At 44.7% G+C, this 72,089-nt stretch overlaps 2 protein-coding genes across 2 annotated transcripts in view; one reads left to right on the plus strand and one right to left on the minus strand.

Annotated features, from left to right (window-relative positions):
• ANGPTL4 (angiopoietin like 4) overlaps positions 1-1,087 on the plus strand; it is a 56,996-nt gene extending 55,909 nt beyond the window's left edge. The window contains exon 7 of the mRNA XM_040322541.1: positions 1-1,087. This exon is cut by the window's left edge and continues 1,642 nt beyond it. The gene's annotated coding sequence lies outside the window, so the exon portion shown is untranslated.
• A 12,692-nt stretch (positions 1,088-13,779) lies between these two features.
• MYDGF (myeloid derived growth factor) lies at positions 13,780-56,218 on the minus strand. The gene is made up of 6 exons (XM_040322543.1): positions 56,064-56,218; positions 27,615-27,665; positions 25,346-25,407; positions 25,164-25,245; positions 24,998-25,052; positions 13,780-14,378 (listed from the first exon to the last, which is right to left on the minus strand). The coding sequence occupies exons 1-6, from the start codon at positions 56,196-56,198 to the stop codon at positions 14,299-14,301; spliced, it is 465 nt and encodes a 154-aa protein (XP_040178477.1). The 5' UTR covers positions 56,199-56,218; the 3' UTR covers positions 13,780-14,298.
• Between the last annotated feature and the right edge of the window lie 15,871 nt (positions 56,219-72,089).

A 72,089-nucleotide genomic window follows, 5' to 3' on the forward strand; every position in this document is an offset into this window, starting at 1 on the left:
CCTACTTCATTTCTGATGGATTACAAAGAAAACAGACGTCCCCTTAATTCCTCTCCATTAAATCATCTCCATGAGCCTTCTTTGTGCACAGGCAGATAGCACAGGAAATTATCAACTCGCAAGCAAATTCAAAAGGTATTTTTTGCATTTATCAAACAGATATAACAAAAAACTTTCAATGGTATACTTAGCCTACCAAAAAGGAGCAAATAAGAGACATTCATTGTTAGGCTTTACATACCACCCTGCACCACCATGTCACTGGATGACCCATCCACTTTACTGACTTTTGAACATTAGCACTCAGACTGGGTAAAGGGGGTCAGTACAAGAAACCAATCAAGTGCATTACTTGCAAATGCATTTTTTCAGCTGGGTGGAGAGAGGATGAGTTGGTTGCTTCTTTGGGAAAAAAAGTAAGGCGTGGGGGCAGGGAGCATAGAAATGGAGATGGAAAGCTTTCAGAGTATAAAATAATTATTAGACAAAAAACATTTTTTTTTTCCTTTTTAGATGCTCCTTTGTACTTTGTAACTACAGTATAATTATACAGTAAGATTCTCATCTAATGAAGTAAGTTCCCTAAACTTCCTTCCCCTATAGTACTGTGAGTCCTTCACGCTTTGGGCACAGTCCTAATTGTACAATCTCCTTTAGATCTAACATCAACTTTGTAGTACATGCCCCTGCCCGATGTGATACTATTTAAAGAGTGTTTAGGTTTGTCCTTATATTATAAAGTTTGTGTAAATCTAAAGGAGATTGTATAGCCGTATGGTCATATTCTAGCACTAGATTCCCCTGCTTTCAACAAATATACATTTAAAAAAATTCTGTGACAGCAACACCCATACAGGTGATGTGGCAATCTCACGACTAAATTGAAAGAAAAGTAACACTTTTGTCAGGTAAACGGACCTTAGATGCGTTTTATCAGTGTATATAGTTGTATAGATTTTGCCTGTTGTTCAGCTTTAATAGTGTGTGCAATGAATTATGAATAATAATGTACAGAAGCTGTATAGTAGTTGGTGCTGTCTAACATTATGTATTTTTGTTTTTGTAATAAACTTGATATGTCAGCAAATGTATACATCTCTTTTCATACATGAAATGTAAACTGTATTTAACGGAGGGATGGAGAAGGAAAAGTATTATTTAGATTGGCTTCTACTAATGGATTTGTTTATTTCGATCACACTAGCTTTCTTTTTGTGTGATGTTCATCCTTCTTCTCTTTGCATGTTTTTTTTTTCTTAGTTTTTATAAACCATTTTGTTACATAGTTACATAGTTAGTCAGGTTGAAAAAAGACACAAGTCCATCCAGTTCAACCACAAAAAAAATAAACAAACAAAATAAAAAACATAGTACAATCCCATACACCCAACTCCATACCCACAGTTGATCCAGAGGAAGGCAAAAAAAACCCCAGCAGAACATGATCCAAATTGCTACAGCAGGGGAAAAAATTCCTTCCTGATCCCCCGAAAGGCAATTGGATTTTCCCCGGATCAACTTTACCTACAAATTTTAGTACTCAGTTATATTATGTACATTTAGGAAAGTATACAGGCCTTTCTTAACCACTTAAGCCCCGGACCAATATGCTGGCTAAAGACCCAAGGGGTTTTTACAGTTCGGGACTGCGTGGCTTTAACAGACAATTGCGCGGTCGTGCGACGTGGCTCCCAAACAAAATTGGCGTCCTCTTTCCCCCACAAATAGAAATAATCATTTATCGGTTGGTTTGCGCAAAATTTATAGCGTTTACAAAAATAGGGGATAGTTTTTTTGCATTTTTATTTTTATTTTTACTAGTAATGGCGGCGATCAGCGATTTTTTTCGTGACTGCGACATTATGGCGGACACTTCGGACAATTTTGACACATTTTTGGGACCATTGTAATTTTCACAGCAAAAAATGCATTTAAATTGCATTGTTTATTGTGAAAATGACAGTTGCAGTTTGGGAGTTAAACACAGGGGGCGCTGTAACATTTAGGGATCACTGTGTATGTGTTTACTAGTGTAGGGGGGGTGTGGCTGTAGGAATGACGTCATCGATCGAGTCTCCCCTATAAAGGGGATCACCCGATCGATGCGCCGCCACAGTGAAGCACGGGGAAGCCGTGTTTACACACGGCTCTCCCCGTTCTTCAGCTCCGGGGAGCGATCGTGACGGAGCGGCTATAAACAAATAGCCGCGCCGTCGTCCCGGATCGCTCCCCGAGCGGACCCGACCTCCGCATGTACCGGGGGGGGGGGTCCCGATCGGACCCCCCACCCACGTCTAGCAGAGGACGTACAGGTACATGATTGTGCCTGTCCGTGCCATTCTGCCGACGTAAATGTACATGAGGAGGTCGGGAAGTGGTTAAAGCAATCTACTGAGCTGGACAAGAACCACCTCTGGAGGAAGTCTGTTCCACATGTTCACAGCTCTTACTGTGAAGAAACCTTTCCGTATTTGGAGATGAAATCTCTTTTCCTCTAGACGTAAAGAATGCCCCCTTGTCCTCAGTGTTGACCGTAAAGTGAATAACTCAACACCAAGTTCACTATATGGACCCCTTATATATTTGTACATGTGGATCATATCCCTCCTTATTCTCCTTCTCCAGAGTGAATAAATTCAGTTCCTCTAATCTTTTCTCATAGCTGAGCTCCTCCATGCCTCTTATCAGTTTGGTTGATCTTCTCTGCACTTTCTCCAGTTCCCCGATATACTTTTTGAGAACTGGAGCACAAAACTGATCTGCATATTCCGGATGAGTTGGAAAAAAAAATGTAGCGCTAGTGATAACATGGAAACAATAGTTTCTCTTTAAATAAATAGGTGAATGTGTGAGTGAATAGTCACTGTACTGAAACAGTTATAATGGTGACACAAAATAAACAAACACAACCCAACATAACAGTGTAAAGTCCATCAATAAAACTTGTGGATGAATGGTAAAATGACCACGTAGATCCTCATGAGCAAACAATCATTTCTTGAACTCAATGAAGATATGAATGGGCTTACCAGAAGACGTGGATCTGCCTGTCAGCGACAGCAGATCTTTTAGGCATAGAAACTCTCAGGGCAAAATCAGCTTGGCTTCCTCAGACCGGATCAACGAATGCCAAGGATCTTCAGTAGAGGCAATGGTGTATCCTGGCCCAGGCCTAGGGCAGCACTTTGCAGGAGGGGGCAGCACAGAAAGAGTCTCCGCCGTTTTGCGCTACACTGTTAGTTTAGCGCCTGTCTTATGGGGCAGACTGGGCTGAAAGGAAAATGAGTCTAGCGTCCCCATAAGGCGGACGCACTGCTTCCTGTATGCGGGCGGGCGGCATTCCGCAACTGTGGGGGGGGGGGGGGGGCGCTGCTTCTAATTTTGACTGTCCTATCATCCTGGACCACAAACCTTCCTCACTGTGCTATATATTTTCTGCTGCACCATTGGCAAGGTTATATCTTCTTAGGCCTCACCATAAAATTATCAGAACTTTGTGCTTAAAGTAGAACTATAGGCAATACTTTTTTTTTATACCATCCCTGTCCCATTGCAGAGATTTCCCTTCACTTCCTGCCCCATAGCCAATCAGGAAGTGAGAAAAAATTATGCAAATTAAGGGAATCCATTGCCCCCCACTCGAAAATGTTAGGGCGGGTCTTAAACAAAGGGTGTGGCCTCAACAGGAAGGGGTGGGTCATATTTAAATTAGGGGGTGCACGAGTTTAGTCAGGCCTAGGGCAGCACAAAACCTAAATACACCACTAAGTAGAGGGCCGTGGATGCACGATGTCCTGGAATGGTGTACCGAGTCTCCCAAGATGTCTGCCCCCCAGTGAAGGAAGGGGGATGGTGATAAACCCCTTGGGGGGATAAGACAAATGGAACTGGAAGACTCCAAATGGCATAAGGGGAAGAAAAGAAAACAAAGCCCCAATGGTGCAGGTCAAAAATATAAAGGTTTTATTGTAATAAAAGCACAGAATAACATTTAAAAGTGATCACAAATAATAAAAAGGGGCAATATGAGAAATGGTGAAACCAAGCCCTAAGCGTTTCGTCCTAGGACTTCAACCTGTTCCCCCATATTGTATATATATATATATATATATATATATATATATATATATATATATATATATATATATATATATATATACACATACACACATACATACACACACACACACACACACACACACACACACACTTTATATATATATATATATATATAGATATATATATATATAGATATATATATATATATATATAAAAAATTATATATATATATATTTCGTATTTATTGGTGTATACCGTGCACTTTTTTGCCCTTAAAATCAGGGCAAAATCGTGGGTGCGCGATAAATACGCCGATACCCGCGCCGTGTTTGAACCACTGCACCGACATATACCGAGCGCAGTACACTCGGGTAGGCTCGGCTCCTCTCGCGGTCACGTCCTGTACGTCCTTTACGCGAGAGGAGCCAAGCCTGCCTGAGTATACCCAAGTGTACTGCGCTCGGAGTGGTTCAAACACAGCGCGGGAAGCGGGGATCGGCTGAAGAACACAGCGGGGAGGACACCACGATGGCCGCAGAAGAACGCCGGACCGGACAAGGCCGCCGATGGACGCCGGGCAAGACACCGATGAGGGGCATCCAAACTAAGTATTTCTCTTTTTTCCCCAGGAATTTTTCTTCTAGGTTGGGGGTGCGCGCTATACGCCGGGGCGCGGTATAGGAAGATAAATATATATATATATATATATATATATATATAAATAAATAAATAAAATAAAAACACTCCTATCTTGACCAGGAAAGAACTAATCAGGCTAATTTCCTATTCAAGGTACAGGATTGGAGGAGAGTCAGCACATGACCTGCTAGACTCGCAGCCTCCAAGAATCAACCAATACAATTTGGCACATTTGGAGACCACTCCCATAATACCCGGAAGTGATACAAATTGAACCAATGTATAACTCATAAAAACCCGCCTAAACATGGTAGGAGGAGAGAACACACGGTGATAAGCACCCACATCTCCGCCCCACCTCCAGCTTCTGGCAGGTGTGACCTGTACAGTGTCAAATGGTTGGACACTAATCTAGTCCCGCCCTTAAGGCGGATGTTAAGCACAAAAAGGGAAAAGCCTAAAGAATGGCATCCCGCATGGATCACGTGGGTCACCCACAACAGGTGCCCGACCCATGTCACCTTAATGCGTCCACTCCACTCCAATGTCCACTCAAGAAGGGGCTAGAATGTAAAGAAACATTTGTCCGCTGGAAACCTGTCCGATCCGCCGGAAAATTGTCCGGTCGGACGTACAGACGACCGAACATGTCCGCTGAAACTGGTCTGCGGACCAGTTTCAGCAGACATGTTCGGTCGTGTGTACGAGGCCTCACACTCACATGTTGTGGTGCCTGGCCTGGCACTAAGTGTAAACAGCGTGTGCGAGTCAGCTGATCCCTGGGGGTGGCATGCGTTCCACGTTTCGCTTCAAAGGGCCAAGCCTGATGTGGGGTATCAAATATGGACCCAGAAATGATGGATCCTCTGCTCCAAAATATGTTGTTTCGCTGTGATTGGCTCTTCAGGAAGTGATGCCACGCCACTTCCTGCTTGCTTTTATGTGGGTAGAAAGGCTGCTATTGGTGAGGCTCCTCCAAAATTTAGGAAATGACAAAAATGTATTACAGAATCTGCCTCTGGAAGTGCTGATGCACACACGTTGCCCACACTGCACATAAATAGCAAACCTTACAAAGGGATCAATGAATTAGCTAATACATAAAAGTCCGCAATCACCTAAGCGGTGATAAACTATTTTGGTGCATGGATGCAATTTAAAACTGAGTAAGATCAGATGGCTATATTACGGCTTGAAGGAAATAATTATGGCAGCACCATCTAGTGGTGAATATCCATATGGCTGGAATTACCAATACAAACATGCCTATTATTTCCTACAAAAAGGAAACAGCTAGGACAGCACCATCTAGTAGTGAATATCCATATGGCAGAAAATACCAATACACCCATGCCTATACCAACAGATCAAAAGACATTTTTAAAATAATCCACAAAAAATATATGCAATAGTAAAAAACTTCTAAAAAGTATATTATACTAAAAAAATAGGTAATTACAATAGAAACCCTGAGGAATCAGGGCTCTAATCTAAAAGCCAATCTTGCTAAAAACAGATATATTAATACAATCAATAATCGGTTAAAAAACAATTTAAATCTAGATCAATGTTTAATCCCAATGGCTGGAGAGATTGAAGTCTGTAAATCCATTGCGTCTCCATCTGCGACACTTTTTTTGTCATGTCAGGGATAACCACAGCCTGGAGAGGATTTTTTTAAATGTATTCTTTATTGAAAAATTATTAATATACAAAACACACACTGATGTGAAAAGATAATAAAAAAAACAGAACATTCATACCTGTATTTCCAGTTTAATCCCCATACCCTCCTCTCCCCCCCTTGATCTGCCACCCTCCCTTCTTATTCTACTTTATCATCTGTCTCTTTCAGTCATTCCCTGCGCATATTTATATGACAATTTAAAGGCTCTCCATTTATGCCATTTTACTCTATATCTTTCCTCCTATCCCTGCTCTCTGCGGCTTAGGTACTCAGCACCAGGGCCGGACTGGGAGTAAAAACCAGCCCTGGAAAACATTTCATACCAGCCCCATAGCATTATTATACCAGCCCAACATCATAACGTAATTTTTTTGTTCATAAAAGAGAAAACCATACATTTTAAAGAAACATTTAAAGAGCGTATTATATAAAGATAAGACAGATATGAAAGCACATAGGGCTAGGGAGATATATATATATTACACAGTGGAATCTCGGATTACGAGCACAATCCGTTCCAGGGCACTGGGTGACAGAGGGCTGGGTGACAGAAGACTGGGTGACAGGGGACTGGGTGACAGAGGGCTGGGTCAGGGTGACAGGGGACTGGGTGACAGAGGGCTGGGTGACAGGGGACTGGGTCAGGGTGACAGGGGACTGGGTGACAGAGGTCTGGGTGACAGGGGACTGGGTGACAGGGGACTGGGTCAGGGTGACAGGGGACTGGGTGACAGAGGACTGGGTGACAGGGGGCTGGGTGACAGGGGACTGGGTCAGGGTGACAGAGGTCTGGGTGACAGGGGACTGGGTGACAGAGGACTGGGTGACAGGGGACTGGGTCAGGGTGACAGGGGACTGGGTGACAGAGGACTGGGTGACAGAGGGCTGGGTGACAGGGGACATGTCCGCTGTGGGGATTTTGGTCTGATGGTTGTACACACCATCAAACCAAAATCCCCGCGTACAGGATACGCGGTGACGTGGCCGCGCCGATGACGCGGCGACGTGCGCGACCCTGGAAGGTCAATGCTTCCACGCATGCGTCGAATCACTTCGACGCATGCGAGGGCTTTCGGCCGAGCTGACATGTACGGTAAGTCGTACAGACGACCGAACATGTCCGACGGACAGGCTTCCAGCGGACATGTTTCTTAGCATGCTAAGAAACATTTGTCCGCTGGAAACCTGTCCGATCCGCTGGAAAATTGTCCGGTGGGACGTACAGACGACCGAACATGTCCGCTGAAACTGGTCTGCGGACCAGTTTCAGCAGACATGTTCGGTCGTGTGTACGAGGCCTCACACTAACATGTTGTGGTGCCTGGCCTGGCACTAAGTGTAAACAGCGTGTGCGAGTCAGCTGATCCCTGGGGGTGGCATGCGTTCCACGTTTCGCTTCAAAGGGCCAAGCCTGATGTGGGGTATCAAATATGGACCCAGAAATGATGGATCCTCTGCTCCAAAATATGTTGTTTCGCTGTGATTGGCTCTTCAGGAAGTGATGCCACGCCACTTCCTGCTTGCTTTTATGTGGGTAGAAAGGCTGCTATTGGTGAGGCTCCTCCAAAATTGAGGAAAAGACAAAAATGTATTACAGAATCTGCCTCTGGAAGTGCTGATGCACACACGTTGCCCACACTGCACATAAATAGCAAACCTTACAAAGGGATCAATGAATTAGCTAATACATAAAAGTCTGCAATCACCTAAGCGGTGATAAACTATTTTGGTGCATGGATGCAATTTAAAACTGAGTAAGATCAGATGGCTATATTACGGCTTGAAGGAAATAATTATGGCAGCACCATCTAGTGGTGAATATCCATATGGCTGGAATTACCAATACAAACATGCCTATTATTTCCTACAAAAAGGAAACAGCTAGGACAGCACCATCTAGTAGTGAATATCCATATGGCAGAAAATACCAATACACCCATGCCTATACCAACAGATCAAAAGACATTTTTAAAATAATCCACAAAAAATATATGCAATAGTAAAAAACTTCTAAAAAGTATATTATACTAAAAAAATAGGTAATTACAATAGAAACCCTGAGGAATCAGGGCTCTAATCTAAAAGCCAATCTTGCTAAAAACAGATATATTAATACAATCAATAATCGGTTAAAAAACAATTTAAATCTAGATCAATGTTTAATCCCAATGGCTGGAGAGATTGAAGTCTGTAAATCCATTGCGTCTCCATCTGCGACACTTTTTTTGTCATGTCAGGGATAACCACAGCCTGGAGAGGATTTTTTTAAATGTATTCTTTATTGAAAAATTATTAATATACAAAACACACACTGATGTGAAAAGATAATAAAAAAAAAACAGAACATTCATACCTGTATTTCCAGTTTAATCCCCATACCCTCCTCTCCCCCCCTTGATCTGCCACCCTCCCTTCTTATTCTACTTTATCATCTGTCTCTTTCAGTCATTCCCTGCGCATATTTATATGACAATTTAAAGGCTCTCCATTTATGCCATTTTACTCTATATCTTTCCTCCTATCCCTGCTCTCTGCGGCTTAGGTACTCAGCACCAGGGCCGGACTGGGAGTAAAAACCAGCCCTGGAAAACATTTCATACCAGCCCCATAGCATTATTATACCAGCCCAACATCATAACGTCATTATTTTTTTGTTCATAAAAGAGAAAACCATACATTTTAAAGAAACATTTAAAGAGCGTATTATATAAAGATAAGACAGATATGAAAGCACATAGGGCTAGGGAGATATATATATATTACACAGTGGAATCTCGGATTGCGAGCATAATCCGTTCCAGGGCACTGGGTGACAGAGGGCTGGGTGACAGAAGACTGGGTGACAGAGGACTGGGTCAGGGTGACAGGGGACTGGGTGACAGAGGTCTGGGTGACAGGGGACTGGGTGACAGGGGACTGGGTGACAGAGGACTGGGTCAGGGTGACAGGGGACTGGGTGACAGGGGACTGGGTGACAGGGGGCTGGGTGACAGGGGACTGGGTGACAGAGGGCTGGGTCAGGGTGACAGGGGACTGGGTGACAGAGGGCTGGGTGACAGGGGGCTGGGTGACAGGGGGCTGGGTGACAGAGGACTGGGTCAGGGTGACAGGGGACTGGGTGACAGAGGGCTGGGTGACAGGGGGCTGGGTGACAGAGGGCTGGGTGACAGGGGACTGGGTGACAGGGGACTGGGTGACAGGGGACTGGGTGACAGAGGGCTGGGTGACAGGAGACTGGGTCAGGGTGACAGGGGACTGGGTGACAGGGGACTGGGTGACAGAGGACTGGGTGACAGGGGACTGGGTCAGGGTGACAGGGGACTGGGTGACAGGGGACTGGGTGACAGGGGACTGGGTCAGGGTGACATGGGACTGGGTGACAGAGGTCTGGGTGACAGAGGGCTGGGTGACAGGGGACTGGGTGACAGGGGACTGGGTGACAGGGGACTGGGTGACAGGGGACTGGGTGACAGGGGACTGGGTGACAGTGGAATGGGTCAGGGTGACAGGGGACTGGGTGACAGAGGGCTGGGTGACAGGAGACTGGGTGACAGAGGGCTGGGTCAGGGTGACAGGGGACTGGGTGACAGAGGACGGGGTGACAGAGGTCATGGTGACAGGGGACTGGGTGGCAGAGGTCTGGGTGACAGAGGACTGGGTGACAGGGGACTGGGTGACAGAGGACGGGGTGACAGAGGGCTGGGTGACAGGGGACTGGGTGACAGGGGACTGGGTCAGGGTGACAGGGGACTGGGTGGCAGAGGTCTGGGTGACGGAGGGCTGGGTGACGGAGGGCTGGGTGACAGGGGACTGGGTGACAGGGGACTGGGTCAGGGTGACAGGGGACTGGGTGGCAGAGGTCTGGGTGACAGGGGACTGGGTGACAGGGGACTGGGTCAGGGTGACAGGGGACTGGGTGGCAGAGGTCTGGGTGACAGGGGACTGGGTGACAGGGGACTGGGTCAGGGTGACAGGGGACTGGGTGACAGAGGTCTGGGTGACAGGGGACTGGGTGACAGGGGACTGGGTGACAGGGGACTGGGTGACAGAGGACTGGGTGACAGAGGGCTGGGTGACAGAGGACTGGGTGACAGGAGACTGGGTCAGGGTGACAGGGGACTGGGTGACAGGGGACTGGGTGACAGAGGACTGGGTGACAGAGGACTGGGTGACAGAGGACTGGGTGACAGAGGACTGGGTGACAGGAGACTGGGTCAAGGTGACAGGGGACTGGGTGACAGGGGACTGGGTGACAGAGGGCTGGGTGACAGGGGACTGGGTGACAGTGGAATGGGTCAGGGTGACAGGGGACTGGGTGACAGAGGGCTGGGTGACAGGAGACTGGGTGACAGAGGGCTGGGTCAGGGTGACAGGGGACTGGGTGACAGAGGACGGGGTGACAGAGGTCTGGGTGACAGGGGACTGGGTGACAGGAGACTGGGTCAGGGTGACAGAGGTCTGGGTGACAGGAGACTGGGTGACAGAGGACTGGGTGACAGGAGACTGGGTGACAGAGGACTGGGTGACATTGGACTGGGTCAGGGTGACAGGGGACTGGGTGACGGAGGGCTGGGTGGCTGGCGCCGCACAGGACGATGAGACGTTCGGTTCTCCTGCTCGGCTCCTCCCCTCCCTCAAACGCATGATCGCTCGCAGACTAGTCCACACTTCACACAGCGGCGCGGGAAGGATAGTGAAGCGGCGAGCATGGCGGCCGCAACTCGCCGGCGGCCGGCCCGCCGCTGAGTTTTGTTAACATAACGTGATGTCATAGACATCACACTGGAATGAATGCAGCTAAACACAGGGCAGGCAGTCAGGCGTATAATTGTAAAGTGCGGCCGCGGCCCACAGCCGAGTTGGTTTGACTGACAGCAGGCGGCCTACCGGGAATTTTCCCGGTATCCCGGTAGGCCAGTCCAGCCCTGCTCAGCACTCCCCTGAGATAATTGTGAAGCAAGGGCCATTCAAGAATTTGGGGAAGATTCACAAGGAGTGGGGACTATGGCTGATGTCAATGCTTCAAGAGCCACCACACACAGATGTATCCAAGACATGGGCTACAACTGTTGCATTCCTTGGGTCAGAAGCGTCTTGCCTAGGCTAAGGAGACAAAGGACCGGACTGTTGCTCAGTGGCCCAAAATCTTATTTTTTTTAGATTTACGTAAATTTTGCATTACATTAGAGAAATCAAGGGACCAGAGTCTGATGGATGAGTGGAGAGGCACAGAATTCAAGTTGCATGAGGTCCCAGTGTGAGGTTTCCACATCATCTGCTGGTGTTGGTCCAATGTGTTTTATCAAGTCCAAAGTCTGTGCAGCCCTCTACCAGGAAATTCTAGAGCACTTCATGCTTCCCTCTGCTTTATGGAGATGCCAATTTCATTTTCCAGCATGACTTGGCACCTGCCCACACTGCCAAAAGTACCAGTACCTGGTTCGATGATCATGGCATCACTGTGCTTGACTAGCCAGCAAACTCACCTGACCTAAACCCCATAGAGAATCTGTGGGGTATTGTCAAAAGGAAGAGGAGAGACACCAGACTCAACAATGCGTACAAGCTGAAGGGTGCTATCAAAGCAACCTGGGCTTTTAGAACACATCAGCAGTGCCACAGGCTGATCGTCTTCATACCAAACCGCATTCACGCAGTAATTCATGCAAAAGGAGCCCCGGCCAAGTATTGAGTGCATAATATACTGTACATGGACATACATTTCAGCAAGTCAACATTTCTGTATTAAAAATCCTTTTTTTTTTTTTTTTTTTATTGGTCTTATGTAATATTCAAATTTTCGGAGATACAGAAATTTGGGGTTTTCACTAGCTGCAAGCCATTATCAAAATTAAAAAGAAAGAAATGCTTTAAAATATATCACTGTGTGTGAGGAATCAGAGAAAATATATATATATATATATATATATATATAGTGCAGGGCCACTGATAGAAATCATGGGGCCCGTACAGTCTAATTGATGGGGCCCTACCTCTGTCCCCTCCCCAGACAACGTATTTTTACACTATAACCACAAAAACATATCCAATAAAAAAATAAAATCAAAACTTCTCCAATATTTTAGGCCAATATGTATTCTGCTACATATTTTTGAAGCGTACATTGATTGGTTTGCACACACCTGTGTTAGCCAGGCCCCACTGCTGCCTGGAGTGTGTCAGTCACAAACACTTTCAGATGTTAGCTCAACTGCTTCCCTCTTCTGCCGTCTCCACTGTTGTTTGCCTCACTGCTTCTTCTCCAGTCTCTGTCTCATGCCTAGTGGAGAATGGAGCAGAGCGCCATGAGCGGAGTAAGAGGAATCGCCCTGCCAGGAAGGACAATATGCAGGCTGGGACTTAAGCCAGCATGAGGAGCGGGCTTGAAAGCGACATGTGCCGGAAACGGAAGAAGTAGTCCCTCCCTCACACAGAGTCCCACACACCAGACCATCAGTGAAAAGAATAGAACAAAAAAAAAAAACTGAAAAGTCGGAACGGGAGGGTGGTGGATGGGGGTTGTGCTTGGATCGGTTGGTGATGGGTCATGGGGGTGCTGGCTGGAGGAATATTTTTTTTAATATAAATTAACCCCTTCGCACTCACTATAGACAAAGACGGCTACAATGCGGGCCCTAATTTCCTGGAGGACATCCACGTACATCCTCCCATGCATTAGCTGCCTGCAAGCACTTTGTCAACAGCGAGTCAATGAGACCCGGCTGATCATAGATCAGCATAAGAGCCCGATCCAGGCCGCTTAGCATGTGGCTGTCAATGACAGCTGATCGCGTGATGTAAACAGAGCTGGTAGTCGGCTATTTTTCATTGGTCCCAAACATGGCGAGCTTCTGCCGCCTCATCTGTACCCACCAGTACAAATCAGTGCTGCCTATCAATGCCCACCAGTTCCACCAATAAGTGTCGCCAATTAGTGCAGCCTATCAGTGCCCATCAGCATAGCCCATCAGTGCAGCCTCATCAGCGTACATCAATAAAGGAGAAAAAAGTTACCTGTTTGCAAAGTTTGATCAACAGTTTTTTTTTAGGAAAATAAAAATGGCAGTAGCGATTAAATGCCACCAAAAGAGTTTGATTTGTGTGATAAAAATCGAATTTGGGTAGTTTAGCATGACCACGCAATTGTCATTCAAAGTGTTAGAGCGCCAAGTGGCCAGTAGGCTAATGGTTAAAGGCAAAGTAGCAACCTTTCTTCACTCTGCATTGGACCTTGTTGCATATAGTGTGTTTAATCAAGGGTTAGATAGCATACATATCCTCCCAAAAAATTATTTACTGATTAATTTGTAAATGTTTAAAAAAAAAAAAAAAAAAAAAGAAAAAGAAAAAGAAAAAAAAAAAAAGAAGAAGGAAGAACGGGTACTTACTACAGCTTTAGTGAAAAAAAGAAAATTTTAATTCCCACAAACTCCCAAGTGATCATACTGTATAATATCCCCAGAAAGGACAGTTTCATTCAAGACGGATACATTCAGAAGTTGTATTTTTTACCAGACAGCTTCTATCCCCCTTGGAAATGGTTACATTTGTCGTCATCGAACAAGTCATTTTTTTTTCTACAGTGAATACAAATACAACGCTTTCATGCCAAAGTAAAAAAACAAATCTCTGCAAACTTCCAAGGGGTAGAATACTTATTACAGGAAGTATATTTTAGTACAAATGAATGGCATAGATAGATGCGTAAAAAATAAAATAAAAAAACACCATTTACCATACAAATACAATATACATCAGGTCTGATAAAGCTGGGTCCTTGTATCCAAAAAGAAGTCCCTGAAACAATCAGAGGAATGTACTGCTTGGATTTGTAAATCCAGGTCCATCTAAAAAGCCACCTGCTTATTTATAATGTTTATTATAATTCTTATTTCAGAATCGCGCTGTTTGCTTCACAGTTCTTCCCGGTCACTCTTTGCCACGAGTAATAATTTGAATAAAGATGCAGAAAAGGAACCAGGTCTGTCAGATACTAAAAAGAAAGAAAGGACAAACAATTATGCAGGCTGGGAGAAAAAATAGTTTTTTACTATCTAATGCTGATATATTCCACGGGGTTTCAAAGAAACAACGGCTAAATATGGAATGGTTAAATTTACATATGACCCCCCCCGAAGAAAAAATAAATAAAAAAATTAAACAACTTAGACTAGGAAACACATCCAGACTTTTTTTTTTGTTGTTTTAAAAGGGTAGATTTTATTCATTTTTCAAAAAATAGGTTTACATTGTACAAAGCAAGTTCGTTACATAGATTAACCCTCGGATGTCGAAAACAGTAACCAGTATGTACGGGAGCAGAAACATGTGGATAGTACGCATATTGAATAATCATCCGTGCTTAGGGGCATTTCCCTGGAGATGGGGGAAGTTGGCCCTATGTACATGTATGTAAAAGGAGGAATATGTAAAAGAACAGAAAAAAAAACACAAGGGGGGAACCCAAGAACATTGTGACACAGGTTTTCCACATTTGGAGGCCAATCTGTATGCTCATCTTCCCTCTGACACCTTAGTGTATTTCCTAATGAAGAGGTCCAGAATCCCTCTAGGGCAGGGGTGTCAAACTGGCGGCCCTCCAGCTGTTCCGAAACTACAAGTCCCATCATGCCTCTGCCTGTGAGAGTCATGCTTGTAACTGTTAGACCCGGTTCACACTGGCGCGACTCGTCAGGCGACACAGCCGCCTGACAAGTCGCGTCCCATTGTAGTGAATAGAACCGTTCTAATAGGAGCGACGCGAGTCGCTCCGACTTAGAAAAAGGTTCTTGTACTACTTCGGGGGCGACTCGGGGCGATTTGCATTGACTTCTATACAGAAGTCATTTTGCAAATCGCCTTGGAAGTCGTTTTCAGGTCGCCTGGCCAAGTCGCCCCCGAAGTCGTGCCGCCCCTGTGTGAACCGGCTCTTAGCCTTGCAATGCCTCATGGGACTTGTAGTTTTGCAACATCTGGAGGGCCGCCAGTTTGACACCCCTGCTCTAGGGCCTGTCCAGTCCACCTCACACCTCTATCTCCCCTGACACTGATTTGATCCATCCAGCCCATATTTTGTTAATTTTTTTGGACAACCTCTGGAAATGTAAGTCAGCTTATATTTTGGGAGGGCTCCATTAACCAGGTCAATACAGCAGTGAAGTGATGGAGGCCTATCATCCTTCCATTTCAGAGCTTTCTTAGCATGGAAGAAAAGTATTCTCAAGAGAGTCTTTTTGGATTTTGATAATTCCTCATCCCCAAAGTCACCTAGTATCCATCTGGCCGAAGTACATATGTTCGGGAGAGCCAGTTTCTCCTCCAGGAATGACATATTTGACCAGAACCCCCACCCGCGGACAAAGCCATACCATGTGAAAAAAATGTATAAAAATCACCTATCTCCACGCTACCCATCTTATGAAGCCGCTTCGGAGTGTAATATACTCAATGCAGGAAGTTAGACCAAATTGAGCTGCTACAGCATGATGCAGCTGGAGAGATCTATAAAAATAAGTATCGGGACATTTATATTCAATTTGAAGGTCCTGAAAGTTTGGTTCCTGAACAATTGATACACATGCTTGAGACCATACTGAGCCCAGCATGCTCCATCAGGGATTTTACAGATTTCTGTGAGTTGAGGGTTGGACCACAATGATGCGTTAGGGGAGGAAGTCAGCGGGCTACCCCCCCGTTCGTTTGTTACATATGTGAAAAATCTTGTAGGAAAGTTTAAACGATCTCTGCACCTTGAGGCGGGTATGCGTCATTCCTGTATATCACATTAGTGAGTGCCTAAAACGAATGCATCAGGGCCGCCTGAGTCTCTACCGAAGCCACTTCCATCTTGGGGAAAAACCACCAGTGGATATGTGACAACTGTGCTGCCAAGTAGTAGCACTGTAGATTTGGCAAAGACAGTCCACCACTATGGACCGGTAAAAACAAAGTATCCAGGGCTAACCGTGGTGGCTTATTGCCCCAAAGGAAAGAGGATAAGATTGTATCGATTTCCAGGAATAATTTTTTGGGGACGTAGGTCAGAGCATGCCACAATACATACAGAAATCTAGGCAAGCAGATCTTAAATATTTTAATACAACCCAAGAGGCATCTTGAACCAGGTCTGCAAGTTAATCTTCAGGTGCACCATCAGAGAGCTCAAGTTATTTTTAATATATACCTTCGCTGGCAGCTGCACCTCCACCCCTAGGTCCGGAAACTATTTTAAATGGGACCTTACCTGGGAGACTCTGGGCATATTCAGAACCGATAGGGAAAAATCACAGATTTATCCCAATTGACTTTAAAACCAGAGTACCTTCCAAAATTTGTGATTCTAGTTAATGCTGTATTCATGGAACCATCTGCCTCTGCCAGGTATACACTGTAAGAGCATATCATCGGCATATAAGGGGGTCTTCTCTTCCTTAGAGTTTATCCAACAACCCTTCACTTCTGCATCCTCCCTCAACTGGACTGCCAATGGCTCTATAGCCAGAGCAAACAACAGGGGTGACAGTGGACACCCCTGCCGAGTGCCCCGAGCCATTTCGAAGGCCTCTGTCACAGTGTTGTTTACCCCCAGCTGTGCCAACAGTTTAGTGTACAGCAACTTCGCCCAAGCTATAAATTTAGGGCCGAAGGACTGCCCACAAGTAGGGCCATTCAATAGGATAAAAGGCCTTGTGGGTATCTAGTGACACTACAATTCGAGTATCAGAAACAGGGTCTACCAACTGTAACACAGTAAAGAGTCTCCTCAGGTTTATGGCACATCCAGCCTTTTTAAAACCTCCTCTTCCACCATGGCCTCAGTTATTGTGTGGAAAATAAAGCATAGTAAACCACCAAACAACCATGAAAGACACGTCAACAGGGAGCGTAGTAAAGGCTGTCCTGAAAGTTTCTTGGAAATACAGTCATCGGTAAGTCTAAGTTTTTCTCAAATCACCTTTCAGGGCAGCCTTGGAGAGGATAACAGAGAAACTTACCCTAGGGTGGGACTACTGCCTGCAGCACCTTTCTGCCGAATGCTTGATCTGCGGAGGACAGCAGGTCCAAACTATAGTGCCTGAGGAACCTAGAGAAGTTGGACCAGCCTTGTTCAGGCATGGCACCAGTCCTTTCGGCCCAGGAAACTGCTGTTGATCTAGTAGAGTGGTTAACAATACCTGAATGGGGGGGGGGGTGTTCTTCGCCCTTAGCTTTGTAGGCTTCTACGATTGCCCATTTAAGCCACCTAACTAGGGTGCTCATCAAGCTTTTTTCCCTTTGCGGGATCGCGAGAAGATTATGAAGAGAGCATTGGATTTCCTTAATGTTTTGGTAACTGGCATTGGATTTCCTTAATGTTTTGGTAACTGTTAGGTACTTTAGCAGGCATCTCCTTACATCCAGTGTATGGAAAATGTCCTCTCCTGGATTAGCTAAAGCTGAGGAGAAATACCATTGGTGAAAAGGTGTGGCAACCTTAGGTAGAAAACACTGTATCTGTCCAAAGGATCACCCGAGGATCACCCGATCCGAACAAACCCGTCAAACAGGGTTCCGTGACCACCAAGGCCTGAAGCTCACTGATCTTTCTGGCTGAAGTGATGGCCACTAAAATAGAGAACTAAATATTTTAAGGATGCTTCCTGCAGGGGTTCAAAAGGATCTTCCATGAGACCCTGCAACACAATGGATAAATCCCAACTGGGGAAAACTTGTAGGCTCGTTTCACATATGAGCCGCATGCTAGATTTAGCAGAGCCTCGAACCAGGGCCTCTTTGGCCAGAAGGGAGTGACCAGGATCAGATTTGTGTTTTCCTGAACTTCCCGAGGACCAGTGGACCAGTTTTAGCTGGAAGGTAGGGGGGGGGGGAAGCTTAACTAAGCTGGTAATGCCAGGAATGGGCGAACACATCTATGCCCAAACTGTACCCCTGGGTGATTGTATTTAGGGGGCTGGTCCTGGTCTCTATTTTTGTGGGGCTGTTAAACAGCAAGAAAGTTATTTTTGAGTGGCTGTTTCTTGTTGGAAGGAAATGCCTTCTTGTTGGCTGTTCTCTCCAGTACCACCTCAAGAACTGTACCAAACAGTAGGTCGCCCAAGAATGGCAGTCCACATAACTTTATCTTGGATGCTGTATCACCAGTCCAAGTCGTCAGCCAAATAGCACGCCTAGCCAAGTTCACCAGTACTGAAGATCTCGACGACATCTTTACTGATTCTGCTGAAGCATCAGTCATATATTTTACTGCTTTCAGCATCAGTGGATGGGATTCCAGCAAGTCTTTCCATGATGTACATGCCTCTACATGACCCTTAAGCTTTTCGATCCAACATTCCAGGCTACAACTGTGGAAGCCATAGCAGGTTTGAGACTAGAAGATGTGGAATCCAACGTTTTTTTTTTTTTTCAGAAGGGAATCCGCCCTCTTATCCATTGCGTCTTTTAGTACCCCCATATCTTCAAACGCTAGGTCCATGCGTCAGGATACTTGCAAGAACGCGGCATCCACTCTGTTTTTTTTTGTTCCAAACTTCTGTCTCCTTCTCTTCAAAGGAAAACCTTCTTTTGAGGTTTTTGGAAAAGAAAGGACCTCTCTATGGGTCATTCCACTCTTTTTAAATGCGTCAGAGAGGACCCTGTGGACAGAAACAGTGCGTTTGGTTTCATCCAATCCTTGATACATCTTGTCATGTACCGAAAATTTCACCTTTTCCTCCTGGATCTCTAGAGCTTTGCAGATTGCTCTTAAGAGATCATCTACCTCCTCCAGCGATAGCCTTACCCTGGACACTCGGCTATCATCTCCCTCGTCCAAGTGCCTGAGAAATGGAAGAGTACTTATTCCCTCATCCCCTGAGTCAATAGCCTCTGTTGCCCTAGAGGTGGATCCTCGGGGGCTCAACAGCGTTTGGTTCAACCTGGCTTGCCGGGCTTTTGAGTCCTCTTCACTCCACATGAGGCAGCTACCTGATTGATGCGAAAATCTGACTGGAGGACATAGAACCCCATTTTTCAAACCAATTTAATCTGAGTGGGTGTGCACCTTTTATACAGTTCACCAATATTTTCCAAAGGAATATATCAGATCCACCTCTGGTCACAATATACATGAAGAACTCCGACCTCCCTGTACCCAGAGGGGCTACTTATATACAGGTCATTCTCAAAAAATTAGCATATTGTGATAAAGTTCATTATTTTCTGTAATGTACTGATAAACATTAGACTTTCATATATTTTAGATTCATTACACACAGCTGAAGTAGTTCAAGCCTTTTTATTGTTTTAATATTGATGATTTTGGCATACAGCTCATGAAAACCCCAAATTCCTATCTCAAAAAATTAGCATATCATGAAAAGGTTCTCTAAACGAGCTCTTAACCAATCATCTGAATCAACTAATTAACTCTAAACACCTGCAAAAGATTCCCGAGGCTTTTAAAAACTCCCAGCCTGGTTCATTACTCCAAACCGCAATCATGGGTAAGACTGCCGAGGTAGAGCGGCGTATGTTTAAGCCGGCGTAGCGCATCTCATAAAGAGGCAAGTACAGTATTCACAAAGCACTTGCTCCGTAAGTTACGTCGGCGTAGCGCAAATGGGCCGGCGTAACCCCGCCTAATTCAAAGTAGGCATGTAGTGGTGTAACGGTCACCACCGTTTACGACCTTCCATCCCATCCAAGACAGCTTATCGACACTCCAACCAACAGGACCCGATCCATCCCATTCCCAGAATAAGACGAGACACAGCTCTGTGCTTTCTGGTTTCCAATGCAAGAATGCTTTAATGTTTTTTTCTCAGCTTTTTATGCAGTTACAAGCAGGTGACCGTAATCAAAGGGACACTGAAATCTTCACACCATGGGGCTTCAATCACATACTTTTATCAATAGAATTCACACAAAATATCATCACACAATGAGCTCCCTTCAATCCACATCTTTAGACAGACGTTCTGTCTCCGACAGACAGGTAATCACACCTTTACACAATGAAATGTCTAGGAGTAGATGCAATTAACACCTTTCAACAGAATGTGTCCCCACATTGAATAAGCCAACAACTTGTGATATCTCAAGACATCCTGCAAACATGCATTATTATTATTAATGCCCCATCTCATGTAATACATGAATTATGATTCACTTGCCACCCCATCTCCTGGCTCAATCTGTGCCCAAAAGTCACTCCTGTTACATGGCTCCCTCCTTGTGGAACACTCCGGCAGACCCGGCTTGATCCTTTTCGGGTCAACTTGGGGATGTCCGGAACTAGGAGGCTGGGATGACGTCTGTTTGTCGGGATAAACCATCAGCATTGCCATTTGGCTTACCAGGTCGGTAGCTGATGGTTATGGTGAATAATGGAATTCAGTTCTGGAACAGTCACTTGCTTTGCTCTCTCAATGGCTCTCAAAACCTGTTGCTGATGCTCTTGGGACAGATAAGGCACCACCTGGATGCAAATCCCATTTAATCTTTTGACAATTTCAGCCTGTTTGTGCATTTCAATGTTCAAGCCACGGGACATCTCATAATACATGACGTAGTGTCGTTGCATCTCTGATTTCTCACTGGCCAACTTGTCACATTCCCATTTTAGACTGTGATATTGTGCCGGATCTACAGTACATGTCGGGGAAGGTAGTCTTACCCGGGTCTCAGCAGCAAGCGAGTTGGTTTCAGCAACGCGGGTTGGGGCACAGGTAGTCAACTGTGTGGGCTTCAGCGGGACACATCGAGGCGTACGCAGAAACAAGGGGGGCCAAATCATTCCCCAGTAGTACATCTGCTGGCAAATCCTTCATCACCCCCACATTCACATGTCCCGAACCAACTCCCCAATCCAGGTGAACCCGGGCAACGGGTAGCCGGAAGATGGTGCCTCCCGCTACTCTTACGGCTACGGTGTCTCCGGTGTGCTGGCTCCCTGGGATGAGGTTCTTCTGTAGCAGGGTCATCGTGGCCCCAGTATCACGTAGCCCATTGGCTACCTTTCCATTGACCCAGACAGTCTGCCTGTGTTGCTGCCTGTTGTCCTGGTTAGCTGCTTGTATCGGATCTGCCTCGTGCAGAACGCCCCAATGTTCTTCCTCCTCAACGCAGTGGGCCGCAGGCATGGATGTGTGGGGGTTCCCCCTTTCTGGCTGTCTCCATGACTAACTGCCTGGGTGGATTCAATGGACAGTCTAGCTTTCTGTGTCCTAGCTGTTTACACCCAAAACACCTGATGGGCTGTGAGTAGTCCTGGGAGTTGAACCTAGGCTTCTTTGGATAAGTGGCCGCTGGAGATGGTGTTGTAGGATGGTCCGACTGGGGTTTGTAGGCAATAGCCGGCGGGGGTGCCGCTGATCGATAATCCACCCGAGCTGTGGTCTTGACCACAGAGTTGTCCAGTTTGCGGGCGTCTGTGTATTCGTCCGCCAGGCGAGCTGCTTCAGACAAGGAGAAAGGGTTTCTGTCCCGGATCCATTCTCCGATTTCCCGGGACAGTTTGTCAAAGAAGTGCTCCAGCAGGAACACCTGCAGCACCTCTTCCCCGGATTCTGCTTGGCATCCATCGACCCAGTGGGATGCTGTGCGGTGTAGGCGGCATGCCCACTCGGTATACGAGTCTCCAGTCTGCTTGCTCGTCTCTCAGAACCGCCTCCGGTGTGACGGCATACCTGGCCAAAAGTGCTTCTTTTACCAGTCCATAGTTCATAATATCCTTGTCTGGGATGGCCCTGAACGCTTCTCACTGGCCCGGCCGGACAATTTCCCAGACAAAATGGTAACCCATTCCTCTGTGGGCACCCGGGGTAGGGCTCATTGCCGTTCAAAATCAGCAAGGTACCCATCAATCTCCCCTTCAGTTTCAATGAAGTTCTTAAAAGCAGCAACATGTATCTTTCTCCTTTCAGTTGGTGCTGCTGTGACTTCTGCTGCTGCAGAACCTCTTTGCTGTAGCCAATTTGCGTCCACAGCAGCTATAACTCGGTCTATGATCTCCGGTGGAGGGTTAGGACCATAGTGTGCCAGTCTTAGTTTAACAGCCCGATCAAAAAACTTGCCTCCTCCGGGGGGGTCCTGTCTGTTACGCTGGGCCTTTCCGTTAAGTTGGGTCTTTCCGCTCCATCCATTTGGACAAGTTCTGTGATCACGTCCATCTTCTTATGGTTGCTGGCTGGTCTGCCATGGTTCTCCAGTAGTCCTTGTAGCTGTCCTTTAAGCGATGGAATTATCCCACTGCTAGCCACCAATTGTAACGGTCACCACCGTTTACGACCTTCCATCCCATCCAAGACAGCTTATCGACACTCCAACCAACAGGACCCGATCCATCCCATTCCCAGGATAAGACGAGACACAGCTCTGTGCTTTCTGGTTTCCAATGCAAGAATGCTTTAATGGTTTCTTCTCAGCTTTTTATGCAGTTACAAGCAGGTGACCGTAATCAAAGGGACACTGAAATCTCCACCCCCTTCACACCATGGGGCTTCATTAACATATTTTTATCAATAGAATTCACACAAAATATCATCACACAATGAGTTCCCTTCAATCCACATCTTTAGACAGACGTTCTGTCTCAGACAGACAGGTAATCACACCTTTACACAATGGACAATGAAATGTCTAGGAGTAGATGCAATTAACACCTTTCAACAGAATGTGTCCCCACATTGAATAAGCCAACAACTTGTGATATCTCAAGACATCCTGCAAACATGATTATTATTATTATTATTAATGATCTCATGTAATACATGAATTATGATTCACTTGCTACCCCATCTCCTGGCTCAATCTGTGCCCAAAAGTCACTCCTGTTACAAGTGGGCAGGCTACATTTAAATTAACCGTGACCCCATGTAAATGAGGGCCGTTCGTACGGCGCATGCTCAGAATCACGTTGCAAATACTCCCTACGAAACGACGTCGGCTCAATGCTTTCGACGTGAACGTAACCTACGCCCAGCCCCATTCACGTACGCAAACAACGTAAAATACGACGGCTGTTCCGTCATCCATACCTTGCATGGGCTGCCCATCTTTTTGGTGGTTTATCTTTACGCCGGCATATGTCTTTCGTAAACGGCGTAGCTTACTGCGACGGGTGTACGTACGTTCGTGAATCGGCGTATCTTGCTCAAATGAGCAAATACATATTCGATGCGTAAATCCACGTACACGCCCCTAGCAGCCAGCGTAAATATGCACATAAGATACAACGGCGTAGGAAACTTACGTTGGTCGTATCTTGGCCAAATTTAAGCGTATCTGGTTTCCAAAATACGCTTAAATATACGACAGCGCTCATTCGGACTTACGCCGGCGTATATACTTTAATTAATTATTTCTGTACAGAGTGGAAAAATCTGTATGCAAACGGTAAAGAAAATCAACAATTTTGCAAAGATTTGTCTGGTTTCAGATCACTTCACTAAGGCCTACTTGAAACCACGTTTTTTTTTACTTATTATGCAGTTGGGCTGCACAAAGTAAAGAAGGGGGGCTGCTTCAGCAGTAAAAGGTTACAGGTTACACCCCGATTAGGTTTGTGTCTTGTGAAATATAAAATGCGAACTTATGCTTTAAAGCGCAACTTTTGTTGAGAAAAAAAAAAAATCCCCTCTGGGTGATCTATGTACATTGCAAGGATTTTACAAACCTTTGATGCAAATTCATTCCTACATTTGTTATTCTGAAGAAATCCCTGTGTGTTCCTCAGTGTCCATGTAGGATAGTGAGTCTAATGGGAGTGGTTTCAGAATTATAAATCAGCTTCAGCAGCTGCAGGGCACCAATGAGGAAAGCTGCTGGCCCTGCATCCCTTTAGACGTGTTTTTATTGGGAGTATCTCACTACAATGACATTTTAGTTGCAGGGGATGCCTGAAATCTGACTTGTATCTTAGTGTAGACTTCTGGGAAAATCAGTGAGTAACTCTAGGCAAAAAACTGTATTTTGTAGTTTTAAACGAAGTGGGAAACTTTGTCAAGTTTTTTTTTTTCTCCGTTTCCCTTTTGGGGAAATTCACCACTATTTGTACTGATGACTATTGTTACCACAACAGAAACTGAGAGGAATACAAACTTTTAATGTGCAGTCCCACTTGCGAATGCACCCACACTCCATTACATGTGGGAACCTCAGCAGCCAGTCTGCATCCAGGGCTGATCACTCAAATGTGATCACTGCATAGGCAATTACTTGCAAGTGGGCATAATTAGCTCGCTGCGGGAGCTGGCAGCTTCCCATTACTTTCAATGGGGTTGCCTCTGAATATTTGTTTTAATCATTCGCATGTGATTGCTGCATGAGGGCTTATATGCGAGTGGCCGTGATTAGCAAAGGGAGCGTGCAGTATTCCACCACTTTCAATGGGGCTCACTTAGGCAGCTGAACCCCATTGGGGTTTTCACATGCAATTAGGATGCAGGTGCATTCGCAGGTGTGAATGCACCCTTAAAGTTGTGCCCAGGACAAGAGTGGAGGGAAAATTTAATTGTGACCCTTGTTCCAGGAACAACTGTCTAAAAGAAGAATTTCCCATAAAAGGCTAGAAGACAAAACTGGTGTTTTCCATTATTAAAAAAAATAATGTTAAATAAATACAGATCTCACCTGCAGTATCAGTTACTTCATATTCAGATTTCTTTAATGGTTTGTTTTCCTGAGACTGAAAATAAGATAGACGTGCATATTAACTAAAGCGTATCGTAGCCAAAAAAATAAAACATTTCTACATTTGACTGCATTACTCAATAAGTTTTTTTTAGGTCATACTTACATAAGCTTCACAGAACTCTATTTTTCCTCCTGTTACTTCTGCTTTGAATTTGAGGAAAAATAAATAGGATGTTCCCATAGGCCTGAAAAAAACAACCACAGCAGTTGTGAAAGGCAAAATGTACTTGTAGTATACACCGCTAATCTAGCTGGCATAAGAGTATTCAATAAGTATTCTCTTACCTCCATACTGAGCAGGAAAAATATTGTCTATCCTCATTCATCTCAATGGTCATCTGCCATTTCTATTGGATGAAAAAAAATTACACGCAGTCTGTATAAAATACATTTAAGAGATTATGCTTAAAAATACAGGTCCATGTTGATTCAGCCTAGTATGATTACCAAGATTTGCATCCATAAATATTCATGTTAAACAGAACCTGATGTACGACCACGGAGGGCCATGTTTACCCGCACAGGAATGCACAGGTGTGACACATTTTATAGTAACAGTACTGGGAACAGTAAATGCCTACGTTAGGCTTAAAATGAATCCCGTTGATGCTTTTGAAACTCTTATATCCAAGGCCCAGGCAATGTAATGAGCCTTGACTTTGGCATAACTTACGGTTAAACCCCAAACCATCATTCAGCTCCAAACAATCAAGTGCGGACATGGCTCACACTGTGAAATGTCAGACATAAAAATTGGATGACCACACACTGATGTTCCTTGGAGTCAAAGATTTATTCAAATTGAAATAAATGTCCAGAAAACACAGGGTGAAGAGCTGAGTTAAGCACCACACCTGTCATTATATTGTCAAATAGCAGAGCCTCCACTACCCACTTTTTTTTTTAATATTTTGCAGCTTTACAATCCTTAAAATGTGGTGGCTGCATTAGCTTTCTTCTTTTAACCCCCCCCCCCTATATTTTCACCTGATGATCCCGTCAACAACATACTTCCTGCCTCCCCTCTGGAGAAGCAACAAGACACACTTGGACAGCAGCAATGAGAATCTGGATATAAGGAAGTGTTTGATGCACTAGCAGATTTAGATGGATTAGATTGTTAGTCCTTCTCTGGACTGTCTCCAGTTCAAGCACATTCTACTTGGATTGTTGACAAAAACTAAAATGGCATACTCAAGATGTGGCCGAACCAGAGTTTTGTAAAGTGTTAGCAACAGGGCTGTGGAGACGGTAGATAAATGTTCCGACTCCTCAGATTTTTGTACTTCCGACTCCTCTGTATTAAAATGCGAATGTATTTTATACATTCCTTGAAGGAAAGAAAGGCAACATACATGTCATTACCACAGGAGTTTTTAGAGCGTTAGCTGAATAACAGCAGTTTTTCCAATGGTTTACAGCTTCAGTCTTGAACTATTGACCCTCCATTCCCTTCACTTATACAAGTGTCTCTAGTCCTGCAAAAACATATTTACTTAATCTCTTATCAGTGAGAGGCTAGGTTACCCATGGACGCTGCGTTCCCTGTAACAGCAGAACACAACACTATGGAAAGTATAAGTATTGCCGCTCCTAATTGTGCGTTGCGTGCCATATAGTGAAGCACATGAAAAGCATGCTTCTTCACGGTCACTTAACGTGTTCGTTTTGCGGTTACGTGAGGCACTGCATGCATTGGTCTTTATTCTTACAGTAGAGAAGTCATTAATTATAACTTTTTGTGAATTGGGACATTTAAACTTGCTTTTTTAATTCCAATCTAAATTTAGGCATTGTTTGCCGACTCTGACTCCAGGTACCCAAAATCTCCGTCTCCACAGCACTGGTTAGCAATAGCATGCAATTCCAAGCTTGTGAGTTTGATCTACAAGGACCCCCAGATCCTTTTCCTTCTTCGATTTCCCTATATGTTTTTGGTGCAATTGTGCATACCTATACATCTGGCATTCTACACGAGGAAAACAAGTACTGTATATACCTTATGTATGTACCTTATATACATCTCCATTGTGGAATTGCAGATTTGGGTATATGCAAAACTATGATTGTTACTGATGCAATTCTTTGTTTAATTACGTAAAATTGATAAAAAAAAAAATTGTTTGGTTTACAGAGTACAAAAATTGACAATTAGAAACGGGGGGACACCAGATTTATAGGAGTGCACAATTGAACCAAGCAATTCTCTTGCATGCCATAAAGTACTGCATTGTCTGTGTTCCTTGAATGTTACAAATAACCCTTTGTCCGACAAACTTTTGACTAATCCATCCAATACGGGATGAGCCACTGTGTGAAGATTTTAGCTTGAGTTTATGAATTCTGTAAAACAGACTTTACAAAAAAAAAAAAAAAGCAAACAGACTGGAAATGTAAAATAAGCCTAAATCTCCACCGTCCATCTGATGGCTCAAAAGCAGATTACCTAAAACAAAAAAATATTTTAAATATGTTTACGACCATAATATACATATGAAATCACTTTACATTACATTCAATACAATCAGAAATTCAATACAATCAGAATTCATACCTCATTAGTTCCTCCCTGAGCAGCATAAGTAAATTTGCATGAAAGGCCTCCCTAGGGAAAAAAAAAAAAAAAAAGAAGCTGGTCAGATAAATTTTACACAGTACATGCTCAGAAAAAAAAAAAAGACACACACTTATACAGTGGAGCCAAAACCAAGGAGAGTAATACCGTACTTAAATTTACATTTTTATTTTTTCAAATCAAAAGACAAAAATTATAGTTTCCCGTTTAGGATATACAGTGAAATGTAAACAAAGTCTAAAGCCGCGTACACACGACCATTTTTCATGTCATGGGAAAAACAGTTTTTCTCGACGTGATTTTTGTCAAGCCTGCCTTGCCTACACATGATCGTGAAAAAAAAAATGCTCGAGCAAAGCGTGGTGACGTACAACACGTACGACGGCACTATAAAGGGGAAGTTCCATTCGGATGTCGCCACCCTTTGGGCTGCTTTTGCCGATTTCGTGTTAGTAAAAGTTTGGTGAGAGACGATTCGCGCTTTTCAGTCTGTTACAGCGTGACGAATGTGCTATCTCCATTACAAATGCTAGTTTTACCAGAACGAGTGCTCCCGTGTCATAACTTGCTTCTGAGCATGCACGTTTTTTTTCCCCGTCGTTAAAGCCTGCACACACACACAACCATTTTTCACAACGTGAAAAACTATGAGAAAAATTAGAGCATGTGCTAAATTTTTAATGGCCATTTTTCACGTCAAGAAAAATGCTCTGGAGCCTACACACGATCGTTTTTAATGACCAATTAAAAAAATTGCCTTTTTCACGTCATGAAAAACGGTTGTGTGTACGCGGCATTAGGCACTTTATTAACGCACTAACGCATTAATGCAGGAGACCTAAAAAAAAAAAAAAAAAAAAAAAAAAAAGATTAAGAACATTTTTGTGAACTAAAGAAAATATGTAAGTTTCAAAAAGATTCCTTTAGCAAAACTGAAGAAATACAATAAGTTACTTAACCCTTTTGCTGCCAGGCCCTGTGCTCCATTTGGTAGACTCAGGTGGCAAGACCATTTTTGCTAATTTTCCATTGCTTTTTATTTTTTACTTCTAGTTTTTACAGTTTGTCAAAGACCCCCCCAAACCATATAATTTTCTGAAAGCACATGACCGTGGTATTTGCGCAAATGTTTATCAAACCAATATATTCACAAAAAATACACTAAAACCATCATTAGATAAAAACACAGCTAATTTTACTAAATGCCTGCTAAATCCCTACTAAATATAAAAGCTTAACCTGTATTGGAGGTAATAAATAACAAATATTTGTAAATTTAAAATTGCGCCTTTTTGAGAAATAGTAAAAATCGGACTTCCGCAAAAGTTTTAGAAAATCTGGAGGTTTTCCTTTCACTTACAGCATTTTCTGAAAGCATATGGCCAGTAGAATAAAAAGAAGGTTCTACTGATTTTTAAGGCAGCAAGATATTTGCGCAAAGGTTTATCAAAACAAAATTTTCGCAAAAAAAAAAAACACACTAAAATCATTAATATTACACATAAACACAACATAACTTACAAAATACCTGCTAAATTGCTACTAAAGCATCATTCACGTGTGGCATACCAAAGTGTACGACCACAGAGGGCCATGTTTACCCGCACAGGAATGGACAGGCGTTTCATGCATCCCCATACAAGCAGTCCTATTTATGTTTGTGTTTTTTCCATGGAGAGGCTCATGTAAATGGACATGTGTGAACTGGACAGACGGTCCGTTTCCATCCGACCGCCCTACAGAGAACAGCAAACCGTGTCCATGTCCGCTCTGTATCAGTGGAGCGGTCGTGGACCTGTCATTCGCCTGTTCAGCGGGGATCAGCAGACAGATCCCCTGCTGAGCAGGCAAATCTGCTTGACAGGAGTACGCTCCATGTGAAAGGGGTCTTACAAGAAGCGGCTTGTCCATTAGGGGGCATCACCCCCCCTACAGTGTGCCGGACTCAGATGTTTGCATGAGTTTTTTTTGGCTTGAAAAAGGTTGGGCTTGGGGCACAGAGCATTGCACCCCGAACCCACCCACTTGTGACAATAACAAATATTCACTATTGTCTTGCAACTTCTCCTCCTGGCCAATCAGGATGGATAGGGTTGGCTGGGAGGAGAAGTGGAGGAAGCCGTGAAGGGGTAAGTGCAGGGTAGGGGTGGTGCGTCACCGTGAAGGGGTGAGTGCGGGTGGACCTGGGGAGTCTTACTAGGTTTGTGGTTTTTAATTCTTACTTTTTTATTATTATTATTTTGGGCGGGTGGGGTCTTTGGTGAGATATCAGAGGTCTAAACAGACCCCCATATCTCTATTTCTGAGACAGTCCCTTTCTCTGTAGCACTTTACTTGAATGAATGAGAAATCTGTATCGATTCCATTCATTGAGAAAATTACAGTCTGATACATTGTAACACTCGCGGTTACAATGTTTAGCGGTCAGTGGATATAGCAGCAGTTGCTGCCTATATCCATTGTGCTGGGGGATTGGTAAACACATGTGTACTAAATCCCCCCCCCCCCCGCGCGCGCGCGTGCACTGCGATCTCCAAGGGGAAAGGAGAGATGCTGCTTGGAGCAGGGATGGGTCAGGGGTGCGGGGGGGTGATCTGACCGGCAGGGGGGGCACACACACAAATCTTGCGCCCCCCCCCACCCAAGCCCCATGCAGCACCTGAAGCTGGCGGGAGTGGCAGAGGAGGGATACCCGCTAATGATGGTGGCTGCGGGGGTCTGGTTTGTGGTAGTGGTTGGATCAGGTGAAGGGGATAGGAGAGGACAGAGGGGGCAGTTTTAGGTGAAATTTAGCAGTGGGGTGGAGTGGCAGGGGACAGGGAAGCGGCTGATCAGAGTTATAGAATTGTTCAGCAGAGAGTCTGCGGAACAATTCTGATATAAGCTTATAGTCATTGAAGTGACCATATGCTTAAAGGAGAGGGAGAAAATAGTATTTTATACTCACCGTAAAATCTTTTTCTCTGAGTTCATGGACGGACACAGCCTTAATCTTGACATAGTGGGTATTAGCATTCCATTAGGAGTGACTAGGCAGAAACTTATAGTAAATGTTAAACTTATCATACACACCCTACAGCCCCGCCCGGGGGGCGGTCCCTCTGGGTATAACCCCTCTCTCTGCATCTTGCAGATCAGTTCGTCAAAAAGCAGTACAAACATAAAAAGGAGGGGGTGGGTGCTGTGTCCGTCCACGAACTCAGAGAAAAAGATTTTACAGTGAGTATAAAATCCTATTTTCTCTTTCGTTCATGGACGGACACAGCGTTTTATCTTGCACAGTATTTGCGCAATAATTTTTCAAAAGCCTTTTTTTGGAAAAAAATTGTTTCATGAATAAAAAAAAAAAAAAAAAAAACACAGTAAATTTAGCCCATTTTTTTGTTAAAATATGAAACATTATGTTACACCGAGTAAATAGATACCTAACATTTCACGCTTTAAAATTGCGCACACTCATGGAATGGCGCCAAACTTCGGTACTTAAAAATCTCCATAGGCAACGCTTTGAAATTTTTTACAGGTTACCAGTTTTGATTTACAGAGGAGATCTAGTGCTAGAATTGTTGCTGGCACGCTGACGCACGCAGCGATACCTCACATATGTGGTTTGAACGGCGTTTACATATGTCGGCGGGACTAACATGTGCGTTCGCTTCTGCGCGCGAGCTACCGGGGACAGGGGCGTTTTAATTTTTTTGTTTTACTTATTTATGTTTTAACACTTTTTAAAAAAAAAAAAACATTTTTTTTTTATCACTATATACTATCACTTTATACTATTACAAGGAATGTAAACATCCCTTGTAATAGGAAATGTGTGTGACAGGTCCTCTTTATGGAGAGATGTGGGGTCAATAAGACTCCGCATCTCTCCACCAAGCTGGAAAGCATAAGATCGGTGAAAAACAAATCACCGATCTCATGATCAGTGTTGCTCACTAGCCGCAATTGCGGCTTTGTTTACTTATGGGTACCCGGGTGTGAAGTCATCACATTGCGCCCAGGTCCTCCGACGGTCATAGAGATGACTGGTGACCATCTAGTCACCTCTATGCTTCCTGCCTGCGCCGGACGATTCCTTCTCCGGGCCCCTGATGGCACGGGAGAGCCCGGAGAAGCACCGGATGGCGGTGGGAGGGGGGGGGGGATGTCGCTATGATCGTTCTTATGGTGCGCAGGATCGCTGGCTAAAGACATGGATATCTGAATGATGCCTCTAGCTGCAGGCATCATTCAGATATCCCCCCGGCAAAGCCCAGGACGTCATATGACGTCCACCCAGGATGGGAGATCCTATCTGTGGACGTCATATGACAATAGGCCGGTATTGAAGTGGTTAATCTTGACATAGTGGGACGTCCCAAAGCAGTGTCAAAAAAACGAGTGGTGGAAACAGCATAAAATTAAACTTCACCCCAAAACAAAACAGAGAGTTGCAACTCTAAACAGACGCCTGCAAAACTTTGCAGTCGAAAGAAGCATCCGAAGATGCACTCACATCAACCTTGTAGAATTTAGTAAAAGTGTGAACGGACGACCAGGTCGCCGCCTTACACACCTGGGAAACAGACATCGGAAAGCCCAAGAGGCACCTATTGCCCTGGTCGAATGCGCCGTGAGAGGAAAGGGGGGCGCCCGACCCTTTATGGCGTAAGCCTGTATCACTATCTGTCGGATCCACCTTGAGATGGTGGACGATGAGCCCGCTAGGCCCTTCTTGGGACCAGCCACCGAAACAAACAGCGAGTCTGACCTCCGAAACGGAGCAGTAGCAGATAAGTATACTCTCAGAGCTCGGACAACGTCCAAGGAATGTAACGCCGCCTCTCTAGGGTGCGACGGATGAGGACACAAGGATGGAAGTACAATGTCTTCATTGAGATGGAAGGCCGAGACGACCTTAGGTAGAAAAGAAAGCTGCGGGCACAGCACCACCTTATCCTTGTGGAAGATCAGATAAGGAGACTTGCAAGACAAGGCTGCCAGCTCAGAAACTCGTCTGACGTGACAGCCACCAAAAAGACCACCTCCTGAGAAAGTGTCAACAAGGGAATCTCTCTAATCTTAGAACGGTGGTTTCTGAAGCACAGAGAGAACCAGGTTTAAGTCCCACGGAGGTAGCGGAGGACAGACCGGAGGGGCCAAAAGACGAACCCCCTGTACAAATGTTCTCACTAGAGAGTGAGTCGCCAGGGGTTGCTGAAAAAAAAACAGCCAGGGCAGAAATCTGCCCCTTAATCGTACTTAACGCAAGCCTTTGGTCCACTCCACGCTGTAAGAACAGCAGGACTCTGGACACCAAATAAGTCAGTGGATTCTAAGGCTGCAACTAACGATTATTTTCATAATCGATTTGTTGGCCAATTATTGCTTCGATTAATCGATTAATAACCTTAGAAAAAAGAATTTTGCAGCGATTTGCATTTTTTTATTTTTTTTAGGCCAATTTGTTGTTGGGCAGATTAAAAAACACAAATTGCCGCAAAAACACATTACATGCTTTTCCGTAGCTTCTCCATTAAAGTATATTGAACCAAAACAACAAAATAGCACCGTTTTGCTTTAAAAAAAAAAGTCCTTGCCCTTTCCAAATACACAGCAGCTGAAAAAATCATGGATGTGAACATGTCCCATAGGAAACCATGTAAATGAACTGTAGTGTGTTTCTGCAAAAAACACCTGAAAACAGAGGTGTGACCCAGGCCTGAGATGTTTAGTAACATAATGGGGTTTAAAAAAAGCCGAGTTAGGCTTACCGGTAACTCCTTTTCTAAGAGTCTTCCAGGACAGCCCATAAGACCTAGGGCTCCTCCTACCAGCATAGGAAACCTCTTACCCCCACCAGATAAAAGGGCGGTCCTCCAGGCCCCATGTCAGTCTTCTCGAGAACCGTAGGACTTCCCTGAAAAACATAAGCATAATACACATAAAACTTCCAAACAAAACCGGGTGGGAATCCGGCTGTCCTGGAAGACTCTCAGAAAAGGAGTTACTGGTAAGCCTAACTCAGCTTTTCTCCCAAGCGCCTTCCAGGAGAGTCCAGGAGAGCCCATGAGACGATGAGCCAGAACTTACCAGTCTAGGGTGGGCCAACTGCCTGAAGGACCTTTCGACCAAACGCCTGTTCTTGCACAGACAGCAGATCCAGGCGGTAATGTTTAATGAAGGTCGAATAACTGGACCATGTGGCAGCCTTGCAAATTTGTTCCGGTGAGGCACCAGCCCTCTCAGCCCAAGACGCAGACAAAGCTTTTGTTGAATTCGCAGTGACAAAAGGTGTAGGAACTTCTCTAATTTTGTAAGCTTCCGAGATGGCTAGTTTTATCCATCTGGCCAATGTGGCTTTAGATGCACTCTTACCCTTGTGTGTACCTGAAAAAAAGGACAAATAAGGCGTCTGTTTTCCTAAAGGTCTTGGTGACCTCCAGATAGATGAGAAGGACCCTTCTCACATCTAAAAAACTAAACCTTCTTTCTAGGTCGCCCTGAGGCGAACTACAAAAGGATGGCAGTACAATGTCCTGCGATCTGTGGAATGTACTGGCCACCTTAGGTAAAAAACCTGGATCCGTTTTCAAAACAACTCGATCCTCAAAAATCTTGAGGAACGGCTCCCTCACTGATAAGGCCTGTAACTCGCTTACTCTACGAGCTGAGGTAATTGCTACCAGAAAAATTGTTTTTTTAAAGTAAGTAATTTGATAGAAATATCCTCTAGAGGCTCAAAAGCAAACTCTACCAGAGTTTGAAGTACCAGGAACAGGTCCCAAGTTGGACAATTTCTCACCACTACTGGTTTGGCCCTAGAAATGGATTTGAAGAATCTAGCTACCGTGGGATTTTTCAAAAGAGAAAACGAGGAAAACACTGATAGCTGCCGCCTGTACCTTCAAGGTACTAACGGAAAGACCCTTGTCAACACCCTCTTGAAAAAAATCCAAAATAGAAGGAACATCATGCGTTGATCTTTGGTTTTCAGACAACCATGAATTAAACTTTTTCCAAACTTTGGAATATATGGCTCTAGTGACTGGTTTTCTGCAATTCACCAGGGTTTAAATTACTTTGTCAGAAAACCCCTGGGCCCTCAGTATCTTTTCTTCAGATACCAAGCCGTCAAGTTGAAGGAAACCACCTGTGGGTGTGATAATGGACCCTGCGACAGCAAGTCCTCTCTCTTCTGAAGCCTCAGTGGAGGCTCCGAGACCAGAGTCTGTAGCAGGAAAAACCATGGCCTCCTGGGCCAAAAGGGGGCGATCAGAATAAGGTCTTTCTCATCTAAGAGAAACTTCCGGAGCACTTCCGGAATAAGTCTGATCGGCAGGAAGGCGTAGCAGTGGTCGAATGGCCACGGATTCGCCAGAGCATCGTTCCCCAGTGATTGATCTGCTGGGTTTAGAGAAAAGAACTCCTCTGTCTTGCGATTGTCCCGATTTGCGAACAGATCTGCTTCGGGACCACTCCATTTGTTGGTGATCTCCGCAAATACCTCTGGATGAAGCGACCAATTGTCTCGCTTCACCCTGTGGCGACTGAGATAGTCTGCCAGACAGTTTTGCGTCCCCTTCAGATGTACTGCTGTAATTGAGGCTAGATTCTCTTCTGCCCATGACAACATTTCCTGGGCAATCGATTGAAGAATCCGACTCCTCGTGCCTCCCTGTTTGTTGAGGTACGCAACCGTCGCAATGTTGTCGGATAGAATCTGGAGATTGTGACCCCTGATTTCCGACTAAAAAATCTGCAGGGCTCTCCGAACCGCTAAAAGCTCTCTCTGGTTCGATGAAGCTCTTGTCTCCCTCAAGGACCAATTTCCCTGTGCGACTTTGTCGCTGAGGTGTGCTCCCCATCCCCAGGAACTCGTGTCTGTCGTGATCCTCTGGGATACAGGAATGGACCATGGCAGGCCTCTTGTTAGGTGAGAATTTGTCCTCCACCACCACAAGCTTCTTTTTATCATGGTAGGTAACAAAACTTTTGACTCCAGAGACCTCGCGTCTCCATCCCAATTTTTCAGAAGAAACATCTGCAATGGTCTTTGATGGAATCTTGCCCATGGCACTGCAGGGAAACATGAGGTCATCAGACCTACTGTCCTTGAAACTTCCCTCAGTGAGACCAACTGATTGGTCTGTAAGGATGAAAATGCTTGCACCATCTTTGAGACCTTCTCCTCTGGGAGAAAAACGTTTTGGTCTACTGAGCAAAAATCGTAGCCCAGATACTTCACCTTCTGGGCTGGATTTAGGGAAGACTTCTCTGTTTATCAACCAGCCTAGGGATTGAAGGAAGTCTTGTACAGTCTGGAAATCGGTTAGCAATTTTTGGTAAGACTCTGCCACTATTAGGAGGTCGTCCAGGTAAGGGATGATAGTTATCGCCTTTAACCTTAGCGGAGCCCGCGCCTCCCCTAACACTTTTGTGAAAATGTGTGGGGCTGAGGACAGACCGAAGGGGAAGGCTTGAAACTGAAAGTGCCGAATTTCTTTTCCCATTTTCACTGCTATTCTCAAAAATCTTTGGAATACTGGATGGATCGGGACATGCAGATAAGCATCCCTTAAGTCCAAAGTGGCCATGAAGCAGTTTGGGTAAAGCAGGCTTTTGATTGAGTACACTGTCTCCATACGAAAGTGCTTGTACCTGATCGATCGGTTTAGAGACCGAAGATTCAGAATAAGCCGATACTTCCCTGACGGCTTTCTGATAACAAAAATAAGGGAATAAAACCCTTTGCTCTGATCTGAGGGGGGGAACCGGAATCAGGACTTTCTGGTCTAACAAGTCTCCTATTTGGAGACCCAGAAGCCCTCGCTTTTTCCCGATCTTTGGGAGGGGAGGTGATCAATAGTCGCTCTGGTGGTTGGCAGGAGAATTCCAGCCTGTACCCATTTGCTACTAGATCCAGGATGAAGGGACTTGAGGTGACTGCAGCCCACTGTGGGAGAAAGGTCCTCAATCTTCCTCCCACAGGAAGAAGCTGGTCACTGTGGCTTGGTGGGCTGTTGAGGGGTGTAAAACAAAAAACACTTCCTCTACCCTTGTGCCCGGCACAATGTTTCTTGGGCCTGTTGTCCTTTTCTCTAGGACTTTTCTGCCTGTTTTGGCCACAATTTTTTTTTCTGCCTGTCTGCTTTTTCTTGTTTTCTGGAAAGGCCTTTTTTCTATCGGCCGTACGTTCCAGTGCTTCCTGCAGACCTGGGCCAAAAAGATGATCCCCTGTTAGGGGAAGCCCACATAGGCGCAATTTAGAGGCTGCATCACCTGCCCAGGTTTTAAGCCAAAGGCTTCTCCTGGCTGAATTCACTAAGGCCGAAGTCCTGGCTTTCATTCTTACCGACTCTGCGGAAGAATCAGCTAAAAAACCCACGGCACTAAAAAGGAGAGGAAAAGATTTTAGAATCTCCTCCCTAGAGGTACCTGCCAATAGATGGGTTTGTATCTGTGTGAGCCATTCTTCCAGGTTTCTGGCTACACAAGTGGAAGCCAGAGCCGGCTTGAGATTCCCCATAGCTGAATCCCAGGCTCTGTGTAGAAGAATATCTCCTCTCGTCCATCGGGTCCTTAAGCGCGCCCATATTATCAAACGCCAGGTCCGAATTTTTTGAAACTTTTAAAAGATTTGGGATTTTTGTTCCACGGCTGCACTGCATTCTCATCAAATGGAAACCTTCTTTTTAGGTTACCAGAAAAGAAAGGTTTTCTCTCCAGGTTTTCCCACTCCAGCTTGATAGTATCAAGGAGGGAACTGTGCACTGGAAAGACTTTAGATTTCTTCTTGTACAAATCTTTGTACACAAGGTCATGCTTAGATAGTTGTACCTCCTCCTCTTCCATTTCAAAAGTTGCATAAATAGCCTTTAAAAAGTTATCCACGTCTTCCAAAGACAACTTAAATCTTGAGGGAATGGGGATGAGCGAGCGCCCCCCCCCTCCTTAACCGTGCCAGGCCCTCAACATGGGGGGGTAGGTGCTTTGGGGCAGGGGGGCACCCTGTGGCCCCCCCACCCCAAAGCACCTGTCCCCAGGTTGATGAGAACAGGGCCTCCTTCCGGCAACCCTGGGCGTTGGTTGTCGGGGTCTGCGGGAAGGGGAGCTTATCGGAATCCGGGAGCCTCCTTTGATAAGGGGGCCGCCTGATGCCGGCCCCCCACCCTAGGTGAATGAGTATGGGGTACATCGTACCCCTATTCATTCACCAGGCAAAAAAACAAAAACAAAAAACAAACACACTACACAGGGTTTTTAACCACTTCCTTACTGGGCACTTAAACCCCTTCCTGACCAGAGGACTTTTTGCGATTCGGCACTGCGTCGCTTTAACTGACAATTGCGCGGTCGTGCGACGTGGCTCGAAAACAAAATTAACGTCCTTTTTTCCCCACAAATAGAGCTTTCTTTTGGTGGTATTTGATCACCTCTGCGGTTTTTATTTTTTGCGCTATAAACAAAAATAGAGCGACAATTTTGAAAAAAAAAAATATATTTTTACTTGTTGCTATAATAAATAGCTCAATTTTTTTTTTTTACGTTTTTTTTTATCCTCAGTCTAGGCCGATACGTATTCTACATATTTTTAGTAAAAAAAAAAAAAAAAAAAAAAATCGCAATAAGCGACTGGTTTGCGCAAAAGTTATAGCGCCTACAAAATAAGGGACAGAATTATTATTATTATTTTTTTTTTTTACTAGAAATGGCGGCGATCTGCGATTTTTATTGGGACTGCGACGTTATGGCGGACACATCGGACACTTTTGACACATTTTTGGCGCCATTCACATTTATACTGCAATCAGTGCTATAAATATGCACTAATTACTGTATAAATTTTTTTTTTACTAGAAATGGCGGCGATCTGCGATTTTTATTGGGACTGCAACGTTATGGCGGACACATCGGACACTTTTGACACATTTTTGGCGCCATTCACATTTATACTGCAATCAGTGCTATAAATATGCACTAATTACTGTATAAAAATTTTTTTTTACTAGAAATGGCGGCGATCTGCGATTTTTATTGGGACTGCGACGTTATGGCGGACACATCGGACACTTTTGACACATTTTTGGCGCCATTCACATTTATACTGCAATCAGTGCTATAAATATGCACTAATTACTGTATAAATGTGACTGGCAGGGAAGGGGTTAACACTAGGGGGTGAGGAAGGGGTTAAATGTGTATCCTAATTAGTGTTCTAACTGTGGGGGAGGGGGGGTGACTGGGGGGGTGACCGATCTGTGTCCCTATGTACAAGAGACACAGATCCGTCTCCTCTCTCCCCTGACAGCACCGCTGTCTGCGAGAGCCGGGAATGAGAGATGATCTCATATGTAAACATATGAGATCATCTCTCATTGGCCGCACAGATCGCCTAGGAAACGGCCGCTCCGATTGGCCGTTCACGGCGATCTGTGACTGGCTGTGTCCAAGGGACACGGCCAGCACAGCAGTTCCCCGCTGCGCGCTCGGGAGCGCGCGCGGGGAACGCGAAAAGGGGCGGCCGTAAAAACACGGCCTCCCAGAGAAGTAGAGCCACCCGGCGGCCGTATATAGTCGTACGGCCGTCGGGAAGTGGTTAAAGAAATTTATTAGTCAGCTACGGGGGCCCCCCCTCTCTTCTTTAGCTCTTTTACGAGGGGGGGGCCCTGCTTCTTCGATGTCTTCACTGCCGTCTGGTTCTCTTCCGCCGGGGGGGGCACTTTCTTCTTTAGATCTCTTTTACAGCGGCCCCCTCCCGGGCTTCTTCTACGTCTTCTGCGGGGGGGGGATCCCGACCTTCACCGCCGTCTGGTTCTCTTCCGCCGGGGCCCCGCTCTCTTCTTTAGCTCTTTTATGAGGGGGGTTGCCCGGGCTTCTGTCGCTGCCTTCTTCTCTTTTCTTCGATGTTGACACGTCGCTTCCTCCCGCTGTAATGCACCGATTTATATAGGCCTCTTATGACGTCACAGTGCACCGGAGCATGATGGGACTGTGACGTCCTAAGAGGCCTGAATAAATCAGTGCGAGCCACGCACACGGCATTACAGCGGGAGGAAGCGACGTGTCAACATCAAGGAAAGTAGGCAGAAAAAGGCGACAGAAGCCCGGGCACCCCCCCCCTCGAAAAAGAGCTAAAGAAGAGAGCGGGGCCCCCGGCGGAAGAGAACCAGATGGCGGTGAAGACCGGGACCCCCCCCCCCTGCAGAAGATGTCAAAGAAGCCCGGGAGGAGGCCGCTGTAAAAGAGCTACCCCATACTCATTCACCTAGGGTGGGGGGCTGGCATCAGGGGGCCCCCTTAATAAAGGAGGCTCCTGGATTCCGATAAGCTCCCCTCCCACAGACCCCGACAACCAACGGCCAGGGTTGTCAGGAAGAGGCCCTGTCCTCATCAACATGGGCATGCGGCCTGGCACGATTAAGGAGGGGGGGCCACTTGCTCGTCCCCACCCCCTTTCCTGACTGGCCGGGCTGCTGCTCTGATACGGGTCTGGTATGAATTTTGGGGGGAACCCCACACCTGGTATGCCCCTGTAGGGGGAACCCATGCTGTTTTTTTTTTTTTATTTGGCATGGAGTTCCCCCTCAAAATTATACCAAACCCAGCTGACAGTGCGCTGCGATAACCTGCGGTTATGTGCCGATAGCTGCGGGATTTCGCAGCTGGACGAATCCAGTTCTATTTTTTCTATCCGCACAAAACCACGGGTAACAAAACCACAGGTAACCGTAGTGTGTGAATGATGTCATATGAAAGCATTGTGTGCTTCTAGCTGCGGTAAAATCCGCAGCTAAAAGCACCATTCTATCCGTCCGTGTGAAAGGGGCCTAAGTTTCTGCCTAATCACTCCTAAAGGAAGGCTAATACCCACTATGTCAAGATTAAGGCTGTGTCCGTCCATGAACGAAAGAGAAATTAGGTCCGTACGCCGTACTGACTTGGCCACCAGCAGGCACAGCTGTAGGTACTTACGCCGTACGGCAGGGGTGCCCAACCAGTGGCCTGGGGAGCCCTTTGATGTGGCCCATGACCTCTTGCTCTGGGATGGTGGTTTCTGACCTGCCATCCCAGAGCATCAGTGTTGAGTGAAGCCGGCGGTAGAGAAAGCAAGCAGCTGCAGAGCCGCATAGGCCGATGCATCCTGTATAGCGCCAGCTCCTGTCACAATCGCTACCAAATGCACTCTGCCTGGGACAGCAACAGCCGGGGAAAACTGAATGGAAGACGTATGAAAGGTAAGTTTATTACTGAAATCACAGTGTGTGTATTATATATTTTAACCACTAGCTGACGGCCGTACGACTTTGTACGGCCGCAGCGCGGCTCTCAATCTCTAACAGGCCGTCTTTTTACGGCCGCCCCTTTGCTCGTTCCCCGCGCACGCTCCCGAGCGCGCAGCGGGGAACTGCTGTGCTGCTTGGACACAGCCAAACACAGATCGCGGTAAATAGCCAATCGCAGCGGCTATTTACAGCGCGATCTGTGCGGCCAATGAGAGATGATCTCATATGTAAACATATGAGATCATCTCTCATTGCCGGCTCTCCCCTCCTCACACAGACACTGCGTGTGAGGAGGGGAGAGAAATCAAAGTAACCAGCGATAAAAAAAAAAAAATATGACTAACCAGTGCCACCACCTGTGCCCCACACAGTACTACAGTGCCCCACACAGTGCCCCCCACAGTACTATAGTGCCCCACACAGTGCCCCCCACAGTACCACAGTGCCCCCCCAATACCACCGTGTGCCCACCTGTGCCCACCAGTACCACCGTGCCCACCAGTACCACCTGTGCCCATCTGCCACCTCAGTGCACATCTGCAATCAGTGCCCACCTGTGCCACCTCATCAGTGCCCACCTGTGCCACCTCATCAGTGCCCACTTGTGCCACAGTCAATCAGTGCACATCAGTACCCATCTCATCAGTACCCATCTCAGTGCCATCTGTGCCACCTCATTAGTGCCATCTGTGCCGCCTCATCAGTGCCCACCTGTGTCCACCAGTACACAGGCCTCATCGGTGCACATCAGTACCCATCTCAGTGCCATCTGTGCCACCTCATCAGTGCCATCTGTGGGCATTCCTGGCTTGTTAGGGTCTCAAGAAATGAGATAGGCCTTCAGTACATCAGGTGTGATCAGATGTGATAATTTTTTATGATTTGCACTATAGCTTGTAGACTCTAAAACTTTCACACAGACCAAATAATTCATCAGTATCGCCTGTTGGTGCCCACCAGAGCAGCCTCATCAATGCCACCCTATTTTTTTTTAACTTTTTTGTTTTTTTTCGCTTGGCATCAGGCCCGAGCAATTCCTATTGTCTGATGCACCGGACATGCAGTTCTAAGCGCTGGACAGCTGATTAAAAAAACTGGCTCCTAACTTTTTTAGCTGGCTCCTAGGTTATAAGCAAATTTGTCAAGAGATTATATATATATATATAAAGTTTGGGGGACCAGCTTGATCGCAGGACACAGGCTTTTAAATCAAAACTGAGGTTTATTAAACACAAATGGCTTCACAGCAGCAAAAACAAAATAAATAATCAGTCTCACCGACTCGTAGAGCTCAGAACTGCTATCGCAGTTAAACAGTCCTTGCAGGTAAGTTCTCAGGTAGCAGGCTTCCAGGCAGGACACTGCCAATTGCTTTCACAGCTTTTCACAGCTTGTCCCTGTCCACCATTATCATGCATAGTCTCTACTACTAGGGGTGCAACGGATCGTCACCGATCCGTGATCCGAACGGGCCACCCCGTTCGGATCGGCACACTCCGCGATCCGCGGAGCGCTCCGGAGCCTAGGCCTAGGAAAGTCCCCGGCTTCGGCCTAGCTCCGGAGCATCTTGCTCCACCCAGTCTGCTTGCCAGAGCCCAGCGTGACACGCCTCCCCGCCTCCCCGGGGAGGCGTGTCACGCTGTGCACTGGGCTCTGGCAAGCAGACTTGGAGACAGTGAAGCACTGGTGTGAGAGGAGGGGGGGGGGGGGGAAAGAGCAAATTCAGGGTTGGATTATAAAGAGGAAGCAGGTGAGGCTGTTTGGGACTTGTTAAAGGTACTATCTTGATGTTTTTACAGCAAAATATATATATATATATATATATATATAATATGTGTGTGTGTGTATGTATATATATATATGTGTGTGTGTGTATGTATATATATATATATATATATATATATATATATATATATATATATATATATATATATATATGTGTGTGTGTGTGTGTATATGTATGTATGTATATATATATATATATATATATATATATATATATATATATATATATATATATAAAAAAATTCTTTTGGACCAATGAAAACGGACCCTTTTTTTTTTTTTGCTGATCCGAAAATGATCCGATCCGTGACTCCTGATCCGAGGATCGATCCGATCCGTGAGTTTTTTGATCCGTTGCACCCCTATCTACTACACTCCTTCACTCTCACCTGCAACTTCCTGTCTTTGCTTTAAGCCACATCCTTGAACAGGTGCGTTAACCCTTTCCGTTCCCTTAAAGGGACCACAGTCCAAACAGAGGGGAAATATAACGTCCTTCCAGGACCCAGCCACGGCGTCCTGTACAATATATATATGTTTTTTTAGCAGACACCCTAGGGAATAAAGTGGCGGTAATTTTTTTTACAGGTTACCGAGGAGGTCTAGTGCTAAAATTGTTGCACACGCTCTAATGCACGCGGCGATACCTCACATGTGTGGTTTGAACGGAGTTTACATATGTGGGTAGGACATACATGTGTGTTCGCTTCTGGGCGCGAGCTACCGGGGACAGGGGCATTATACATTTTTTATTTTACTTAATTTTTTTTTATTTTTACACTTTTTTTCATTTTAATTTTTTTGATCACTTTTATTCCTATTACAAGGAATGTAAACATCCCTTGTAATAGGAATCTATTGCGACAGGTAGGGATGCACCAATACTGGTATCTGTTTTGGCGCAGATACTAGCAATATTTACGAGGATCGGTACTTGCGAAAAATGCTCCGATACCGAAGTGACGTCGCTTGGGAGCGGACTGCCTTCGGACAGTGCCATCCCAGCTGCTTCCTCCTAGTGACATCGCTTGGTGAAGGCCCGCCTGGCTGCCTGTCCTAACAGCCCACCAGCCTCGTCTCTGCACTGCACACCTCCCTCCTCCAGCTCTGACTCCCAGCCACACAGAGCACTGGATCCGGGCTCTCCCTGGCTGAATGCTGGAGGCAGAGAACAGGGGGCTCGGTATGAAGACACTGTACAGCGGTATCCTGTTGTACTGAGCAGCAGGGCTCTCTCCCTCCTCTGTGTGCTGTCCGGCCAGATCCTCTCCTACGAGAGACACCTGTACCCCCTGCCTGCAGTCCCTGACCGTCTCCTGCACCCTGCCTGCAGTCCCTGACCGTCTCCTGCACCCTGCCTGCAGTCCCTGACCGTCTCCTGCACCCTGCTTGCAGTCCCTGACCGTCTCCTGCACCCTGCTTGCAGTCCCTGACCGTCTCCTGCACCCTGCCTGCAGTCACTTCTGCCCGTTGCCTCCTCCTTCCCTCTACCAGCTGTCACCCCTGCCCCCATGTTTCCCAATAACCCTCCTATCCCCATCCTTTTCCATCCCAACTCTCACACCCCACAATCCCTCTTTCATCCCACCCTGAACTACCGCCACCTCCCAAACCACCCCTCTTTCTAGGCGATAAGCATTAGTAATTGGTATTGGCGAGTACCTGCAAAAGAGTATCAGTACTCGGTTTAAAAAAAAAAAAAAAAAAAAAAAGGTCCTCCTTATGGAGAGATGCGGGGTCAATAAGACCCCACATATCTCCTCCAGGCTGGAAAGCATGAAATGGGGAAAAAAATAATTCACCAATCTCATGCTGACAGCCACGATCACGGCTTTGTTTACTTCCGGAAACCCAGGTGTGACATCATAACGTTGCGCCCGGGCCTCTGATCATAGAGATGATTGGTGACCATCTGGTCAACGGAAATCTCTATCGTCGTCATCTGGCGCTGGCTGATTTGTTCTCCGGGCCCCCGATGGCCCCGGAGAGCACGGAGAATAGCTAGATGGTGGCGGGGGTCGTCCCCTCCTTTCACCTATAAGACCAATCAAGTGGCGGAAATGCCGCTATGGTGCACAGAATCGCCGGCATCATTCAGATACCCCCCCCCCAAAAGTCCAGGATGTCATATGACGTCCAGCGGTAGGGAAGTGGTTAAATTCCAGGGAGATATTGTCCTAGCGCTCCTGTATCCAGGCGGTGCTGCACTTCACCATCCCCAACCAAATGCAGTAAGCCGGCTGCATGAGAGGGATTTTCCGTATGTCCTCCCTAGTACCCCAACCCAGCGAGCCCCCCAAAGAAAATGTGTCTGTAGAAAGCGCGGATATAGGCGTGACACTTGCCATTATTGTCCCCCCTGTCCTGACAATCCTGGTCTTTGCATTGGTGAATGTTTTGAGCGCTACCACACTAGTGCAGTTTTAGTGTAGGGTAAAGCATTTCACAGACTAGGACTTTCACAGGGTCTCCCAAGATGCCATTGCATTTTGAGAGACCCAAACCTTTACAGTTACAAAAAAAAAATATATATATATAAAAAAAAAAAAATTAAAAAATAGTTCTTGTTTTGTTCTCTCTCTCTCTCTCTCTTTCTATTGTTCTGCCCTTTTTTACTGTATTCTATTCTGCAATGTTTTATTATCATTATGTTTTATCATGCTTGCTTTTCAGGTATGTAATTTTTTTATACTTTATTGTTTTCAGGTACGCAAATTCAGCTGCAGCGCGGATTTATTTATCTTGACAGCAACAGCGTTTGCTCTTACGATACATAAAGCCGTGACTCCAACACTGTAGGAGGTGATTTTGCCACCACAGTTAAAAAAATGTGCATATATGCCAAAGCATGGGGGCAGCAGGGGTGGAGGAGCGATTTGCTCCTAACTTTTGTGGGTGGATGCCCCCATGCTTTGGCATAAATAAATGGTGCATGTATGCCTATCATTAGAAGTGGGTGGATGAAGGGAGGTATTCTGATGGTGGGCATAACCACCAATCAATATCTATTTTTTTTCATTCAGCCCACAGGCGGCATGACAAAAAAAAAAAAAAAAAAAAAAAGAAGGATTACAATATGTGCTCAACAAGGACCAGCAATGTACTGGTATGTTGCTGGACTTTGAGTGGTTATACCAGAATGATACCTGCGGGTTGCAGGTATCATTCTTTTCTTTTTCCATTTAAAATTTTTATTATATATTTTTCATTGACAGAAAACTATCAACATAACATTCTTACACAATATATACTAACAAACATGTAACAACACATACATGGTCTCCTTACGGTCCAGTTATTTTGGTCAAGATATAGTGCCCCTTCTTTCGCTCCCTAGACCCTTCCTTACCACCATCTCCCGCTTAACCCAGATACACAAGGGCAGCCTCCCTGGTAGATACACAGTCTGCCACGACAGAATCCCCGATGCAAATCTCCATAGAAAGAACAGGAGAGTAGACAGAGGAGGAAAGAGAGGACGGAGAGAGATAGAGAAATAAAGGGAGAAAAGAGAGAGAGGAGAAAGAAAAACAAAAAAAATAAATCAAATAAATAAATAGAAAGAAAAAGGAGAGAGGCCCTCCCTGTTTTTAACTATAACTAAAATAAATCATCCCCTTCATCAGGGACACCCCGTGCTTAACTTGATTAAATTGGAAGTTAAGTTTCTAAGTGATATCTACTACAAACAAAAAATAAATAAAAAAATAAATAAATAAATAAATAAATAAAAATAAAACACCAAGTGAATAGATTCTTTTAATCCCCTTTTTAAACTGTGACTCACCGAGTGCACCACTTATTTGAATTAAGATGTATCTTCCTAAGTGATAGGGGGGAGCAATTATCCTCCCTCCCCTTCATTTATATATATGTGCCAACCTTCCCATTTCTCAGGGGGCTTAACCTGCCCCTACCCCTGTGTAATAATAAAAAAGAGAGAAAAAAAAAAGAAAAAAAAAAAAGTTAATAATTTATAGAAAACCTCCACTACCAACTACCAAAGGAAGCTATCAAGCCTTCCCTTTATATACATTTGTGTGCTTAGCCCTCCCTCCTACCCCTTACCTACCACCCCAAAAAAAAAAAAAAAAAAAAAAAGTATATAAATTATTTTTTACCCCTCCCCTTTTTAAACTGTGACTCACCTAGTGCGCCTCTTATTTGAATTAAAATGTATCTTCCCAAGTGATAGAGGGAAGCTATTCTCCTCCCTCCCCTTCATTTATATATATGTGCCAACCTACCCATTTCTCAGGGGGGGCTTAACCTGCCCCTGCCTTTGTGTAATAGTGTAAGAATAGAACAGAAAGGAAAAGAAAAATTATAAAACCTCCACCACCAACTACCAGAGGGAGCCATCAGGCCTTCCCTTTATATTCATTTGTGTACTCAGCCCTCCTACCCCTTACCCACCACCCCCCAAAAAAAAAAAAAAAAAAAAAAAAAAAAAAAATTATACAGAAAGGGTGAGAGGGGGGGGGGGGGAGGAGATACACGGGGGAGAGAGAGAGCAATCAGGATGGATCCACCTCATCTGTACCCCCCTTGCCCATCCGCCCCCCCCCCCTCCCTAAACTTCCTCCATCCCTCCCACACCTCCTCCTGTCCCCTCCCAAAACCTCCATGGAACGCCCACATCTCCTCCATCCTTCTAATTCTGTCCACTTCACTGAACCATTCCTCTATGGTAGGCGCCTCTTTTTTCTTCCAATTCCTAGGGATAAGAATCTTAGCTCCATTTAATAGATGCGGGATCCTCTATATTTTCTCCTGGTCATTTCTGAATTATGAAATAGGCATTCCCATGGGTCTTGTTTCACCTCATATCCACTGATCTCCTTTATCTGTGCCAACACCTCCCTCCAATACTCCTGAATCAGAGGGCATTGCCACCATATGTGGGCATGAGATCCCTTCATCCCGCACTCCCTCCAACACAGGGGTGACATCCCTTTATCTATCTTATGCATTTTTGTTGGAACATAATACCACTTACAGAAAAGCTTATAATTAATTTCCTTAACCTTAGCGTCCATGGACGTGGAGTGGACATATTCAAGTATCTTCCTTTTTTTTTTTACACAAATTGTTTGATTCAATTCTATCTCCCAGTTTTCAACTGCCCTTAGTGCCTCCAGCTTGCCGTTAGGTGTCAAAATCTTATAAATATTAGAGAGTCCCTGCTTTCCTATTCCTCCCCGAAGGGCGCATTTTTCCCACTGGTTTAAATCATTTGGGGCTCGTATTGGTTTCGGCAGAGTATTTATAAAGTGTTTAATTTGCCTATATCTCCAGGTGTCTCCTGGAAGTACTCCATATCTTTCTCGTAATTCTATTAGGGAACACAAACCTTCACCCTTCATCAAGTCCCCAAGTTTTAATACTTCCGACGTTCCCCATCTCTGATATAAACCTCCTTCTTTACCTGGTTTAAAATAATCAGTACCTGTAAGGGGCATCAAAGGACTATTATATACCCATTCTTCCCTTTTGCATATTCTATCATAGATTTTATATGTTTCCTTTGTAATTGTTGGGGCATCTTGGGGCAATCCCCTATACTTTTTCGGAACCCATATTCTTCCACCTAATTTATTGGTACTTAAATTTTCTTCTACTTCTACCCATTTCTTTTTCTCCCTTCCCTCACTCAGGAACCAATCTGTCATCCTCCTCAGGACCGAGGCCTCATAATACCGTTTGAAGTTCGGCAGTAGGAGTCCTCCTTCCTGTCTAGGTCTATTCAAGGTTTCCACTGCTATACGGGCTCTCCTACCCCCCCCCCCAAATGAATCCCCCTATTATCCTTCCCAGCATCCTAAAAAAAGCTTCTGGGACTCCTATCGGGAGGGTTTGGAAAATATACAAAGCTTTGGATAATATCATCATCTTTATTGTATTTACCCTTCCTAACCAGGATACTCTACTTATACTGTAACCTTTTAACTCTGATCTTATTTTGTTTAATAGAAGTATGTAATTATCCTCATATATAAACCTTTCAGTGGTAGATAGAAAAACCCCGAGATATCTCATTCCCCTTTGCTTCCACCTAAATGGATATAAAGCCTCCATATCTCTACGTTCGCCATGACCTACCAGAATATTCAGAATTTCTGTTTTTTCTTGGTTGATTTTTAAATTTGAGATCTCCCCATATCTCTCATATTCGGCTATTATCTTAGGGAGTGTTTCCCTCGGGTTAGATACATACAACAGCATGTCATCCGCAAAAGTAGAGATCTTATGCTCCTTACCCCCCACATCTATCCCCTCAATTTCCCGATTCCTTCTTATTGTTTCCATTAACGGCTCCAATGTTAGGACAAATAGAAGGGGGGAAAGCGGGCATCCCTGTCGGGTCCCGTTGTAAAGTGAAAATCTATCCGACAGGGTGCCATTTACCCTCACCTGAGCCGAGGGGCTAGAATATAGTGCCCCTATCCACCTAAGCATATTTGGGCCTAGACCGACATGTGACAGGGTGGCTAGCAAGAATTCCCAGTCCACCCTGTCAAATGCCTTTTCAGCATCTAATGACAGAAACAATGTTGATTTCTTACTCTTTTTGGCCTTTTGTATCAAGAACAGGGCTCTCAGAATATTGTCCCTCGTCTCCCTCCCCGGAACAAATCCCGCCCTGGTCGTTCTCGATCAGTTCGGGCAAAAAAGGTCTTATTCTTTCCGCCAGAATTTTTGAGTAGATTTTTATATCCACATTGATCAGGGATATGGGCCTATAACTTGCGCATGAGGGGTCCTTATCATCCTTTCCGATCAGGGTTATGTGAGCCCCTAGGGCCTCCTCCCTTATTCTCATACCTTCCCCGATGGAATTCATATACTTTTGGAAGAAGGGCCCCAGGATCACCCCAAATCTTTTATAATAGGCCGAAGTGTACCCATCTGGGCCAGGACGTTTCCCCATCTTAATGCTCTTTATTGTCTGGCTTATTTCTTCTTTCGTAATTTCGCCCTCTAAACTACTAATTACTTCCTCCGATAGACCCGGGATCTTCACCTTTTCTAAATATTGTTTAATCTTCATACTCTTATTCTGGGTTTCTATTATGCCCTGTTCTTGATTGACCTTATATAAATCTTGGTAGTACTCCTGAAATATTTTGGTTATTTCCTTCGTAGAGTGTCTCAGTTCTCCCTTTTTATCCTTTATTTTTAAAATAAAGTTTTGTAAATTTCGTGGTTTTATAATCCTTGCCAAGAATCTACCTGGTTTGTTTCCCAATGCATAAAAATTATTATTCATTTTATTGAATACCCATTTTGTTTCCAGTTCTAATAGATTACATAGGTCCTCTCTCTTCTTACTCAAAGTTTTATACACCTCTTCTACCTGTGACCTTTTATGTAACTGTTCTAGACTCCCAATTTCTTCTAATAACTTTTGCTTCTGTGCCTGCCTAATTTTCTTTCTTTTAATTTTTTCCGCAATCAACCTCCCTCTCATGAATACCTTGTGTGTTTCCCAAAGCGTCGAGGGGGCGACGTTTTCTATATCATTTTCCTGAAAGAATAGACACATATCCCTTTCCAGATCATCGGCTATATTGATGTTATTTAAAAGTGATTAGTCTATTTTCCAGATTTTCTGCTCCAGCGGGACCTCCCCTACATCTAGAACCATCACCACTGGGGCATGATCTGACAATGTTATAGATTTTATATCTACACTTCTCAAACCTTCTAATAACCGATGATCTAGGATGATATGGTCAATTCTTGAGTATGATCTATGTACCGGCGAGAAGTATGTGAAGTCTTTATCCCTCGGATGCAAAATTCTCCAGGCTTCTACTAGTTGCATTTGGTGGAGTTTTTGTTTAATTGTCCTAAGGTATTTTCCCTCCGATCTCATTGACACCGGTTGGGTATCCAGAAAGGGATCAAAGACAAAATTAAAATCCCCTGCAAGGATCAAATTACCTTCTCTAAACCCTTCTAATTTATTCAGGATTTTTTTAAAAAATACTGCCGATCTCACATTGGGGCAGTACACATTTGCCAATGTATATTTCAAATTAAGCATAGATCCTTTTATGAATAGATATCTCCCCTCTGGAGGTATCATTCTTTTCAGCCAGCGGTCGATATTCATGCAAAAGCAATCCTAGCGGCTAATTAGCCCCTAGACTGCTTTTACAAGTAGTGGGAGGGAATGTCCCCCACCATCTTCCATGGTTTTCTCTGGCTCTCCTGCCCCAACAGGGAACCTGAGAATGCAGCCGGTGGTTCCGCCAGCTGACCATAGAGCTGATTAGAGACCAGAACGGCTCCAATCATCTCTAAGGTCTAAGAAACCGGAAGCTACAAGCATTTCATGACAGATTTCAACCGGATCTAAACAGTGCCATTGGGAAAGCATTTTATCACACCGCTCTTGGTGTGGTCAGATGCTTTGAGGGCAGAGAAGTGATCTAGGGTCTTTACATTCCCTGAGATAACAAAAAAAAAAAAACACCCCTGCCCCCCCCCTGTTCTCGCGCAAAGGTGAACGCAAGTGTCGGTCTGGCGTCATATGTAAACAGTGATTGCACCATGCATGTGAGGTATCACCGTGAAGGTCAGATTGAGGGCAGTAAGTTTAGCAGTAGACCCCCTCAGTAAATCTAAAGTGGTAACGTGTAAAGGCTTTTAAAAAATGTATGTAGTTTGTCGTCGCCACTGCACAAGCGGTGTCTCTGTGACACGCCGCCACCGACAGTACAGGGATGTGCGCACACGACCGTTTGCATACCCTGTTTAAATGGGCCAATGTCATATGACGTCCGGTCAGAACAACAGAGTCTTCCTTAGGGCCGAAACAACTAATTGATTAACCACTTAACCCCCGGACCACATTGCTGGTCAAAGACCAGAGCACTTTTTGCGATTCGGCACTGCGTCGCTTTAACTGACAATTGCGCGGTCGTGCGACGTGGCTCCTAAACAATATTGGCGTCCTTTTTTTCCCCACAAATAGACCCTTCTTTTGGTGGTATTTGATCACCTCTGCGGTTTTTAGTTTTTGCGCTATAAACAAAAATAGAGCGACAATTTTGAAAAAAAATGAATATTTTTTACTTTTTGCTATAATAAATATCCCCCAAAAATATATAAAAAAACATTTTTTTCCCTCAGTTTAGGCCGATATGTATTTAACATATTTTTCGTAAAAAAAAAAAAAAAAAAAAAAAAAAAAAAAAAATCGCAATAAGCGTTTATTGATCGATTTGCGCAAAAGTTATAGCGTTTACAAAATAGGGGGTATTTTTATGGCATTTTTATTAATATTTTTTTTTTTACTAGTAATGGCGGCGATCAGTGATTTTTTTTCGGTACTGCCACATTATGGCGGACACTTTTGGGACCATTGCCATTTTTATAGCGATCAGTGCTATAAAAATGCATTGGATTACTATAAAAATGCCACTGGCAGTGAAGGGGTTAAGACTAGGGGGCAGGGAAGGGGTTAAGTATGTTCCCTGGGTGTGTTTTAACTGTAGGGGGGGGGGGGTGGACTGACATGGTGAAATTACTGATCTTCTGTTCATACATTGTATGAACAGAAGATCAGCATTTATCTCCCTGACAGGACCGGGAGCTGTGCGTTTACACACACAGGTCCCGGTCCTTGCTCTGTAACGACCGTGTGTGCCCAGCGGCGATCCCGCCCGCCGGGCACGCACATGGGAGCGAGCAGGGGGAGCGCCTCCGGCAGCGCGCCCCTAGTGGCCTGCGCGAGAGCCGACGTATAGCTACGGGCTCTCGCGCAAGGGAGCCGACCGCGGCTGGTTTGGCAAGCAGTTAATCGATTATGAAAATTGTAATAGATTAATTTCATAATCGATCAGTAACATAATGGGGTTAAAAAAAATAAAAAATAAAATGAGCCCTTTATAGTACAAAAAAGCAAATCGCTACTGTAAATATTACTTTCACTGTCCCACAGTAAAAAAAAATTAACCCCTTACAGTAGCGATTATTTGCTCTTTTTATACATATTTTTGTTTTTTTAACCCCATTATGTTACTAAACATCTCAGGCCGGGGTCACACTTCTGTTTTTTGGTGCTTTTTTGCAGAAACACACTACAGTTCATTTACATGTTTTCCTACGGGACACATTCACATCCATGATTTTTTTTTCAGCTGCTGCGTATTTGGAAAGGGCAAGGACTTTTTAACGCAAAACTGTGTTATTTTGTTTTTTTTGGTTTAATATACTTCAATGGAGAAGCTGCAGAAAAGCATGTAATGTGTTTTTGTGGCAATTTGTGTTTTGTAATCTGCCCAACAACAATTTGGCCCAAAAAAAATTAAAAACGCAATATATTTTTTTTTTAAGGCAATTATCCGATTAATCGAAACAATAAATCGGCCAACTAATCGATGATGAAAATAATCAATAGTTGCAGCCCTAGTCTTCCTCCCGCCTTCATTTGACAACGGGTGGGGGACAAGTGGTTAAAGGCTTTTAAAAATGTATGTCGTTTGTCGCCGCTGCACGTTTGTGCGCAATTTTAAAGCATGTCGTGTTTGGCAGCCATGTACTTGGCCTGAGATTTCATCAAACATTTGGACAATATAGTGTGTTTTAGTGCATTAAAATTTTAAAAAGTGGAAAACAAAAAAAAAAAAAACGCTGCGCAAATACTGTGTGAAAAAAACATGCAACACCCACCATTTTAATCGGTAGGGCCTTTGCTTTAAAATATATATATATATTTATTTATTTATTTATTATGTTTGGGGGTTTAAAGTAATTTTCTTGCAAAAAAAAAATATATATTTTTTTATGTAAACAAACAGTGTCAGAAAGGGCTTTGTCTTCAAGTGGTTAGAAGAGTGGGTGATGTATGACATAAGGACAATTCAAAACCCCCCCAAATGACCCCATTTTGGAAAGTAGACACCCCAAGCTATTTGCTGAGAGGCATGTCGCGTCCATGGAATATTTAATATTTTGACACAAGTTGCAGGAAAAATATTTTTTCCCCCCCACAAAGTTGTCACTAAATTATATATTGCTCAAATATGCCATTGGCATATGATGAATTGGATTTTGGGGTCCCGTACGCGGCTAGGCTTCCAAAAAGTCTCACACATGTGGTATCCCCGTACTCAGGAGAAGCAGCAGAATGTATTTTAGGGTGTTATTCCACATATAACCATGGCAGGTGTGAGCAATATATCATTTAGTGACAACTTTGTCATTTTTTTATTTATTTTTTTTGTCATATTTCAATCACTTGGGACAAAAAAATAGAAATAAAAGTTTCCTTGGGGTGCCTACTTTCCAAAATGGGGTCATTTGGGGTGCGTGGGTGGGGGGGGTTGTACTGCCCTGCCATTTTAGCACCTCAAGAAATGAGATAGGCAGTCATAAATTAAAAGCGGTGTAAATTCCAGAAAATGTACCCTAGATTGTAGACGCTATAACTTTTGCGCAAACCAATTAAATATACGCTTATTGACATTTTTTTTTTTTTTATCAAAGACGTGTGGCTGAATACATTTTGGCCTAAATGTATGACTAAATCATATGAATCATAATTGACGTCCCCCCCAACACAAATAGAGCTTTCTTTGGGTGGCATTTGATCACCTCTGCGTTTTTTAGGCCGATATGTATTCTTCTACATAATTTTTGAAAAACAAAATAAATAAATAAAAAAATCGTAACAAGTGTATATTGATTTGTTTGTGCAAAAGTTATAGCATCTACAAAATAGGGGATAGAGATATGGCATTTTTTTTTTTTTTACTAGTAATGGCGGTGATCATCGATTTTTATCGGGACTGCGATATTGCAGCAGACAGATTGGACACTTGACACATTTTTGGGACCAGTGACAATTATACAGCGATCAGTGCTATAACAATGCACTGATTACTGTAAAAAAAGTCACTGGCAGTGAAGGGTTTAACACTAGGAGGCAATCAAGGGGTTAACTGTGTTCCCTAGTATGTGTTCTTACTGTGGGGGGTGGGACTGACTAGGAGAGATGACAGATCGGTGTCCTCTCCCCTGAGAGAACCAGGATCTGTGCGTTTACACACACACAGATCCCGGTTCTCGCTCTGCCCTGCGGTCATTGCGCCCACATCAGCTCCGGCAGCGAGCTCCCAGGTGGCCAAAAGGCGAAGTGACGCAAGGTAACGTTGTTTCGCCCAGGGGAGCCAACCTGCCGCAGTAAAACAAAAAAGAGGTCCACTGCTCACTTCTGACTGCAGGCTGCCTGCGGTCGAGGGCGGGGTGCACAAAGATGGCTGTCGGTCGAGGAATTTGACAGTGCGCAGTTTAGTGAAAAAGCTGATGCCATGTCACAGAAAGTGACGTGGGTTTGACAATTTAACCAAACAACCATACCCGTACCTACAGAGCTTTGTGCCAGAGCTCCCGTGCAGGAGTGACAACATCGTGGCCCTGGGCCTTAGTCCGCAAACCCAGAAGATAGGGTGAAGATGAAAGATGTGCCAGCGTTGTGCTGGACGGCTTTGTGTCCAGGTAAGTGTCATAATGTATTAGTATGTGGATCACACTAGTACATTAAGACCTAAAGGAGATATCCAGGCTGAGCTTCTTCTAAGGGTTACCGGAGTGCAGTTAGTTTTGCACTCCTGTGATCCGGTTTCAGCGGAGAGTGGTCTGAAGTCCGCTCTCCGCTGAGGTCACTGCCATCAGTCGAGGTACCGCGTCATTCAGACTTCTGAAGTCGGGATCCGCCAGCTGCCTCGACTGATGAAAGTCTCAGCGAGCCGCTGAGATGACCACTCCCCGCCCCTCCACAGCTCAGCGGTCCAATGGGCGTGGAGGAGCAGAGAGGAGAGCTGGTGACTGATAGTCAGTAAGGATGAGCTCTGGCATGTTCGCATAGAACACGTGCAGAGCCCGCCAGGAAGTGTGCACGGCGCTGCGCTGATAACAGCCAGGGAGACATTTCACGATCCCTGCAGCCGAGCATCGGGACAATGTCTCCCTGGCTGTGATTAGCACAGCGCCGTGCACACTTTCTGGCGGGCTCTGCACGTGTTCTATGCGAACACGCCGGAGCTCATCCTTAATAGTCAGCAGCTCTCCTCTCGTGGATCTGTGAGAAGCGAGCCATCAGCGTTGTTCATTCGCTCGGTTCTCAGTGCAGAGACCCCCAGAGATATACACAGGTGTCCAGTGCTGAAAAGGAACATTTTCATCAATACATCCTGGGAGGAATTTAGTAATAGCACACAGTGGGAAGTGATGCTACTTTGGCATTTGAACCACATACCTACGATGCTCAGTATGTTGTCTGGTGGACATCTTAGGTGATATAGTTCAAAATGACAGCACAGATTTCCATTAGCGTTTTAACAATTAAAAGATATCTGACCAGTGTCCGGGTATATGTGTACTCCACACCGCCTGGCTTAACGTCAAATTCTTCTGTACTCGCTGTGTCCTCTGCCCGAGTCCCGACAACAACCAGGAGACCGAGCACAGTCCCTACAATCACGGACGCCGCCATATTCAGGAAGAGCAGTATTACCACTTACCACTAGGGGGAGCCAAAAGCCTACGTCTTGTTATACACGTAGCTTGTTATCGAGAGACAGAAATAATACCAATGAATTTCGGTAAATAGTCAAGAAAGGAAAGAATTGTATACATGGAATGCGTTTGTAAATATTTGACGCATAATTTGTGTAGCGCGGCGCTTCTGGGACTAGTCTTCACCGCCGCCATTTTGTAGGAGTCCGTTGGCATACTCTTTTAAACGTGGACACACTTGATTCGATAGGGTGAAGCTGTGCTGACACTTTGGTATTGGTAACAGTTGTTTCATCAGATTAGGCGACCCGTCAGAATGTCTAACGGAAGTGACGTTACGTTGACGCCATCTTGCTACACCCCGCACTTCTCCACAGTAAGGAGAGAGTGAGATGGGGCAAGCGGACATCTTGTTACACCCACCGGAGTTTTGCATTTTACACTTTTTTTTTTTTACAGTAAACTGAGTTTATATAGTAAAATGTAGTGCTTAGAACTCCGTCTGACTGTTTTGATGTTGCATTTTGAAAGCAGCAGCAAGCCTGCTCATCTCACAGGTTTGCTAATCCGACAAAAGTCCGCTGTTTTTCAAATTTAACGTCACATTCTGACGGGTCGCCTAATCTAACGAAACACTGCTACCCATCAAAAAAATGCAACAGAAGTGACGTTCTGTCGCAGCCACCTTGGTAGACCCGCACTCGTCTGCAGTAAGCCTACATCGAGAAACAGAGTTTCGTCAGATTAGGTGACCAGTCAGAATATGTAACGGAAGTGGCGTTCCGTCTAGGGTTGCCACCCTTTCTTCAAGTCAAACCCGAACACTTTAGCGGCGCACGGCTATTGTTTTTTTATAGTATAAAGTATACATATATTTTGCCATTAAATAACATTTCTAATCATAAGAAGTTAAAGCGGAGTTCCACCCTAAAAATGAACTTTCTATTAACAGCTTGTCTTTAATGTAAAAAAATATATATATATTTTTTTTTTTACTCACTTCTATCTGGCTGTTACTAGGCAGATTTCATAATCTGTCTAGTTCCTGGTCCTAGGTGGTTCTACTTCCTGTCCTAAGACCCCATTGCCTCCTGGGAAATTATGACACTCATTTCCCAGGAGTCTCTGGGCATTATTGTGCCTAAAAATCGCCCAGCATGCACCTCTCCCTGAAAACCAGGAAGAAAAAGGAGCTTCACATGCCCACACATATGATGGATACGGCCACAACATGAGCTGGAGGATAGAAGGCAATGATTTCTGGAACGATTGGGAAGCTATTAATATGTTTTAGGGACTATTTAATGTGATTCATTTTAGCTTGCAAAAAATAAATAAAAAAAATATGCCAGGAACCCCGCTTTAATAACAAACGTCCCCCTTTAAAACAGAGTCCACAGAGTTCCCTTTCACTGTAAGGGGGGACTCTACAGACTCGGATATAAGGGATAACTCTCTGGGGCCTCTAACATCAGGGATGGTCTGGGAACACTAAGTACTCTGATGTACAGAGAAGATTCTGATGTAAGGGGGAACACTAGGGCCTTTGGTGTAAAGGGGAACTCTGATGTAAGGGGTGCTCTGAGAGCCCTGATTTGCCCTGTGTGATCACTCAGAGGCAGAAGAGAGAAGGGGGAGACTTCAGTCACAGACAGGGATGGATGGTGAGCTCAATCACCTCTTGGCAGTCAGCACCTCTAATCCAGATGTATCTGAGGCTGATGGACACATTTCTGGCCCCAACATTCCTTTTCTAAAGGCACAGCGCTGGGGATTGGAGTGTGGGCAGTTCACAGAGGGGTATGGGTGCTGGGGGGGGGGGGGGGGGGGGGAGAGGTGAAGATTGAGCCCTCTCTTCTCTCCCGTCTGTGTGTGTTGGGGGGATTGTTAGTTTTGGCTTTAGGCAGTGTGGAGTGTAACATACACTCTCAGCTTAGACAACTGCAGCCAGCAACCCTGCTGGGAAGCCATTGTCCATTTTGAATAATGTGTCCGGGTTTCAGGCAGTCTGAAACCCGGACGTATGATTCCAAACCCGAACTGTCCAGGTAAATCCTGGACAGGTGGCAACCCTAGTTCCGTCGCCGCCATCTTGCTACACCCCACACTCCTCCACAGTAAGGATACAGCATACCTCCCAACAATTTAAGATGGGAATGAGGGACACCTATCAGCAAAAGTATGCAGGCATAGGACACACCCCTTGCCACACCCCCTTAAAAGAGAATTGTACAAAAAAAACAAGATTGGTTAAACCCACAAGTTCTTTTTTTACCACTATTATTCCTTTATATTGGCTTTAAGAAATCAGATGAAAGGGTTTAATACTGGAAAACACTTTTTGGTAGATAAAAAGTGCATTTTATATGCAATTATATAGATCAGATGTAAATGAGGGGAAAAGAGGGACAGAGGGACATTGTTCCAAATCAGGGACAGTTGGGAGCTATGGATACAGTGAGAAGGGGGAAAGCGGTCATCTTTTTACACCCGCCAAAGTCTTGCATTTCACACTTATCTCTACCAGTAAACTGAGCTTATATAGTGACATACAGTATTTGGAAGTCCATGTGACTGTTTTGTTGTTGAATTTTTAAAGCAGCGGCAAGCCTGCTGATCTCAAAGGTTTGCTGATCTGACAGAACAGCGCTGCTTTTAAAATTCAGCATCAAAACAGTTTCATGGACTTCCAAATACTCTATTTTACTATATGAGCTCAGTTTAGTGGTAAAAATAAGTGTGAAATGCAAGACTTCGGTGGGTGTAAATAGATGTCCGCTTGCCGCCTTCTAACTGTAGACTTAGCAGGGCCGGCGCTAGCGCAAGGCAACATTGGCGCTTGCCTTACGGCGCCAGTGCCAGCCAGGGGTCAGGGCGGAAAATTGGTTGCAAACTTGCGGCCGCCCGAACGAGACCTCCACCTCCCCGCCGTTTCCACTATGAGCGCACCGTGCAGGGTGCAGTTTACCCAGGCGCCACAGAGGTGGTGGCATTCAAGCGCCAGAGTGCTCCGCTCCCTCCTCCTCTCCTTGCTCGGATCCTTGCATGGATCGTACTCAGCTGCTGCTCTCCTGCTCGGTGCTGTCAGCCTTTGTGTGGAGCTTGCTGGCCAGCATGTGCCTGGACCTGATCACTGACAGCTGCCTGTGTACACTACTTCCCAACCTGACAGTCAGCCTGTGAGTACACATCTGTATGATTGAGGGGCTCATTCTCATTGGGGGTTTTTGCATGGAACGCGGCTCCTGGCTAGCAGAAGACCGTAAAATGCGTAAAGATGCGTAAAATACGCGCCTAAATAATTATCCGAATGGATTTACGTACACATGTAAGATCTGCAGCTGTGTCCTACTTCTGTTGTAAACGCCAACGTTTCCGTTTGTGTATCTGGCCCCATTGATTGCTATAGTGCTACCTACAAATTTATACATCTAAAGTCTGTGTTTTACACACCCGTGTGAATAAGCCCTAAACCTTGATCACTTTATGGGTGCGATTCCATTAGCAGCCTGAGATCTGCCACACTCACCACACAAGCCGGATACACGCCAGCAGAGCCGCTGCCGTGACTTACAAGGGTTCAGAAACAGGTAAGGGGGACCTGTTTTAAAGTTTCCTGTTTGAACAAAAACACCAAATCCCTGCAATAATATATTAAGCAGCCTGTATAATGTATTATTGCTGGGATTTGTAGTCCTCTGTAACTGCTGGTATTCTGTATTGCGTTTTATATAATGTATCATTGCTGGGATTTGTAGTCCTCTGTAACTGCTGGTATTCTGCATTGCATTTTATATAATTGTAGCACTGACCCCCGAAGGAGCTGCTGGTTTAATTTGGGCCTGCACTCTACCAATAAACCCCACTAACTTGGCTCAATCCCCTTGGCACAGCTGCGATGCAATGCAATACAATACAATGTAAGACAATACAAAATACCTGTATTATAACCCCAGGATCCACTGACTGCACTTGGAGTGAGAAAAACAGTACGCCACAACAACTGGATACTTAAAGCGGGGGTTCACCCTTAGAGGGCACTTTTCCCCCTTAGATTCCTGCTCGTTTTTACTAGGGGAATCGGCTATTTGTTTTAAAATATGAGCATTACTTACCCGTTTACGAGACGCATCCTCTCCGTCGCTTCCGGGTATGGGCTGCGGTAATGGGCGTTCCTTCTTGATTGACAGTCTTCCGAGAGGCTTCCGACGGTCGCATCCATCGCGTCACGATTTTCCGAAAGAAGCCGAACGTCGGTGCGCAGGCGCAGTATAGAGCCGCACCGACGTTTGGCTTCTTTCGGCTACGAGTGACGCGATGGATGCGACCGTCGGAAGCCTCTCGGAAGACTGTCAATCAAGAAGGAACGCCCGCTCCCGAAGACCCATACCCGGAAGCGACGGAAGAAGATGCAGCTCGAAAACGGGTAAGTACTGCTCATATTTTAATACAAATAGCCAATTCCCCTAGACCGAACGAGCAGGAAGCTAAGGGGAGAAAAAAAAAAATTTAATAAATGGGTGAACTCCTGCTTTAACCAGAGATATATTTTACTGTGAAATATGCAAATAAGTGATTACAGTAATTGTGCTGTCATCCCAACGTAAGACGACAGCACAATTGATTTAAACATAAGCTATTTGAAAACAGTATACATAAACATAGGTTTATACCTGGGAGCTCCCCCTACTTTATAAGCTATGCCTGAGATCTCACTTAACCACTTGCTTACTGGGCACATATACCCCCCTCCTGCCCAGGTGAAATTTCAGCTTTCGGCACTGCATCGCTTTAACTAACAATTGCGCGGTCGTGCGACGTGGCTCCCAAACAAAATTGACGTCCTTTTTTCCCCACAAGTAGAGCTTTCTTTTGGTGGTATTTGATCGCCTGTGCGGTTTTTATTTTTTGCGCTATAAACAAAAAAGTGAGACAATTTTGAAAAAAATACAATATTTTTTACTTCTTGCTATAATAAATATCCCAATTTAAAAAAAAAATAACATTTTTTTTTCTCAGTTTAGGCCGATACGTATTCTTCTACATATTTTTGGTAAAAAAAAAAAAAAAAATCGCAATAAGCGACTGGTTTGCGCAAAAGTTATAGCGCTTACAAAATAGGGGACAGAATTATTTTTTTTTAATTATTTTTTTTACTAGAAATGGCGGCGATCTGCGATTTTTAATGGACTGCGACGTTATGGCGGACACATCGGACACATTTTTGGCGCCATTCACATTTATACTGCGATCAGTGCTATAAATATGCACTAATTACAGTATAAATGTGACTGGCATTGAAGGGGTTAACACTAGGGGGTGAGGAAGGGGTTAAATGTATCCCTGCATTGTGTTCTAACTGTAGGTGGAGGGGGGGTGACTGGGGGGGTGACCGATCTATGTCCCTATGTACAAGGGACACAGATCCGTCTCCTCTCCAGAGACAGCACCGCTGTCTCTGTGTAAAACGGCAATGAGAGATGATCTCATATGTTTACATATGAGATCCTCTCTCATTGGCCGCACAGATCGCCTCGCGAACGGCCACTCTGATTGGCCGTTCGCGGCGATCTGTAATTGGCTGTGTCCGAGGGACACGGCCAACACAGATTTTCCCCGCAGCGCGCTCTGGAGCGCGCGCGGGGACCGCCCTAAGGGGCGGCCGTCAATTGACGGCGGTTTGGAAATTGGGATCCGCACTGTAGCCGTCAATTGACGGCAGGCGGATCCCAAGTGGTTAAAGTACTTAGTCTTGGATCTTCTTTTCTTCGCTAGCTAAAGTAATTCCTTGTGATTTGTAATCCACAGTTTTGATGAGTAAAATTGAAGTGAAAATACTCCTGGTGTAACTGCAACAACTATTTTAAAATCGCTTGAAACGTCAAATTAGATAGGCCTCAAGCCTTCCCAGTGTCAGTTTCTCTGCTCCTCTGTGGAACTATAAATCCCAGTGAGGCCTGTATATGAGTATATGAGTTCAAAAGTTTAGTTAGGACTGCAGATCGCAGAGAGCCTTGTCGCTGGCTCTGCAGCTTACTCATGTACTTGCAAATGCGTGCAACCAATCTCTGCTTTTAACATATACAGTTAGACAGTTGAATTTGGCTTGCTGTTTGGGTGGTATGTATGAGCCTGGTTATAAACGTTTACTATTTTACTTATACTACTGTTTGTTTTAAAAACGCATCTCATTTAAAGTCCCAAAAACCCCCTCTTTTTTTGCCTGTATATGAGTCTAACTGCGTGTAAACTTAGCAAACTGTGGGTCATGACCCGCTCACCCACTGGATCGCAGCTCCGGGTAGTAACTTTTGTTCAGGGTCCTGTGACTGCAACTTGCTTCTCCGTCAGCTCCGTTTAGCTCCGCTGGATGGATCCGGTTCTCCGATGCTCGGATGAGTGTCTCTCGGTCTCTGCAATCCGGCCACCATCCCTCGGGTACCCTCAGATCACTTGCCTCAACAACCGGGATTGTTTTCCCCTGTGTCCTCTCGTCTCCAAGGCAACCAAAATACTAAACAAACATCTCTCTGCATTACCAGTATTTGGTCACTAGATGGCTCCATAGACATTGTATTAAAGTATGCAAATCCCAGCAATAATACATTATATACAACTCAATGGAGAATACCAGCAGTTACAGAGGAACAACAAATCCTAGCAATAGTACATTATACAGCGCAATACAAAATAACGCCATCTACGATATCTTTCTCTGTAAAAGATAAATAAGTTAAACAATCACTTTAAGCCAGTGGCGGCCCGTCCATAGGGGGCGCCCGGGCACCTCCCCTCCCTCCCCCAGCCAGTAAAAAAAAAAAAAAAAAAACTTTTTTTTTTTTTAAACATGTCCCTTTAAAAAAACGAAAAATTAAAAAAAAAAAAAAATCCTTATGTGCACTGTGTCCCGGCACCGGGCGCCGGGCATAGTGCGGTTTGGGTACAGCTACGTCTGTGCAATCACAAGATTGCAGACGTGGCGCTACATTGGGAGCTAAAATATGCCTTTGTGGCGCAAACCGACGCGCAACTATTTCCGGCGCGATGGCCTGTATTATGGCCGGGCGGGTGCAGTGAGTGCACAAAGTGCATAAAGTGCATAGAACTATTTCACCGCGCCCCAGTGGGCGGTGCTTTCTTTCACAGTCTCCAAGCACAGGAAGTGACCTCAGCGCTGCAGCTCAATAGAACACGCACAGCCAGGATCTGCTGCAAAGAGGTAGGGAACTAACTGAAGCCATGCCTTCCCCCATGTGAGAAATATATTTTCGGGCAAAATCCCCCACTTATTAAAACTTTTTTAATGTACCATCTGGACGAATAGGCGGCCATCAGGTCCCACCCCCCCCCCCCCCCCCCCCGCTTATTGAAAGTTTCCGGACGGCCGTCACTGATAATGATTTTTAATGTTCAATGCAATGCATATTGGGTGAAATGCCAGCCGTCAGCAGCCTGAGCCCAGGAGAAGATGGGGAACTACAAGTCCCAGCAGGTTATAATATAAGGCTCCTAGGTGGATGGGAGTCTTATATTATAACCTGCTGGGACTTGTAGTTCTCCATCTTCTCCTGGGCTCAGGTGCATGCAATCCACCATCTATGGGACTACAAGTCCCAGCAGTGAGAAAAACTAGACAAAGATGGTGGATTGCATGCACCTGAGCCCCAGGAGACGATGGAGAACTACAAGTCTCAGCAGGTTATAATATAAAGTTCCGAGGTGGATGGATGACTGGACAGTGACACAGTGGGGACAATTGGCACAGCGACAATTAAAGGGCACAGTGGTGACAATTGGCACAGTGGATGTGTTTGGTGGCATGGCACAGTGGCTGCGTTTGGTAGCATGGTACAGTGGCTGCGTTTGATGGCATGGTACAGTGGCTGCATTTGATGGCATGGCACAGTGGCTGCATTTGATGGCATGGTATAGTGGCTGCATTTGATGGCATGGCACAGTGGTGACAATTGATGGCACAGTGACCACAATTGATGGCATGGCACAGTGGTTGCATTTGATGGCATGGCACAGTGGCTGCGTTTGATGGCATGGTACAGTGGTGACAATTGATGGCACAGTGACTGCGTTTGGCATGGCACAGTGGCTGCGTTTGATGGCATGGCACAGTGGTGCGAATTGATGGAACAGTGACTGCGTTTGATGGCATGGCACAGTGGCTGCGTTTGATGGCATGGTACAGTGGTGACAATTGATGGCACAGTGACTGCGTTTGATGGCATGGCACAGTGGCTGCATTTGATGGCATGGCACAGTGGCTGCGTTTGATGGCATGGTACAGTGGTGACAATTGATGGCACAGTGACTGCGTTTGATGGCATGGCACAGTGGCTGCATTTGATGGCATGGGACAGTGGCTGCATTTGATGGCATGGTACAGTGGCTGCATTTGATGGCATGGCACAGTGGTGACAATTGATGGCACAGTGACCACAATTGATGGCATGGCACAGTGGTGACAATTGATGGCACAGTGACCACAATTGATGGCATGGCACAGTGGCTGCATTTGATGGCATAGCACAGTGGCTGCATTTGATGGCATGGTACAGTGGCTGCATTTGATGGCATAGCACAGTGGCTGCATTTGATGGCATGGCACAGTGGTGACAATTGATGGCACAGTGACCACAATTGATGGCATGGCACAGTGGCTGCATTTGATGGCATGGCACAGTGGCTGCGTTTGATGGCATGGTACAGTGGTGACAATTGATGGCACAGTGACTGCGTTTGATGGCATGGCACAGTGACCACAATTGATGGCATGGCACAGTGGCTGCATTTGATGGCATGGCACAGTGGCTGCGTTTGATGGCATGGTACAGTGGTGACAATTGATGGCACAGTGACTGTGTTTGATGGCATTGCACAGTGGTGCGAATTGATGGAACAGTGACCACAATTGATGGTATGGCACAGTGGCTGCATTTGATGGCATGGCACAGTGGCTGCATTTGATGGCATGGCACAGTGGTGACAATTGATGGCACAGTGACCACAATTGATGGCATGGCACAGTGGTTGCATTTGATGGCATGGCACAGTGGCTGCGTTTGATGGCATGGTACAGTGGTGACAATTGATGGCACAGTGACTGCGTTTGATGGCATGGCACAGTGGCTGCGTTTGATGGCATGGCACAGTGGTGCGAATTGATGAAACAGTGGCTGCATTTGATGGGCACAGTGAGGCTGCGATTTTTTTTTCTTCGTTTGCGCCCCCCCAAAAATTTGGAGCACCAGCCGCCACTGCTTTAAGCATCCTAACCATTAAAGCTTAATGGAGCACATATATAATGTATGGTGTGTGTGTGCGTCCAGGGGGTGGAAAAATGCACCTTGGCCTTAGTTGGCAAAAATCCTTGCACCGGCCCTGAGACTTAGTACAGACGAGTGCGGGTGTACTAAGATGGGTGCAACAGAACATCACTTCCATTGCATATTCTAAAAGAACACCGGAAAAAAGTAAGCATGACTGCTGTCATGCGGTTTCTATGTAGATAACAGTGTATAGTTCTGCTGTATGGAATTTGCCTTTCAGCTTGCACTGCCAAGGTATTCTGCAAGAGTTATTGTCAGGGCTCGCTCACAGCAGATATTTCCAGTGCATAGTTTTCTATGGTGTCAGTTCACATAATTGTGTTGCTGTCATGTACATCAGTGGTTCTCAGGTCCGCCTCAAGTACCGCCAACAGGCCATATTTTGGGAGATTAAATATCTGTCCAAAATGCCAAGCCATTGACTCTGATTTAACCACTTGCTGACCGCCTTCTGCCGCAAGGCAGCTCGGCTGCAGAAAACCGACGTACCTGCATATTAGTCTGTGCATGAGATACAGTGGGCAAGCCCGCTCCGGCGGACATCAAGTCTACCGGCCACCCACGATCGTGGAACAGAGAGGCAGAATGGGGATCTGCCTATATAAACAAGGCAAATCCCTGTTCTGACAGGGGACAACTCGGAGATCTGCTGTTCCCAGTGATCAAAAACAGCAATCTCTGTGTTGTCCCAGTGATACCATCCCCCATACAGAACCCTTTGATCGCTCCCTAGTGTTAACCCCATTGCTGCCAGTGTCATTTATATGTTGATTAGTGCATTTCTTTAGCACTGATCACTGTAATATAGTTACTGGTCCCCAAAAAGTGTCACTTGGGGTCAGATTTGTCCCTGCTAAAAATCGCAGATGGCCGCCATTACCAGTAAAAACAAAAATGCCATAAATCTATCCCCTATTTTGTGGACATTATCATTTTTGCGCAAACCAATCAATATACATTTATTGAAGTGAGAAAAAGAAAAGTGATGAGCGCAAACCCCAACACACAAACGTGAAGATGGTGTATATTAATGAATATATATGCACTGTTATAAACAGCAGTGAGTGTACCAGTAAAGTGCGACTAATAATGTGAAAAACGACAATAATGGCTAATATAAGCCAGCTGGATGATGATAGTGATAACAGCTACCAAATGGTGCTATTGGCAAACAAAGTGACAACGTATCCAAAACAAAACAAAGAGAGTCCAAACAGTCAAATGAGTGCTTCAAATGATTTAAAAAATGTATAGTGCTTCAAATGCAGGTCTTTTTAGTCAGTGGGCTCACAGAGCGCTTACCTCCAATATAAGGCCTTAGGAATAAAGTAACTGCAGACGCGCTGACTGGGCAGATGATGTCTTTACCACAGTATCTTTCCATTGGTCCTGGTGACAGTGCTGGTCTCCAGCAAGATGGAGGCTCGCAGTGGGATGAGATGGTTAGCCAGAGGAGAAAAACAAACAGAGTGTTCCCATCATGAAGTATGTTAAAGCAAAGGAATTTAATGTATTAAAATAATGCTTACAAGCATAAAAACAGCCAAACGCGGATAAAATTGACAAAACTCCAGACGGACGGGCTGGCTCCACGTCACTTCCAGTCACATGCTCCTTACGCGTTGTGTCACATGACTTCATCAGAGGATTCTGATTAGGTGTGTGAAGTTTCCTTTTAACTACTACAGGCGGAAGTGCATCAGGAGCCATTTTGGAAAATACCCGTCTCCAAACAGAGGGGCAACTATTTTAATGGTTGGATGCAGCTAGAACGGAAATACATCCGTAGCCAATAAAAATGTGTCTGCAGTCCAGAGGGCGGCCATTTAAATGGTGGGAAATAAAGCAACACGGCTGTGTATATGGAGGCAATACTAATGATATATAGAGCGGCCAGTAATATACATCTGGATGCACAAATAATAGGTTATATAACGGCAATCATAAGAAGATTACCCACAGCTGGGAATCATAAGTGGTACCTTAAAATATATTAAAATATATTTAAAAAAAATTATATATAATGTTGCCTTTTATATGGAAAATTAGCAAAAATAAATGACAATGTGACCTCTCCAATCTGTCATGATATACATAGGTATCAAACTTGGTAAAGGGAAGGTCTAAAAATGCACTGCGAGCCAGAAATGACATGTGTCCATACCCAAAATGTAACACATAACCGGTCATTGAAAAAAAAAACCTGCAGTACCCAAATGACAGATAAATTATAAAGTAAAAATTAAAGATGTATACGATAGTGGACATCAGACAGATTAAAATTAGAATTAAAAATAGCTCAGAAAACAGTTCAAATCGAACTCCACATTCAGGCCATCAGGCAGAAGAGTATGGAGAGAGTGTATCCATTGGGATTCCTTCTGGCCAATTGATCTGACCAAATGGGCCCCCTCCATGGTTTATTATATTTATCAATACCCCAAAAGGACAAATGTCTGGGGTCTTTATTGTGGACTTCTGCAAAATGCCTACTGACATTGTGCTTAGGGAAGCCATTCATAATGTTTTTAACATGTTCCTTGATCCGAACCATCAGAGGTCTTTTGGTTCTCCCCACGTATTGTAAATTACACGTACACCAGGCATGTCCAAAGTCCGGCCCGCGGGCCAAATGTGGCCCCCCTGTTGATATAATATGGCCCCCCTGGGGATTTGGATATATATATATATTGTTTGTGCCCCCCAGGGCCACAAAAGATATATACCGTATTTATCGGCGCTGCCTTGGAGGGGACAGGGAGGGGGCAGGACAAGCACCGTCAGATTACATGAAGAGAATCCCCTGTTTACTCAGCAGCGTCTGTATTGAAAGTCCGGTCTCCTGGGATGCCATTGGATGACTGTTCTGTCTATTGTAGGAGGCGGGACTTTGTATTAAAGAGGCCACAGAGTAAAAAAGAGATTACACTCTCCTCCCATTGTGCCGAGGGGGCGAACTTCGCACCCATAGCTATGCCTGTGCTTTCATTATAATAGATCTGGTTATACCAAAAATAATTTGCTTAAAGACAAAACTCTAAACACTTTATTAAATATTTCCGTTGTTTACACACCAACATCGTGAAGTTCCTCAATAGCCATTTAGTAGCACTGCACGCTTGATGGTGTTGGACAATGGTGTATAGGGATGATACATCCGCTTTGGCTAGAAATGTTTTGCCTTCTATGACTGGAACCTCCTCTAGTAATTGTAGAACATGTTTCGTATTCTTAAGGTAGGCTTTAGTTTGTTGTATTGCCGGCTGCATGAAAAAATCTAAATATTGTCCCATTCTTGAGGTAAGGGAGTCAATCCCATTTACAATGGGTCTCCCAGGGGGATTATCTTTATTCTTATGTAGCTTCGGAATAGTATATATAACTGGGATTCTACATGACTCTGGAATTAGGAATACCGACTCCTTTTTATTTAGAATATTTTTCTTTATACCAAGATGGATCAATTGTTTAAATTCCATTTTGTAATTGGAAGTTTGGTTTCCTAACAGCTTGGTGCAAGGATGGACTGGCCTTTGGGACTACAGGGAGTTTCCCGGTGGGCCGATGGCTCAATGGGCCGGCATCAGTGACAGCAGACCGTCGCCCCCCTCTGCTCCTCTGTCTCGCCCTTCCCGCAGCGCTCACCTCCTCTCCCTCCCTGCAGCGCTCACCTGGGGGGAACAGAGAAGCAGGGGGAGGACCAGAGGAGCAGGAACGATGACAGAGGAGCATGGGGAAGGGGACAGACAGCTGACTCAACAGCATGGCCTGGGAGTTTATCACTAATCATGTGCCATAAGGGGGGGCACCAAACTGATTTTTTTCCCCCGGTGAAATAATGTCTAGCTTCCCTACTGGTACTGCCTATAAAAGTACCAGTACCAGCCATTCTACTCTAATTAAGTAGAACGGCTAGTGGCTAGTGAAGGGGGAGAGGGGGCTTGGGTGGCCGGGGGGGGGGGCAGGAGTTGTCCGGCCGCCATGGGAGAGACCAGTCCAGCCCTGGCTTGGTGCATGTATCTACATCTTCTAGTTGTTTATGTAATTCTTGATGATATTGTTCTTTGGACTGAATCACTACCCCCCCCCCCTTTGTCTACAGGGCATGTTACAATGTTGTTACATTTTTTCAGACTATGAATTCCCTTCTTAATGTGTATGGGGTCTGATATTTTCTTGAGTTTTAAATTATCAAGATCTCGGATATATTTATTATCACTAACCTGCGGGTTATATACAGAGTTATTTCGTAAATAGCTATGTTGTACTAGATTATCCTCTACAGGTATAGCGTGCCCAATTTTAAAAGGATTTCCCAACATATATTTCTTAATGTTGATTTTTCTGATGTATTTTTGTATGCCAATATACAGTACAGACCAAAAGTTTTGACACACCTTCTCATTCAAAGAGTTTTCTTTATTTTCATGTCTATGAAAATTGTAGATTCACACTGAAGGCATCAAAACTATGAAGTAACACATGTGGAATTATACATAACAAAAAAGTGTGAAACAACTGAAAATATATTTCATATTCTAGGTTCTTCAAAGTAGCCACCTTTTGCTTTGATTACTGCTTTGCACACTCTTGGCATTCTCTTGATGAGCTTCAAGAGGTATTAATCTTCTGCAGCACCCCATCACTCTCCTTCTTGGTAAAATAGCCCTTACACAGCCTGGAGGTGTGTTTGGGGTCATTGTCCTGTTGAAAAATAAATGATGGTCCAACTAAACGCAAACCGGATGGAATAGCATGCCGCTGCAAGATGCTGTGGTAGCCATGCTGGTTCAGTATGCCTTCAATTTTCAGTATGCCTTCAATTTTGATTAAATCCCCAACAGTGTCACCAGCAAAGCACAGACATATGAGCACAATGTAACAAGTCTTCATTGAATGAGCACAATGTAACAAGTCTTCACTGAATTAACCACTGATCATCTGAATTGTTGAATGGAGCACAGATGCACTTTGCACTTTGGACTTTATTTTTAATATTATCATTATCACTTGATTGTGCACTGGATATAGTTTTATTCACTATCACTAATCCTGCAGTGATATTGTACTATATGTTTTTGGACTATTATTTATGATTTTTTTATTTTTTTATTTTTTATTTTATTATTATATTATTATTTTTTTCATTGCACAGAAAAACAACAATTTTATGATTGAACCGTTTAGGTTTTTAGGACACTTGCATTTTTGGACTTCTTTTCAGTTGTTGCTTTTTCCTGCATGTGTTTGCTAATTAGTAATTAACCACTTTCCAGGAGAGCTGGAGCTTTCATTCACTGCTATTATGGTTTTATTTATTAGCACTTTGCACTTGTTTTTCATCAAGCACTTTAAGGATTTATGACACATATTTTAAAAAAAAAGGATTATTATCCCATGTACACTGTGCGGCCAGTCAGGCACTTTTATCCATTGGATTTCATTATTTATTCACTCGCAGTTCCTTCCACATCTAATTATTGATGTTGGATGGTATTCTTTGGGCATAGACCTCGAGTGTTACACATTTTTACCCCAGTAGAGGACGGACTCACTCTCATACTTTAGGAATCATTGTTTAGAATATTTTATTGTTTTAAATTATTGTCGGTTTTTAGTATTTGCAAGCGCCACTACATCCCCCTGTCTATCATATGCTGTCAGTGCGTGAGCACTATTAGTTGTGGCTGCTGCTTGATTGTAACTTTTAATTTATTTGTACCACTATATATTTTTTCCCGGGTTAGGCTGGTTTGCGCATTAGTTCCCCCCTTGTTATATACTGATTATTAGATCTACACTACTTGTGCAGCAAACCATGGAAGTATTTAGATTCCTTGAAAATAGGGAAATTGATATGGAAAATATCTTTGAGAAACCAGAGGAAAACCCAGCAGGGAATATTGAAAACAGCTTTAGAAAAATGGGTCATCTGATGGAGAAAAAAATCAATGCCTGGTGGGATATTGCAACCCATGAGAAGTACATCAAGGATAGATTGATCCCAAGGAGATTAAGGTGGGATGTACCCATTAATGATGGCCTAACCGATAAGGAATCCACTGATGAGTGGTTTCAGTTTTTTAATGACAAAGGTCTTGAATTGTTGGCATTACTGATAAAAAGAAAACAACGTAAAATTAGAACAATTGATCGAAACGTTACCGAATTAAAAACAAATCTAGAAGGCAGTAAAGAACTTCCCGAATTTATAGCCCTATCTAAACAGTTACAGAGAGATATGGAGCAAAAGGAGACAGTTGCAAGGAAAAAAAGAAAATACCAGAGAGATATGAAAGATTATGAAGATGATCTGGTATTTAAATGGCAGAATAAACTAGAAGAATCAGGGATTGCATCAAATAGGAGTTCACCTGAACTGGATATGAGGCAAAATGCTAGCAGTGAAAACACAACAAGTCAGAACACTAACACTACGGGAACACATCAAGGGGTAAACACCCCGAACCAAAAACCCAGTAATAATGGGAACAACAATGGTTGGAAACCTTTCTGGAAAAAGAACT

The sequence above is a fragment of the Rana temporaria genome, chromosome 1, assembly GCF_905171775.1.
Source record: "Rana temporaria chromosome 1, aRanTem1.1, whole genome shotgun sequence".
Taxonomy (NCBI): Eukaryota; Metazoa; Chordata; class Amphibia; order Anura; family Ranidae; genus Rana; species Rana temporaria.

Excerpts from the sequence above, each read along its gene's own strand:
- MYDGF (XM_040322543.1), bottom strand. The coding sequence starts at position 56,198 with ATGGCGGCGTCCGTGATTGTAGGGACTGTGCTCGGTCTCCTGGTTGTT. Across the intron at positions 25,408-27,614 it reads CTCAGGGAGGAACTAATGAG|AAATGGCAGATGACCATTGA; the intron begins GTATGAATTCTG and ends TTCATCCAATAG. Across the intron at positions 25,246-25,345 it reads TTTTCCTGCTCAGTATGGAG|GCCTATGGGAACATCCTATT; the intron begins GTAAGAGAATAC and ends TGTTTTTTTCAG.